The sequence below is a fragment of the Lactuca sativa genome, chromosome 6 (assembly GCF_002870075.4).
Source record: "Lactuca sativa cultivar Salinas chromosome 6, Lsat_Salinas_v11, whole genome shotgun sequence".
Classification (NCBI taxonomy): Eukaryota; Viridiplantae; Streptophyta; class Magnoliopsida; order Asterales; family Asteraceae; genus Lactuca; species Lactuca sativa.
The window spans coordinates 55646785-55718873 of NC_056628.2; the positions used below are offsets into that span (position 1 = coordinate 55646785).

At 37.2% G+C, this 72089-nt stretch overlaps 5 protein-coding genes across 5 annotated transcripts; 3 read left to right on the top strand and 2 right to left on the bottom strand.

The window, feature by feature from the left end:
- Nucleotides 1–29013: 29013 nt before the first annotated feature.
- LOC111905377 (uncharacterized protein At2g27730, mitochondrial) lies at nucleotides 29014–30803 on the bottom strand. Its single transcript, XM_023901075.3, has 4 exons — nucleotides 30648–30803; nucleotides 29876–30023; nucleotides 29684–29722; nucleotides 29014–29449 (listed from the first exon to the last, which is right to left on the bottom strand). Exons 2-4 carry the CDS (start codon nucleotides 29975–29977, stop codon nucleotides 29240–29242), a joined length of 351 nt encoding a protein of 116 aa, XP_023756843.1. The 5' UTR covers nucleotides 29978–30023; nucleotides 30648–30803; the 3' UTR covers nucleotides 29014–29239.
- Nucleotides 30804–39813: 9010 nt separating this feature from the next.
- On the top strand, nucleotides 39814–43646 carry LOC111905378 (protein transport protein Sec24-like At3g07100). The gene is made up of 13 exons (XM_023901076.3): nucleotides 39814–40287; nucleotides 40667–40732; nucleotides 40855–40908; nucleotides 41003–41175; nucleotides 41274–41457; nucleotides 41531–41676; nucleotides 41819–41973; nucleotides 42062–42143; nucleotides 42225–42340; nucleotides 42408–42603; nucleotides 42672–42949; nucleotides 43028–43242; nucleotides 43311–43646. Exons 1-13 carry the CDS (start codon nucleotides 39960–39962, stop codon nucleotides 43520–43522), a joined length of 2205 nt encoding a protein of 734 aa, XP_023756844.2. The 5' UTR covers nucleotides 39814–39959; the 3' UTR covers nucleotides 43523–43646.
- Nucleotides 43647–46817: 3171 nt separating this feature from the next.
- LOC111905380 (probable calcium-binding protein CML48) lies at nucleotides 46818–48488 on the top strand. The gene is made up of 5 exons (XM_023901077.3): nucleotides 46818–47420; nucleotides 47658–47704; nucleotides 47810–47985; nucleotides 48075–48093; nucleotides 48216–48488. Exons 1-5 carry the CDS (start codon nucleotides 47024–47026, stop codon nucleotides 48321–48323), a joined length of 747 nt encoding a protein of 248 aa, XP_023756845.1. The 5' UTR covers nucleotides 46818–47023; the 3' UTR covers nucleotides 48324–48488.
- Nucleotides 48489–50783: 2295 nt separating this feature from the next.
- On the top strand, nucleotides 50784–52866 carry LOC128126698 (uncharacterized). The gene is made up of 2 exons (XM_052764631.1): nucleotides 50784–52264; nucleotides 52480–52866. Exons 1-2 carry the CDS (start codon nucleotides 51769–51771, stop codon nucleotides 52506–52508), a joined length of 525 nt encoding a protein of 174 aa, XP_052620591.1. The 5' UTR covers nucleotides 50784–51768; the 3' UTR covers nucleotides 52509–52866.
- Nucleotides 52867–65255: 12389 nt separating this feature from the next.
- Nucleotides 65256–67873, bottom strand: LOC111905381 (glucan endo-1,3-beta-glucosidase 14). Its single transcript, XM_023901078.2, has 4 exons — nucleotides 67715–67873; nucleotides 66133–67163; nucleotides 65929–66055; nucleotides 65256–65452 (listed from the first exon to the last, which is right to left on the bottom strand). The coding sequence occupies exons 1-3, from the start codon at nucleotides 67755–67757 to the stop codon at nucleotides 65996–65998; spliced, it is 1134 nt and encodes a 377-aa protein (XP_023756846.1). The 5' UTR covers nucleotides 67758–67873; the 3' UTR covers nucleotides 65256–65452; nucleotides 65929–65995.
- Nucleotides 67874–72089: the final 4216 nt, after the last annotated feature.

Sequence of the window (72089 nt, forward strand, 5' to 3'; positions counted from 1 at the left end):
TCGTAAAAAGTGAGTTTTCGATAAACTACTTTTTAGCCTTAGTAATCTAAACAAAAGTCGTAGTATTCGTTAAACCGAGAAGTTTGATAAAAAGAACGCCCAAATCTGACTTCGTATGAGGAAGTTATGATTTTTCGAAGTTTCAGCGTAGCAGTAGACAGCTAAAAACTCAAATTTTAGATCGAGCGATTTTTAGCCGACACAACCTAAACGAGAATTGAAGGTCTCGACATTAGGAGCACAACGGTAAAAAGTCTGACAAAAACGGACGTCGGATGAAGAAGTTATGAATTTTTAACGGATTTCCTGTCCCGGTCTGTTAAAAATAATAATATAAAATTTAATGTCAAAATTAGCCGACGGAGTCTAAACGGAAGTTGTAGATCGTAATTTTAGCTACACGTGCATATAAAGAATGTCAAAAACGGAGCTTGTATGCGAAAGTTATGAATTTTAGAAGTTTTGGCACGAAAACCGAGAAATTTCGCATAGTCACAATTGCCACGTCACCCTCGCTTAGAATGTCACACGTGTCCTGCTGAGTCACCAGGCTGCTGAGTCATCAGGCTGCTGAGTCACCGAAGCTGCTAAGTCATGCGAAGCCACGTGTCCTCTTCTGATTCGACCGAGGAGGAGGCCCAATCCGAAGCAGCTAGCTCCCCAGCCGAAGCTTCGCCCTGCTGCCGCGTGTGTCCGAGCCTCGCATAGCCTAACTCCGAGCCTCGCAGGTGCACCAGTAAGCCGCGGTCCACTTAGAAGCCGCCAGCGAGCCCTCGCAGGTGCGAGCCATGTGTGAACCATGCGAGCCTTCGCCTGCGAGCCTTCTCAGCCGTCGGATCAGAAGACTCCTGACCGTCCGATCAGAAGCTTCCCCCTATAAATAGAAGGCTACGAGCCTTCTCAGATAATTTTAAGAAATTGCCACTTTTAACCCCTAAACCCATATTTTCTTCATCTTAACATCCCGCAAAGCCCCGATATCGATTGTAAAGCCCTGAATACCCCACGAAGTGCCCGAGAAGCCCGGAAAATTTATCTTTTCGGTTTCGAAGCCCGACTTTTACAAAGCCCGGTTTCTCAATAAAACTCCCGGTTTTATTAGAAACGATCGTTTTAGGAAACGAATTGCTGCCCGATTATCATCAAATCAGGTGAGTGTATAGTCACTTTCATTTTACACATAGATATGAAGTATTTACCTTATAATACGTGCTATGTGTAAATATATTAATTATTTATTTGAGGTAATTGTTGTGTTGATCTTTTATACAAGTTTTAAACTGTATAAGTATTTTTATCTACAAATATGTTGGGTAGAACATGGGTAGATTGTGATGTGTGATAAAATAAAATTGATGAGAGGCCTCGATGTGTTTTGAGATCCAGTCATCTAGCGGAGTTTAGATGATGACCACGGACTTTCTAGACAGTCCAGTGGGAAACATTAGCAGGTCCGCAACCTGTAGGTGTTAATGAACTAAGAGTGTTCATTTGCTGTACTCCATCCCCTTCATGGTTGCCTTTAGGACATGTATGGCTGAGGAAACCCATTAGCAGTAGTGTCCATCCCGATGATATTCTTTAGGCTAAGTCCCTTGTGATAAGTGTTTAGGGACATAAAGTGAGGATAACGGGAACGGGTAATCAGGGTTATTGTTGATTGATGAACTTGGTAAGTTTATTATTATTGTGGGTTGAAAACCCTATATGCTCACCAGGCTCCCAAGCCTGACCCACTCAGCTTTTTATGTTACAGGTAGTGGACCCCGAGCATAGTCGGAGGACAACGAGAGATTTTTGGATTATAGGCCAGTAGTTGTAAATAACTGTTGAAAGGCTTATAATGTTTTGTTTATGCTTTTGATCTATATCGGAACATGACATCCCGAGGTTTTGATATATATATATATGGAAAACATATACCTTCTTGATGAAGGGTTTTGATAAACTTTTATCATATTTTGTTTGGGGACCAATTCCACAACATCTTTTAAAAAGATTTCTCTGATTTTATTTTAAAAAATATAAATTAAATCGGTCTTTTCTGGCCGAGAAATTAGGGGATGTCACATGTTGTATGCGGTATTTTTGGGAACTCACTAAGCATTTATGCTTACAGTTGTTGTGTTATGTGTTTTAGGTACTAGCGAGGACCATGGGAAGGCGCCGGCGTGAACCGTACACACAGAGTGGATATTTGTTTATGATCTTGGGAATATGTTTTGAGTAATAACAATGGTGAAATACTCTTTTGAGAATGTTTTTAAATGTAATTTGGTTGTTGAAAAATGAAAATTTTGTTTTGAAAACTACGTTGTTACAAGTTGGTATCAGAGCCTTGGTTTGAGGGACTCGGATGCACCTTCGGGTGTATCTGAACTCAAACTGAGGATTTGAGAAATTTTCAACAATAAAAACTAAATTTTCTAAAAAGAGTGAAAGGTTTAGAGACAACCAGAGCGGAGCAATGTGTACGGACAACCAGCGCCCGAACGGTGGATCCCCAAAATACCCTTACATTATGTGTTATGAGATATGCTATGTTATGTTATGCATGCTAGAGTAGGCTAGGTATTCATATTAGGACTAGAGGGGCCTGATTTGTGATGCCTTAGCCTAGGAGATTACTGTTGCTATGAGATGCCTTGAGAGTGAGTAGGTAGCAGTGAGGAGCTCATGAGAGGTCTACCAGAGGGTAGCCAATGCATAGCGAGAGTAGAGTACTTGCGATCTGGAATCCAAGGAGGAGGACTTGGGGTGAATGCTGATGCGATGTGGTCGGTAGTATAGGGCCCGTACTACCGAAGACGTCGGATCGGTGAGCAGTCCAAGTAAGAATCCTTAGGATGCTGGAGGACGAGTAGGTTTGCGTTATTGAGTGCGAGCATGCTCGATCGAGTCTCTGATGTTTTTATGTCGTATTTTAGAGACATCATGGTTGGTACACGACACACACCTGAGAGCAGCGGTGTCAGTGACGAGGAGATCCGTCGGTTGATTCATGAGGAGGTGGCTGCGACCATTTGGGCGGAGATACCGGAGATGTTTGGGTCTATCAATACCATGTTGATTGAGACTTTTGATGAGCGGTATGTTGCTCTTACCGATGTTGTTGTTGCTGCGGCCACCGCGGCTATCGCGGCTGCCAGGCCGCAGGGGGGTGATTCGTTGCTGTATCGGGAGTTCAGCAACATGAAGCCACCAGAGTTTGATGGGACACAGGATCTGATTTCTGCTATGAGATGGATTGCAGATGTGGAGGGATGTTTTTACACTTTTTCATGTCCAAAGCACTTGAGAGTGTGGTTCGTGCTAAACCAGCTTCGCACGGGGGCGAAGGACTGGTGGAAGTTTGTGTCAGCAGATTTCACCCCAGCTGAGCTTGCTGCGGTGACCTGGGAGAGGTTCACCACCATGTTCCGTGATGAGTACGTTCCTCCTGTGGACAAGGAACGACTAGCTCGGGAGTTTTTGACCCTCAAGCAGGGTACTTATTCAGTTACTGTGATCACACGGAAGTTCCATGAGAGGGCGATGTTTTGCCCTAAGCAGGTGTCTACGGAGCAGGCTCGCATGAGTCGGTATCTGAGTGTGCTGAGGAGGGATATTCGGGAGTTCGTGACGAACTCGACATACCGGACATTTGTCGAACTCCAGGCAAATGCCTGGAAGAGGGAAATAGAGCTGGAGACTCAGGCCAGGGAGGAGGCCGAGTCTCAGAGGACGGATCGGCGGTCGACACAGTCTCAGCTGGCAGCTAAGCAGGAAAAGCCCGCTGATTCGAGATTTGGGGGTCCAAAGGGCCGCACTTGTGGAAAGTGCGGCAAGAGCCACGAGGTAGCGTGCAGAGCTGGGGTGTGTTACAAGTGTGGGAAGGAGGGGCATTACGCGAGTGACTGTCCCAATGGATTTTTGGTTTGCTTTCATTGCAACCAGACCGGCCATCGGAAGGCCGAGTGCCCACAGCTACTACAGGGATCAGCGCAGGGGTCTGCACCTGCTGCTCGAGCTACTGAGACTCGACCAGTGACGGCCAAGGCACCGAGGGCTCGCGGGAGAGCGTTCCAATTGACAGCGGAGGAGGTCCGCGCAGCGCCCGATGTCATAGTTGGTATGTATTCCTTCATTGTTTATGCTGAGTATTGAGATATTGTGTTTATTTTATGTTATGCGTAGGTACTTTTCTTGTGAATTCTGTACCTGCTTTGGTGTTGTTTGACTCGTGCGAGTCGGTCTTTTGTGTCATTAGCGTTTAGTCAGCACATCAGTATCCAGCAAGAGGCGTTGAGTCGACCTCTACGAGTTTCCATAGCTGACGAGCGAGCGGTATATGCTACAGACGTGGTTCGAGGGTGTGTACTCGAGATCTTCAGTGTTGAGTTTCTGATTGATCTAGTCCCGATTGCGATGGGGGGCATTTGCGTTATAGTGGGGATGGATTGGTTGAGCCGATTTGGGGCAGTTATAGACTGTGAGCGTCAGTTGGTGACGATACGAGACCCCAGTGGGGGAGTGCTTACGGTGTACGATGAGGGTACCCGTTGTGGGTCAGCGTTCTGTTTGGCTGCCAAAGCAAGACAGAGTCTACAACAAGGCCGCAGTGGGTTTGTAGCTTATGTCATGGACACACGAGAGGCCGCTGGGAGGTCAAGTTCGGTGGATGACGTTCCAATAGTACGTGAGTTCCCAGATGTTTTTCCCGAGGAGTTGTCGGGTGTGCCTCCTGAGAGGTAGGTAGAGTTTCGTATTGATTTGGTTCCGGGAGCGGCACCTATCGCCAAGGTGCCCAATCGCCTTGCGCCGCCAGAGATGCAGGAGTTATCCTCGCAGCTGCAGGAGCTGTTGGGGAAAGGGTTTATTCAACCAAGTAGCTCGCCTTGGGGAGCGCTGATCCTTTTTTTCAAGAAAAAGGATGGTTTACACCGGATGTGTATTGATTACCGGGAGTTGAACAAGTTGACGGTCAAGAACCGTTACCCGTTGCCAAGGATCGATGATTTGTTCGATCAGTTGCAGGGAGCATCTTGGTTCTCCAAGATTGACTTGAGGTCTGGATATCATCAGATGAGGGTGCGAGATGAGGATATCCAGAAGACAGCATTCAGGACTCATTACGGGCATTACGAGTTCATGGTGATGCCTTTCGGGCTCACCAATGCACCGGCGGCGTTCATGGATCTTATGAACAGAGTGTGCAGGCCGATGTTGGACCACTCGGTGATCGTGTTCATCGATGATATATTGGTGTATTCGAGAACCAGAGAGCAGCATGAGGAGCATTTGAGGGAGATCCTTGGAGTTTTTAGATCGAAGAGGCTTTACGCCAAAATCTCCAAGTGTGATTTCTGGTTACGAGAGGTCCAGTTCTTGGGGCACCTCGTTAACCAGACTGGGATATTGTTCGATCCGGCCAAGATTGAGGCAGTGATGAGTTGGGAGGTGTCGAGATCCCCCACCGAGATCAGGAGTTTCTTAGGATTGGCAGGCTATTACCGGAGATTTATCCGGGATTTCTCCAAGATCGTCGTGCCACTCACCAACTTGACCCGGAAGGGTGTTGCTTTTTCTTGGGGCCCAGAGCAGCAAGCCTCCTTCGAGACACTTCGCCAGAGACTATGTGAAGCCCCGATGTTAGCCCTTCTGGAAGGAATGGAGGACTTCGTAGTATATTGCGACGCGTCGATATCGGGGTTGGGAGCGGTGCTTATGCAGAGAGGGCATGTGATAGCATACGCAACGAGGTAGCTGAAGCCTCATGAGGTGAGGTATCCCACCCACGATCTGGAATTGGGGGCAGTGGTGTTCGCCCTCAAGATCTGGCGTCACTATCTGTATAGGGTTCGGTGTACCATATACACGGACCATAAGAGCTTGAAGTACCTGATGGATCAGCCCAATCTAAATATGCGCCAGAGGAGATGGTTGGATGTGGTAAAGAATTACGACTGCGAGATTCTGTACCACCCGGGCAAGGCTAACGTTGTAGCCGATGCCCTGAGTCGTAGGGCGGAGGGCGCCCCGATACGAGATATTTGTATGAGGCTGACGGTGATGACCCTAGTGTTTGATGCCATTCGAGGGGCCCAGGCTGAGGCCGTGAGACCAGAGAACCGTAAAAGGGAGCGGGTTATTGGGAAGGTATTGGAGTTCGTCACCGATAGCCGAGGGCTTATGACTTTTCAGGGTTGGATATGGGTGTCGTTTGTGGGCGGAACGCGTACCATCTTGATGGAGGAGGCGCATAGATAGAGGTTTTCGATCCATCCCGGGGCCACTAAGATGTATTTGGACCTGAAGAGAGAGTATTGGTGGCCCTGTATGAAGAGGGATGTTGCATGGTTTGTTGAGAGGTGTTTGACCTATCGCAGGGTTAAGACCGAGCACCAGAGACCACATGGTAAGTTGCAGCCGTTAGAGGTTCCCGAGTAGAAGTGGGAACAGATTATGATATGTGTATAAATTAGTTCATATTAAGTATAGATTTTTATTCATTTATTAGCTGAATTATTGTATTTTATGGACAAAAGGTACTTAAAAGTGTTTGAATTGTATTTTCAGTCCAAAAATGAAGCTCGGAAGCAGAAGGAAGCAGAAGAAGCGGTGAGAGTTCGAGAATGGAACAAAGAAGAAAAATAGCACCTACTCGGCGAGTAGGGTCGACTACTCGGCGAGTCCAAGCGAAGATTCGAGAAGATAAAGACTCGGGATCCCAGAGACTTATCACAATACGAGGACTGAGAGATGGACTCGACGAGTCGATTCGTATATATAAAGATAACTCCTCAGAATGATGGGAGAGAATTCTGGAACGATTCAGAAGAGTTTAGCTGCGATTAAGAAGTCAGAAAAACCCTAGAAGACGAAGAGAGAAGCTAGAATTCAATCCCGAAGGAGAATTGAGGCAAATTTCATCATTCCACTTAATCTTTTGTTTTTTCATTATGGTTAAACAATTAGACTCTGTTTGTTTGCTGTTATTTACTTCAATTATGAGCTAAAACTTTTAGACTTCTGTTTGGGGATACAAAATTGATGCTATGGTTTGATTGATTGGTAGGATTAATTCTAAGTTGGTGATTTTTGTTTTTTTTAGCTTGCTAAAGAACCTTGTGTGTGAATAACAATTAATTTTCTGTTAATAGGAAGATAATTGATTAGCATGAACATCTATTGATTATCAATCTCATATGTTATGTGATCACTTTGTCATATGTCTAGGATTAATGAACATGAAACTAGAGTTAATAAGAAAATTGAGCAAATTCATGTGCAAGCTTGTGTGATGACCATCAACAAGAAGTTAATTAAAAGATTAAATTAGTTAACTATTGCAAGTCTAAATTAACCCGAATAATTAATCTAGTAAATCTAATTAAATTAGACAATTGGCCACTGTTTAAGTTAGTTTATTTGCTAAGGATTAGTGTAGTGAATGCGAATCTAATTATTTGAATCGGTAACTGACAAAAGAATTAATCCATTGCACCATTACCTTGAAATCAATCATAGGATCAATTGAGTTGAACTAAACAGAAGTTCCTTCCCATTATTGAATCTAGTTAGTTCTTTGTTTTCTAGTTTTTAAATTAGTAATAGTTAGCAAGTTTCTAGTCTTGTAAAACTAGAGAAAACCCCCTTTCTATTAATTGTTTTATTTAGATAATATTAGCATTTATTTTAATTGTTTACCGTTCCCTGTGTTCGATACCCTACTTACCTGAACTAAACTGCTAATCGATAGATACACTGCCTTTCGTGTGTTTCTCTTTGTGTTTAAGTTAGTAGGATTAAAACTAGTTCGTTTCACACACATCAAGTTTTTGGCGCCATTGCCGGGGAACGGTTCAAATAGTTAATTTTATTTGCTAATTGTTATCATATATTTTTATTTTTTATATAGTTTAATTTTTATTTATTATGTATTTTCCAAATCTCGATACTTTTGATGCTTTTCTTGAGGAAGTAGTGCAGGTAAATGAGCAAAAAGATGAGGACTATGACTCAGATGAAGATTTGAAGAAATTTGATAGATGGTTAGATAACATCTTGTCTAATGATCAAGAGCAATTTGAGTCACAAGAGCTAAAACTACAAGATGAAGAATTTCATCCAGAAAAAGATTTGGAGGAGCTGGAAAGGTTGCTAGCAGAGAGGTCAGATGAAGAACAAGAACAAGCTGAATTGCAGGAACCAAGTTGTGGTTTGACCATTACCACGACATGGCCCCCTGTATTTTCAGTTTGTGTTTCGAAGCGTGGGGTGACGACTCCAACTTTGGAGAAAGTTCTAAGGCACGATCCGTTTTTGATTAGTATCCAACCGGTTCCAACCCTTGTCAAGATTCTTGGGTTTTATGTATTCAAGCTTGTTTGGCCAATTTTAGAAGAAAAGAGCCAAATTTTACAAATTGGTCCAAAGAAAATATTCAATGCAACGGATGGATTGGCATTGACTATATTGGAAGTTTATTAAGTTGAGAGTCCAGCTCAAGACTCGCACAAAAAGAAGCGCTTGTGTGAGGCAACCTGTCATTAGAGTTTGCTTTTCTTTTTCTTTTAAACTTCTAGTATTTAGGGAAAATATAGGAATTTTTATTTTGATGTTTATTTTCCTTTTTATTACGTGGTTTTGTCTTTGATCTTTTTAGAAGCTAGGGTGACGAATTCTTAAAGCGTGTGGGAATTAAAGTGAGCGGTCGAGTCGTTTACGAGAAGATTAGAAGATTTTGAGCGATATGTTGAGTCTGATGTTTATATTTGATTAAAAATAGTCTCATCCCTGAAGAAAATGAGGAGTTGTATTACCTTGATACTCTCCTTGAACACAAAATTAAAGCTGAGGTAGAAAGAAGAAAAGACCTGATCAGAGTCAAGAACTCGTCGAGTGCATAATACTAACTCGACGAGTCCAAGCAAAAAATCACGATTTTTACGAGTATAGCGATTCAACTCGGCGAGTCTCCACATAAAACTTGGCGAGTTACTCATTCTTTTTATATTTGAGTTGACGATTTGATTCCATTCGACGCTGGTATTGTCTATATTTTTGAAGATCATTTTCCGAGTGTTTCCAAGATGCTTTTTCCCACATATTGAGAGTTGTCAACCACACGAGATTTGACGCCCAAGGCATGGATGTGCTGTTCCCATGCCAAAGTCAGCTGAAGTTGGAGCTTTACATGAAGAAGATTAACCTCGCGACTATTATCCCAGGGGAGTTTGTTCCAATTCTCTCTTTATTTTATTGTTCTTTATCATGCATAATATGCAATGAGGGCATTGCATAAAATAAGTGTGAGGTAGGGGGTTGGTCACATATTAGAAAATTTAGAATCTTAATTTAGGCTAATTTTAAAAATTGTTGCATACCAAAAGTATTACTTAGGACTTAATTAAGAAAATTTTGGTAAAAACAAATTAGGATTCCATGTTAGAATTGTGTTGATGATTGCATGAAAACCCAAATGTTTAGTTGAGCCTATACACGTTCTAGTGCATTTATGGCTTCCTTATTCTAGTGAAATCATGAGACAAAAACACGACCCTACTCAGCCTGAGGGATGCAATATGTTTAGCAGCCTAAACCTGAAATGTATCCAGAAAAATTATTATCGTTAGCCAATAAAGGTTGAAGTTGAGCGCCCCTGCTTAAGCATGTAGGTTTTGAGTGAAAAAAGTGAGGTACATGTAAAAAAAAGAGAATTACAAGAAAAGTTGTAAGAATTTTGGAGCAATTAGAGTGAAGATCAAAAGATCAAAATTCCAAGAAATTCAAAGAGTTGAAGATACCAAAAATCAATAAAGGTGGTGAATTCAAAGAGATCAAAGATCAAATTATCAAGAAAGCGAAGAATTCCAAAGAGCTCCAATGTGGTATCGAAAAGTTGTAATTCTAGATTATGTATGCTTGGGTTGCTCAACTAAAAATACCTTGAGGGTAAGAGGTTTTTTGCGGATGGATTCGGAGGGTTGCATAAAATAAGCATAGTTCGGGGTGAGTGGGTGAATGTCTATGAGGATTGTGAGTATTTGGAGTATGGGGGTACTTAGGACAAATTTAGACACAAATGTATGCGTTGCGGTCTTGGCATAATGGTTGGGTTAGATTGGAGTTGTCATATGTGATTCTAATGTTTTAAAATTTAGTTTTGCTTGGGGGCAAGCAAAAGTCAAGTATGGGGTATTTTGATATGTGTATAAATTAGTTCATATTAAGTATAGATTTTTATTCATTTATTAGCTAAATTATTGCATTTTATGGACAAAAGGTACTTAAAAGTGTTTGAATTATATTTTCAGTCCAAAAATGAAGCTCGGAAGCAGAAGAAGCGGTGACAGTTCGAGAATGGAACAAAGAAGAAAAACACTAAAAATAGCACCAACCCGGCGAGTAGGGTCGACTACTCGGCGAGTCCAAGCGAAGATTCGAGAAGATAAAGACTCGGGATCCCAGAGACTTATCACAATACGGGGACTGAGAGATGGACTCGACGAGTCGCCACCTGACTCGACGAGTCGATTCGTATATATAAAGATAACTCCTCAGAATGATGGGAGAGAATTTTGGAACGATTCAGAAGAGTTTAGCTGCGATTAAGAAGTCAGAAAAACCCTAGAAGACGAAGAGAGAAGCTAGAATTCAATCCCGAAGGAGAATTGAGGCAAATTTCATCATTCCACTTAATCTTTTGTTTTTTCATTATGGTTAAACAATTAGACTCTGTTTGTTTGTTGTTATTTACTTCAATTATGAGCTAAAACTTTTAGACTTCTGTTTGGGGATACAAAATTGATGCTATGGTTTGATTGATTGGTAGGATTAATTCTAAGTTGGTGATTTTTGTTTTTTTAGCTTGCTAAAGAACCTTGTGTGTGAATAATAATTAATTTTCTGTTAATAGGAAGATAATTGATTAGCATGAACATCTATTGATTATCAATCTCATATGCTATGTGATCACTTTGTCATATGTCTAGGATTAATGAACATGAAACTAGAGTTAATAAGAAAATTGAGTAAATTCATGTGCAAGCTTGTGTGATGACCATCAACAAGAAGTTAATTAAAAGATTAAATTAGTTAACTATTGCAAGTCTAAATTAACCCGAATAATTAATCTAGTAAATCTAATTAAATTAGACAACTGGCCACTGTTTAAGTTAGTTTATTTGCTAAGGATTAGTGTAGTGAATGCAAATCTAATCATTTGAATCGGTAACCGACAAAAGAATTAATCCATTGCACCATTACCTTGAAATCAACCATAGGATCAATTGAGTTGAACTAAACAGAAGTTCCTTCCCATTATTGAATCTAGTTAGTTCTTTGTTTTCTAGTTTTTAAATTAGTAATAGTTAGCAAGTTTCTAGTCTTGTAAAACTAGAGAAAACCCCCTTTCTATTAATTGTTTTATTTAGATAATATTAGCATTTATTTTTATTGTTTACCATTCCCTGTGTTCGATACTCTACTTACCTGAACTAAACTGCTAATCGATACGTACACTGCCTTTCGTGTGTTTGTCTTTGTGTTTAAGTTAGTAGGATTAAAACTAGTTCGTTTCACACACATCAGATTACCATGGATTTTATCACCAAATTACCAAGGACTGCTAGGGGCGTCGATGCAATTTGGGTGATTATGGACAGATTGACGAAGAGCGCTCATTTCCTTGTTATCAATGAGAGCTCTTCCGCTGAGAGGTTGGCAGAATTGTACGTGAAAGAGGTAGTATCATGGCATGGAGTGTCGATCTCGATTGTCTCGGATCGAGACGTGCGTTTCACTTTCAGGTTCTAGATGAAGTTTCATGAGGAGTTGGGCACGAGGCTGCATTTTAGCACCGCATACCACCCACAGACCAACGGGAAGAGCGAGCGGACGATTCAGACGCTCGAGGACATGCTTCGGGCATGTGTACTGGACTTCGGAGGGAGTTGGGACACATTTTTTCCTTTGGCTGAGTTTTCCTACAACAACAGCCATCATTCGAGCATCGGTATGCCACCCTTTGAGCTGTTGTATGGGAGGAGGTGTCGGACTCCCATTTGCTGGGGTGAGGTCGGTCAACGTGTGATGGGTAATACCGAGATAGTACTTCAGACGACTAAGCAGATTCAGCAGGTCAGGCAGAGGTTACTGACGGCTCAGAGTCGTCAGAAAAGCTACGCAGACAGGCGTCGCTCGGAGCTCGAGTTCTAGGTCGGTGACTTTGTACTCCTGAAGGTATCTCCTTGGAAAGGAGTGATTCGGTTCAGGAAGAGGGGCAAGTTGGGCCCCCGTTATATTGGTCCATTCTGAGTGATTGCGAGGGTAGGCCGGGTAGCCTACCGGTTGGAGTTACCTGCAGAGTTGGGCCAGATTCATGACACCTTTCATGTTTCGCAGCTGAGGAAGTGTATTGCCGACGAGTCAGCAGTGGTACCATTGGAGGATATTCAGGTGGATGCAGGCCTGAAATATGTTGAGAGACCGGTTGCGATTATGGATCGGAAGATCAAGGTTCTGAGGAACAAGGAAGTACCCCTGGTGCAGGTCCAGTGGCAACATCGGAAAGGGTCCGAGCTGACTTGGCAGCCGGAGCAAGAGATGCGTGAGCAGTATCCAGAGTTGTTTGCAGAGTAAGACTTCGAGGGCGAAGTCTGATTCTAGTGGGGGGAATTGAAACATCCGGATTTCCAGGTACATTATTTATTCATTTATTTTGGAGATTTTTTGAGAGGGACTCGGCGAGTTGATGCTTAGACTCGCCGAGTAGAGTCGCGATTCTCCATCTAAGTTAATGACCGGACTCGACGAGTCCATGCTGTTTAATGAAGCCCTAATTCCCCGGGTCTGAGCCCTATTTAAAGGGCTTTATATCCTCCATTTGCGGCTACCTGTCCAGAGAGAGTATCCCTTTCGATCTTGAGCGCGTTGTGAGAGAATTAGAGCTCCTTGTTCATTTGTGGTGTGATTTAGCTAAGGAGGAAAGGGTTTCCAGCAAGAAGGGGGCAAGAGGACTTCATTCCAGAGAGCTTTCAGCTTGCATCATCATCTTTGAGGTATAAACTCGAGTCCATTCTCGTATTTTGTTGTTATGGTTGAATTTAGGGTTTCTTCATGCTTTATTTAGCTTGGATCTAGAGTAAGAGAGGTCCCATGGTGAAATGATTCATAGATCTGGACCCTAAGAGGTCCAGAGTATCCCTTCCATTCGGCTTTATGCCTTCCCTTTGGGGTAATGAGCTAGAGTTGTCATGAAATGAGGGATTTCACTCAAATGAGCATAGAGGACCTTGCATGAGGGCCCAAGATTCGAACTTTACGAGATTATGGACTAAAGGGAAGCTAGATCTATGGATTGGGGGAGCAGATCTAACCTCAGAAGGTCAGATGAATGTTGTCATGGGAGCAACTCGCCGAGTCCATAAGTAGACTCGACGAGTCGAGTCGGGGTTGCCCCGTGATTCGTTGCCGACTAACTCGACGAGTGAAGAGGGAACTCGTCGTGTCTGAGAGGTTTAAAAGGATTCAGAGAACTCGCATGGACTCGTCGAGTCACTCGTATGAACTCGACGAGTCGGTCAAAGTTTGACCGTTGACTTTTGTTGACTTTTAGGGTTTGGTCAACAATGGGACCTTTGTGTCAAGAGAGGGGTAAAATGGTCTTTTACCCTTTCTGAGTGTGCTAAGAGAGGGTTGAGTCTAGTCTCAAGGATTATATTTATGAGAGTATTTACTTTATGTGATTAGGTGGAGGCTAGACCCTATTTCTACCGAGTCAGAGATTTACCGAGACATTCGAGGTGAGTCTTCTCACTATATGTTACCTAGAGTGGTATTATGTGTTGACCAGAGGGTCTTATGTGCTAAGTATGAGATTATGTGTTATGTGATATGTGTATGTTGTATGATTTTATAGACCAGACCGGAGGATCCAACAATACAGACCGGACCGGAGGGTCCAACGATACAGACCAGGCCAGAGGGCCCAACGAGCTATGACCAGACCAGAGGGTCCAACGAGCTACGGGACTGGAGGGTCCCGCTGAGACACAACGACAGGAGGGTCGTGCTATAGCCTCGAGTGGTGTATGTGTTGTATGTTGTATTTTGGGGAACTCACTAAGCATTTATGCTTACAGTTGTTGTGTTATGTGTTTCAAGTACTAGCGAGAACCGTGGGAAGGCGCCGACGTGAACCGTACACACAGAGTGGATATTTGTTTATGATCTTGGGAATATGTTTTGAGTAATAACAATGGTGAAATACTCTTTTGAGAATGTTTTTAAATGTAATTTGGTTGTTGAAAAATGAAAATTTTGCTTTGAAAACTACGTTGTTACAGTTGGTTTCCTTGCGTGTGTATTGGTATGATTTACAACATTTTTACATTTGGTTCTTTAATGCATCCATGTGAACGTTTCAGCCTTAGGATAAAATGTCATTCAAAAAACAAATCTAATATAAATGATTAGAACCATCAAATTTCCAAATAATGTAATGATATTTTATTTTATTTTTATTTTGTAATTTTTTTCTTATTAACATTTAATTATGTAAATGTACGTATTAGTAATTTTACTACTTTATGATAATTTAGATATTAGATGCTAATTGGATGATAATGAGACAAATCAAATTATTAGATCAGATACATTTGCTTTTGTTTGGATCTACATTGGCATCATCAATAACCAATGACTCCCGTTTGGATATTGAAATTTTAGAAAAAATATGATCCAATTACAATGAGATCTCTGATGTATATAGTTCAGTAGATGTATCATCGTGCTTTGCGCGGGAAGGCAACTATGTGCTTAAAATATATTAGAATTTACATTTTTATTTATGTTGTTTTTTTTTCCGTTTTGCATGTATAAGCTTAGTGAAACTGGAACCGATGGTTCCTAGAATGTTAGAATGGGTCCCGAAACAGGTTACATGTTTAATAATTTAAAACTGTTTCCGGAATCGTTGGTACCAATTTTGGTTCTGGTTCTAGGTATCAGACCGAGAATAGTCTTCAGAATATTCAGTGTGTTTGTTTTCCAATTTGGTTTTCAGTACGGAACCGGTTATATCGAGTTTGGAAGTGGTTAAGACCAAAAGATCTATGGTCAACTAGAATCGGAAATAACCAAAAACTGGGTTTGGAACCGAAAATAACTGAAACCGGGAATTTTTTTGGTACAAAAATAATGTGTAAAGGGGGTTGTTTGATACTTTTTTTTTTAATTACAAGGGAGGTTTATTTAAAATATGAATGTAGAGGAAGTAAATTACAATGTGTTATTATTCAATACTTAATACCCATTTTCCTTAAAACAAATGACTTCGAGGATGTAAATTGTATTGTTTTATTAGTTATTCAATCACCCTATGTAAATTGTATTGTTTTATTAGTTATTCAATCACCCTATGTAAATTGTATTGTTTTATTATGTAACATCCCCCTCTGGCACGTATCACAATATTGTCCGCTTTGGGCCACTCGGCACGAGGACTTCCCAGGGGGTCACCCATCCTGGTACTACTCCCGCCCGAGCACGCTTAACTGCAGAGTTCTTATGGGATCTGCTGCCCTCACGGTTTTAAAACGCGTTGTGACAAGGAAGGTATCCACACCCCTTTATAAGGAAATGTTTCGTTCTCCTTCCAAGCCGATGTGGGATCAGATCTAACCCACTTTCACCCCCCATTATAGGGTTCGACGTCCCCGTCGAACACATCGACCCGTGCCCTGGCTCTGATACCATTTGTAACATCCCAAAATTCTAGACCAAAAATTTCTTTTTAATAAAACATTACTTTAAACAAAGACATCATTCCAAAACATCATCTGAGTATAAGTTTTCAAAACACTTGTTTATTATCAGAGTAAACATTCCCAGGTTGACTAATCTATGGTGTGTGCCATGCGATCACCCCGAGCTCCTCCCTCCGCTACCGGAAGTACCTGAAAACAAAACTGAAAACCGTAAGCACGAAGCTTAGTGAGTTCCCCACCTTACCACATACCATGCAAAATCACATACTGCACATACTGGGCCACGCCCGCTATCCTGGGCCTCGCCCTCTACTTCGGGCCTCGCCCGATACAACGGCCTCGCCGCTCCAGGCCCCGCCTGGCTTCGAGCCTCGCTCGGATACAGATCTGTTTCACTTAGGCCTCGCCTGTCACAGGGCCTCGCCCTCTAACATATAGTAGCACATAAACATATCACATAACTTTACATAAACTAAACATATACTAACAACTCTTGCTCTAAGGCCTCGCCTATCTCTGGGCCCCGCCCGAGTTCTGCTACTGATGAGTCATGGAACCTCGTCCATACTCCTGCTGATAGTGAGGTTCGGGCCCAGCCCACCCTCACTCCTTTCCTAACTTGGGCCTCGCCCCTGCTCTGCTGCTACTGAGATGTGGAACACCATCCACACTCTGCTATTGGTGAGATACGGGACCCCGCCCTCTCTCACCTCCCTACCAGGCACATACAAGTATCACACAGACAACAAGTATAGACTATCACATAAACCGCTCCTTGGGCACCCGCCCTCTGCCACTGGACCTCGTCCAAATATCATACTAACATACTGTGCCTAGGGCTAACCCCCGGGTCTTCTACTCATAACTACATGGGCCGGCATTGTGGCCGTAGACCCATTCATACAAAGGGAGACTCACCTGATATCGCTGGACTGCTGCTGCTAACCCCTCTGACCGCTACCTGACCACTGACTCCGAACTGCTGCTCCGCTAGCTCCCCGAGCTACCAATATCAACATAACACTTAGTCTAACTGACCTTCGAAGGTCAACCAAGTCAACTCTGGCCAAAGTCAACGTCCTGATCAAAGTCAACCTTCCACGTCAACCCTACTCGTCGAGTCACCCTACTGACTCGCCGAGTTCATAATTCCAGAGTCCTTCCACTCGCGACTCTACTCGCCGAGTCAGCCCCTGACTCGCCGAGTTTACTGATTCCCGATTCCTGTCCTGACCAACTCACTGAGTCCTGGCTCGACTCGCTGACTCGAGTCTTAACTCGAAGGGTTTGGGACCACTCGACCTGACTCGCCGAGTCTAAGAACAGACTCGCCGAGCACACGACAAACTTCATCCAACTCGACGAGTTGTTCATCCAACTCGCCGAGTTCATGCCCATCTTCATCCGACTCGACGAGCTGTTCATCCCACTCGTCGAGTTCCTCCTCGTCTTCATGGTACTCGCCGAGTCCACTCAAAGGACTCGCCGAGTCCATTCAGATCTCCCAACATGCAGAGGGCTTTTGAGTCATGCAGGGACTCCAATCCATAGATCCATACTTCCAAAGCTCAATCCCTACGTAAAGTTGCAAACTTTACGTATAACTAAAGAGATCTAGGCTCAAAACACATTAGGGTTTGGTTTAAGGACACAAGGGCTTCACCAACTACTCATCTCCTGATGCTTTATGACATAATGGACTCACCCAACCATAGATCTGAAGTGGCAACAACATATCTAAGCCCCTAACCCGATTTGGGCCTCAAACAACCATAAAACCCCCAAATCTCATGACAAAAATAGATCTAGATGCAAAGAAGGGAAAATGGCAGCTTAATACCTCCAAGATGAACACAATACTGAAGTAGATCTCGAGCACACACCTCTCCCTTGAAGCAACCTTCTTGATCTTCAAGTTTCCTCTCCAAAGTATCCTTCCTCCAAAGCTATTTCTCTCAATAATGGAAGCTCACACGTATTATAGGGTTTACAGGTCCTCTGGAGTGATATGGGGGCTGAGGGAGGGACATAACACCCTTTAAATAGGATACAACTCCCAGAATTAGGGTTTTCCTCGCACAGACCAGACTCGCCGAGTCACCTTGGCCGACTCGTCGAGTTGGTCACTTCCTTGTCGACCCGGATCCCGTTCCGACTCGCCGAGTCCTTCCTTGACTCGTCGAGTCCCTCTAAATTTAGGGTTTCCTTTACTTTCTTGGCTTTCAAATTCTTGGGTGTTACAACTAAGTGGGTTAGATCTGATCCCACATCGGCTTGGAAGGAGAACGAAACATTTCCTTATAAAGGGGTGTGGATACCTTCCTTGTCACAACGCGTTTTAAAACCGTGAGGGCAGCAGATCCCATAAGAACTCTGCAGTTAAGCGTGCTCGGGCGGGAGTAGTACCAGGATGGGTGACCCCCTGGGAAGTCCTCGTGCCGAGTGGCCCAAAGCGGACAATATTGTGATACGTGCCAGAGGGGGATGTTACAAGTTGGTATCAGAGCCTTGGTTTGAGGGATTCGGGCATACTCTCGGGTGTGCCTGAACTCAAACTGAGGGGTCGGATGAAAAGTTTTCAAAATGTGAAAAGAAAGTTTTGTAAAAAGAATTTTGAGAATGAAAAACAGTTTTAGAAAAGCAAAAAGAATCCAGGAAGAAAAGAACTTTGAAAAGAGAAAAGAGGTGTGGTGCATGCAATCAACCGAGCTCAAGTAAGTACCCCAAAATACCCATACAAGTTTATATTATGATTGTCAGTTGATAGAACAGCATGCTAGAATAGGACTAAGGATCTAGGAATGATGCCTTATGTGCCTGTTATTTGTGCTTTTGAGTTGCATGATAGTGCTGATTAGACAGTAGTAGGATAGCCTGTTTAGGTTATGCCTGAGTTATGAGTTTGTGTTGCATGCTAGTTCAGATTCTTGCTATGTGGATATGATTGCTTAAGCATGTTGTGGTTAGACTTTCCCCTCGTTCGAATGCTGCTTGCTTTGTGCATTGTGGGAATTTGAGTGATGGGAGTTAGCCATTAGATAGATACATTACGTCACATGTGATCAGGGTTGAATAATCTCAGAGTGCTGGAATTGGCCCTATTGCGCAGCTCTTGTCTGAGTCCAACCGTTGTAGGGACGAGTCTTTTACTTGAAGGATTATCTGAGCCTCGTCACATGTGATGGTATCTAGGTGATGGCTAATTGGCATCACAAGGAGACCTTCAGCGGCTGAGGACTGGTTCGAGTTGAGTTAGAGGTTTCCCTAGGGTAAGCCTAGGATGAGATAGAGTTGGGAGCAGTATGAGTGGTTAAGGGACCTGGTGGAGTCAAAGCAATTCCTGAGGAAAGTACGGATAGATGTGGAAGGTAGTATGGGCCCGTACTACTGAAAGCAGAGGATCCGTACTCGATTCAGGAAGGGCAGAGGCAAGACCGGGAACCTGGTAGGGCAGGTTTGATCTTGTATCAGTGATGGGTATTCTGATTGTGGTTGTGGTATATTTTCAGCATGGTGACATTGCGAGAGAGACCAGCGGGCGGATCAGGCGCCGGAGAGGGATCAGCCTCGGGTTCAGGGACCGAGCAGCTCGAGGAGCGGATGAGGGAGTTGATATCAGCTGAGGTTACGCGCAGTATTCTAGCTCAGACTCCTGTGATCTTTGGCTCGGTCAAGGAGGGCATACTGGAGATCTTGGAGGAGAGGCTGGGAGCCTTCCGTACTGAGATGATGGCATTGATGGGGGCGCGTACCTTGACATTTCGAGAGTTCAGAGCTTGCGGGGCACCAGATTATCATGGGGCTAGGGACCCCATTGCTAGCAGCAGATGGTTGGCTGATGTTGCCAACGCTTTTCGTACAAGCAAGTGTCCCGAGGGGGACAAGGTTAGACTCGCCTCCTGTCTTCTGAAGGACAAAGCGAGGGATTGGTGGGAGGAGATTGGTCATGCATTGGGGGATGATGCCGCGTTGGACGCGATGACTTGGAGCGATTTCTCGGCCAGGTTCAGGGCGGAGTTTTCGCCGATTATTGAGGTGCAGCAGCTGGCACGAGAGTTTCAGGATTTGACGCAGACTACTGAAACTGTGGCGGAGATCACCGCCAAGTTCAGGGAGAGGGCTCTTCTTGTACCGCAGTATGTAGCGGATGAGGAGATGAAGAAGGCTCGGTACCATGAGATGTTGAGGGACGACATCAGGGAGTTCGTGAGTAGGTCCAGCTGTAAGACGCTGGAAGATATGATTTCTCGGGCTAGGGAAAGGGAAATTGATTTGGAGCAGATCCGGAAGAGGAAGCCGGATGAGGTTCAGGTATCAGCGGGTTCGGGCAAAATGCCCAAGGGATCGGATTCGAGATCGAGGGATCGTCAGGACCGCAGTCGATGCGGAAAGTGTGGCAGGGCGCACGGGGGCGCGTGCAGGAGTGGTAGCGGTGGTGAGTCTGGCTGCTTCAAGTGCGGTCGGACTGGTCATTTTAGCAGGGATTGTACTGTTACCGCCGCGCAGGGATCAGACATGATATGTTTTCATTGCAACCAGCGGGGCCACAAGAAGGCCCAGTGCCCCAGTTTGTCTTCAGCGGGACGGGTGATGGCACCCGCCCCTGCAACTTTGAGGATCGCAGATGGCCGTCAGGGCCGGGTAGAGGCACCTGCAGCAGGGAGCAGGGCTTTCCAGATGACGACTTTGGAGACGCGATCATCGCCGGATGTTGCAGGTATGCAATTTCCATTCTCAGTTCTTTTATTTTGTGCATAATTTCATTGTTATGGTTCTGCATCATTATCGGTATGAGTATTTTATTTTGATTGGTTGATTGTGATCGAGTTATATGCCATTTGCAAACCTTGGATATTTGTATGGGAGTTAGAGGGGGAATGTGCTCTATTGAAGAAGGGTTCGAAGGATGCAGTATCTGTAGCATGCTTGGGAGGGTTTTGGTTCGTTTCGTTAGTTCTGAGTGGTGCAGTGATTGTGATGGATTGGCTAAAGCCCTAGCTATGGCGGGCTTGGATTCCTCAGTGGGTGAGTTATGGAATGGTAGCAAGGATCGGGATTTCTTTGAATGATGAGCAGCAAGGGATAAGCAGGATCGAAGTGGGGGAGAATCCTCCGGGTGTGCCCGGAGAAGAGCACGCAGACCCAGAACGAGTACGTGACCTCCGAGAGGGAAGAGAAGTAGTTCAACGTTTGATGAATTGAGGATTCCAGGGTTGGGAGTTTGAGAAACTCCATATCAGCTAGCGCGTGGGATGGTATGGTTGGTTATGATTGAGAATTCAGATTGTGGATCGCCTGAAGGACTCGCGGGAGTCGGAATAAGGATCTTGAGAAGTCGAGGGCACGTGGGTGCCTTCGTATTAGCAGTCAGTGGTAGGGATGTAAGACTACGGGTAAGCCGTAGCATTCCTTAGTAGTTTCGTTAGCAGGAGTCGGGGCGAGGCCCTTATCTCCTAGTGATCAGGTAGGGATCAGGAATGGGTAGTGGATGAGAGTAGTAGGGAGTTGCCTGTATAGCTCTAGAAAGGTGAGACCTTGGGAGAGGCCGCTCCAAGATATAGTTGGGTGAGACCCGTATGAGATTAGCGGTGCAGGTGAGACCTGGGAGCAGGGTTGCTCAGTAGTATGGGTGGGTGAGACCCGAGGGCGAGGCCCGTGAGTTTAGCAGCGCAGGTGGGACCTGGTAGGGACCCTAGTGTCAAGTTAGGGGATCGGGGATCCCGAGTTGTAGTGCCTGGATGGCAGGATTGATTGAGCAGTTATAGATAGTCGAGGTTTTCTCGGTAGTCGCTGAGAACGACCAGGGATGGTGTTGGGTTTAGCTACCGGTGGGAATCGGTAATCCAGTCATTGATAGTTTGGTAGGGACCAGGGCGGTCCCGGTTTATCAGGAAGTCAGTCGAGGAATAATAGGATTGCCAGTCGGTGGCAGTGCGAGTATGCAGCGTATGGTGGACTTCAGTTAGTTGAGTCGAGGGGTGCTCGACACCAAGTGTTGGCAAGAAGGAGTGTCAGTGAGTGCTGACGGTGGTGACCGTTCTGGGAATAGCGGGGAGGTGATGGAGTTAGTGAAGGATAGGACCTTCACAGTGTCAAAGGAAAAGTCGGTTATGAGGCTTTGCCTTGGGAATGCAAGGGATTTGCGCAAGGAAAGAAGTGGAGAACCTCTGCGGGTTCAGTGCAGTATTGGTGAAGACCAGCGCAGGTAGGCGGCTGGTGTTGGGGATTGGAGGCAGACCGTTGGCGGTGGGCCATGGTTAACTTCGAGGACGAAGTTCAGTTTAAGTGGGGGAGAGTTGTAACACCCAAGAATTTGAAAGCCAAGAAAGTAAAGGAAACCCTAAATTTAGAGGGACTCGACGAGTCAAGGAAGGACTCGGCGAGTCGGAACGGGATCCGGGTCGAAAAGGAAGTGACCAACTCGACGAGTCGGCCAAGGTGACTCGGCGAGTCTGGTCTGTGCGAGGAAAACCCTAATTCTGGGAGTTGTATCCTATTTAAAGGGTGTTATGTCCCTCCCTCAGCCCCCATATCACTCCAGAGGACCTGTAAACCCTATAATACGTGTGAGCTTCCATTATTGAGAGAAATAGCTTTGGAGGAAGGATACTTTGGAGAGGAAACTTGAAGATCAAGAAGGTTGCTTCAAGGGAGAGGTGTGTGCTCGAGATCTACTTCAGTATTGTGTTCATCTTGGAGGTATTAAGCTGCCATTTTCCCTTCTTTGCATCTAGATCTATTTTTGTCATGAGATTTGGGGGTTTTATGGTTGTTTGAGGCCCAAATCGGGTTAGGGGCTTAGATATGTTGTTGCCACTTCAGATCTATGGTTGGGTGAGTCCATTATGTCATAAAGCATCAGGAGATGAGTAGTTGGTGAAGCCCTTGTGTCCTTAAACCAAACCCTAATGTGTTTTGAGCCTAGATCTCTTTAGTTATACGTAAAGTTTGCAACTTTACGTAGGGATTGAGCTTTGGAAGTATGGATCTATGGATTGGAGTCCCTGCATGACTCAAAAGCCCTCTGCATGTTGGGAGATCTGAATGGACTCGGCGAGTCCTTTGAGTGGACTCGGCGAGTACCATGAAGACGAGGAGGAACTCGACGAGTGGGATGAACAGCTCGTCGAGTCGGATGAAGATGGGCATGAACTCGGCGAGTTGGATGAACAACTCGTCGAGTTGGATGAAGTTTGTCGTGTGCTCGGCGAGTCTGTTCTTAGACTCGGCGAGTCAGGTCGAGTGGTCCCAAACCCTTCGAGTTAAGACTCGAGTCAGCGAGTCGAGCCAGGACTCAGTGAGTTGGTCAGGACAGGAATCGGGAATCAGTAAACTCGGCGAGTCAGGGGCTGACTCGGCGAGTAGAGTCGCGAGTGGAAGGACTCTGGAATTATGAACTCGGCGAGTCAGTAGGGTGACTCGACGAGTAGGGTTGACGTGGAAGGTTGACTTTGATCAGGACGTTGACTTTGGCCAGAGTTGACTTGGTTGACCTTCGAAGGTCAGTTAGACTAAGTGTTATGTTGATATTGGTAGCTCGGGGAGCTAGCGGAGCAGCAGTTCGGAGTCAGTGGTCAGGTAGCGGTCAGAGGGGTTAGCAGCAGCAGTCCAGCGATATCAGGTGAGTCTCCCTTTGTATGAATGGGTCTACGGCCACAATGCCGGCCCATGTAGTTATGAGTAGAAGACCCGGGGGTTAGCCCTAGGCACAGTATGTTAGTATGATATTTGGACGAGGTCCAGTGGCAGAGGGCGGGTGCCCAAGGAGCGGTTTATGTGATAGTCTATACTTGTTGTCTGTGTGATACTTGTATGTGCCTGGTAGGGAGGTGAGAGAGGGCGGGGTCCCGTATCTCACCAATAGCAGAGTGTGGATGGTGTTCCACATCTCAGTAGCAGCAGAGCAAGGGCGAGGCCCAAGTTAGGAAAGGAGTGAGGGTGGGCTGGGCCCGAACCTCACTATCAGCAGGAGTATGGACGAGGTTCCATGACTCATCAGTAGCAGAACTCGGGCGGGGCCCAGAGATAGGCGAGGCCTTAGAGCAAGAGTTGTTAGTATATGTTTAGTTTATGTAAAGTTATGTGATATGTTTATGTGCTACTATATGTTAGAGGGCGAGGCCCTGTGACAGGCGAGGCCTAAGTGAAACAGATCTGTATCCGAGCGAGGCTCGAAGCCAGGCGGGGCCTGGAGCGGCGAGGCCGTTGTATCGGGCGAGGCCCGAAGTAGAGGGCGAGGCCCAGTATGTGCAGTATGTGATTTTGCATGGTATGTGGTAAGGTGGGGAACTCACTAAGCTTCGTGCTTACGGTTTTCAGTTTTGTTTTCAGGTACTTCCGGTAGCGGAGGGAGGAGCTCGGGGTGATCGCATGGCACACACCATAGATTAGTCAACCTGGGAATGTTTACTCTGATAATAAACAAGTGTTTTGAAAACTTATACTCAGATGATGTTTTGGAATGATGTCTTTGTTTAAAGTAATGTTTTATTAAAAAGAAATTTTTTGTCTAGAATTTTGGGATGTTACATATTAGTTATTCAATCACCCTATCTTCATCATTGGGGTAAAGTGAAAATGATACATCTAATTAGATGATTATATCATCTATTATATTACATCAATGTAAATACAAATATAATCAAGTACATGCATGCATATTCGTATTTGGAACATCAAAATGCCACCCAAAAAGAAACCACCAAAAAGAAATGGTTATAAATAAAAAATACATATTGCCAACAGAATCTTAAAGAATTTATCTCAAAATATAGGACATAATTAAATCCAAAATACTATGTTTTGTAAGCTTGCTAACCTACCAAATCTTATGCTAAAAATAGGAAATAGTTCATTGTACAATAGTTTTATAAGTCTTTGTTATTAGAGTTTTGTAAACTTGTTAACTTTTGAATTTCCGGTTCCGATTCTTGAAACCAGTATACACGATACCTGTTAAGACCGAACCCAATTATGAAATTGAGGGATATTTAGAACCAATAACCAGACCGTTTAAGCCTATTTTGTACCAATCGGTTTTGGTTCGCTTTTCACTCAAAACGATCATCCCTACACCATATTGTGATGCCATAAGGAGTTAAATATCAAAAAGATAATAACAAATTAACAATTTGTAGGTTTGACAAAGCAACAATGTTTCAACAGCAAGTCAAATTTTTCACTACAATGGATCCATAGTTCACTATACCTACACAAACAATCCTTTGATTTAGGGTAATGTTAGCTATGATAAAGGAGCTAAACTTGTAAGTAGAATTATGTAGCATTCACTAGTAGGAAATAGTAGTTATAAGAAGAGTAAGGAGTAGACATGAATACTGGGACTAACCCCGGTGATTATAGACCTTGTTTATGCATTATTTCAACAATAGTTTTCATGCGTGTAAGTTGAGACTTGAAAAATAAAAATAAAAATAACATATTATGAACTTATAAAGAATCACATTTCTTGTAAGTTGAAAAGATTAATATAAGTTACATAAGTTGAAGAGGTTTTGCACATATCTAACATTAGAATTATTATTAATTATAAAGAATATGAAAATAATAGGAAAATTCATAAGGTGATAGGAAAAATGTCTCATTTATAAGTATAGTATGAATTTTAATTGGATTGGTCTATTTGAAGTGGGTTGTTAAGTTGTTTAGGGCATTGAATGATAACAAGACAAGAAAATCATTCACGAACACGAACACGGATGTGGAGTTTTGTACACAAGCATGGTATTTTTTGAACATATTTACCATTCCATAGTTCTTTAAAGAGTAATGACTAAACTGCACAAATGGTCCCTATGGTTTGCTGAAAATTGTCACTTTGGTCCAAAAAGGTTTGGACTAGCACCACAGGTCCAAAGTTTTCATTTTATTGCGAGTTTGGTCCAATTTACTTTAAACTTTTTTGAAATGATGATTTTACCCTTCTTTTTTATTTTTTCAGTTTATTTATTTATTTTTATATTTTTATGATTAAAAAATTAATAAAAATTTACCTCTCTCTCTCTCTCTCTCTCTCTCTCTCTCTCTCTCTCTCTCTCTCTCTCTCTCTCTCTCTCTCTCTCTCTCTCTCTCTCTCTCTCTCTCTCTCTCTCTCTCTCTCTCTCTCTCTCTCTCTCTCTCTCTCTCTCTCTCTCTCTCTCTCTCTCTCTCTCTGCAAATACAAAACACTCAAGAACACACATTGAAACTCATGAACATATATTCATATTCATGAGCACATACACAAACACTCCATATTTTTTAAGTTTATTCTCCAAACACGCACCGCTCAAGAAAACATACATGAAATCAGATCTGATGAAGGGTTTTCTAATGAACACATTCAAGAAGAAGAAATCAGGTCGAGTAATGGGTCTCTGATCTCATCCTTAGACGACGATCTCCTCCTCCTCTTCCTCCTATTAAAAGAAGCCCTAGCATGAAACTCTACAACCCGGTCATCGTTAACAACCATAACGAATCAAGATCTAGTAGGGGGGTCGAAGGCGGAAACGGCTAGGGTTTAGACTTGTTCCCTCCTCGTCGCCGTTCTTAGTGTAGATCTATCCAACCATCGTGTTTCTCCTTGTCACCACCATCTCTAAAACGAATATGTAACAGGTTAGGGTTTGTAATGGTGGCGAGCTGAAACCCTAGTAATGGCGGTGCTGGACTCAACCTAATCGACTGAGGTGTGGCGACCACCACCTCTTTACGAACCCTTCTCAGATCTTACATCGATGAAGGTTTGGCGCTGAACTCGACTGTTGTCCTTTTAGTTTTTTGAAACCTTAGCTATTTAGATCTATTGTGGTGTTTGTGTGTGTATGTGTGTTTAATCTCTCGTTGGTCTTGTTCGAGTTTGTGTGTGTGTTTAATCTGTATGTGTGTGTGTTTGTGTGGTACTTGTTGAAAAATCGATGGATTCTTGTGTTGATCTGTGTTTGCTCATCAGATTTCATTTTTATGTGTGTGTGTGTCTGTTCATCTGATCTGATTTTGTGTGTGTGTTCATCTGATTTCATTTAGGTAGAGATGGATATGGCAAATTGTGGTTGTGGCGGATGGTGGTCAAACAATGGTGGTGGAGGACGACGGTCGAATGGTGGTGGTGGCAGAAGATAATCTTCAGCGTTCTTGAGGAAGAAGAAGAAGATGGGAGAGAGAGAGAGAGTGAGTATTTTCTTTTTTCTTTTATTTTTAATTCTATTTAATTGTTGTAATAAAAGAAAATTAAAATATTAAATAATCAGAGGCAAAATCGTCTTTATAAAAAAGTTCAAACAAAACCGGACAAAATTCGCAACAAAATGAAAAGTTTGTACGTCTAGTGCTAGTCCTAACATTTTTGGACCAAAGTGGCAATTTTAAGCTACCACAGGGACCATTTGTGCAGTTTTGTCAAAAGTATTATGAAAAGATGGTAAATTATTTTGAATGAATATTTATTTGGTATAAAACATTTGGTTACTCTTTTCAAATATCACCATCCTCAAAAATGTTTCTAACCACCATCATTATTTTCAGTCACCACTATTTTTCCGACAACAAAACCTCTAATAAAATATGAACGAATGCAACTCAATTCGAATTTAAAATTCTAAACAAAAACACTACCTTAGCATGAATTAGAGATCTTTGAAGACATTACATGTAGCGTTAACATGAGAAATAAATAGATTCTTGTGCAAGAATTTCTTGCATTTTCTTTCCGACATTGTCTTTTTGAATTTTACATAGAAGATTTTCTTTTCGGATATCAGGTTTATCATGAAGCACATAAATTCATATATAGTAGAGATAATTAATTTACAAAGTATAAAGTTGAGAGCATCAAAGTAACATTTTCAAAAAGAGAGGAATGGAAGATGCATTTTACAAAGTAGATTAGGGAGAATCGTATTTATATACTACGGGATAAAGACGAAAGTTTAAAAAACGAATGGGTGAAAGTGATATTTTACAACATTGAATATGGAGAAGGTAAAAATGATATTTTATAAAGTACAGAGATGAAAAATATCATTTTACAAAACATAAAGGTTGAAAATGACAATTACACAAAGTTAAGGGATTGAAATTATACTACATGCATTAACTTACTTGTATACTGCACATTATATATATATATATATATATATATATATATATATATATATATATATATATATATATATATATATATATATATATATATATATATATATATATATATATATATACACAAAGTTTATTTTTTGTTAGAGCTGGCAAATGTGTCGTATCAAAACAATAAACTGGTTGAAAAGGCTTGACTCTAACCCGACCCGTTCAATTAATGTGTCATGTCATGTCAACTTATTTATTTTCGTGTCAGATTTAGGATTAGAGGTATACCTTAAAATATATCATGGCGTGTGAGGTTGAAACATTAAACATATTGAAAGAGTATGATTTTGATAAATGGAAAGAAAATGCAATAGTTAGGAAGCGAAATGGCTAAATTTATAAGAAGTTTAGAGAGCAAAATTGAATGAATATAACTTGAAATGAGAATGGAGGGATCATGAGGATGAGGGAATGGTTGAGGGAAATATGTAATTTGAGCGATAACAAAAAAACTAAAAATCAAAGTCTTAACTAAGAAAACTAAGGGTATTTCACATTACAAAACGAATCAACCCAAATGTTTTCTTTTACATATTGTTTTGGTTTTGGTTTTTCTAGTTTATTTAAAATATTCAGAAATATTACATACAAACAAGTCGTTTCGAGTCATATTTGAGTTGAAATTCTCAACCCTAACTTTAGCCGTTTATTTTTTATGTCGTGTTATGTCAACCCGTTTAATTAAACGAGTTAAAATATCTTAATCAAACCTCTTTATTTAATGTTGATTTCTTATCATGTCAGTTTTTGCCACCTCTACTTTTTGTATATATTTATTATGTGCTTATGATGTGCACACACAAGGAATGATCTCAAAACATTCTTTAAAGAAACGAGTCAGTCAACTCAACCGAGTACTAGGTCAAAAATGTTTGGACTCAGTCAGCTCAAACTCAGTATAACATAATGGTTTTTTATAGCATCAAATGATAATACATTGGGTTTTCCCTATATCTAACAAAGACAATAGGTAACAAACTTTGGCATGGTTTTTATTTTGGATAACCAAACTTATACTATTGTTTTCATTATGTTGTAGTAAACTTTAAAAATGTTGATTTCTTTTTTCTTTTTAGTTGTAGTCTCAACATGAAAAGGAAAAAAAACAACACAATTAGAGGAAATAATAAATTTGATGCCTAAAATCATAAAATTAACAAAACATGAACGAATTCGGCCATTCGGGTCTCAAGAGTATGTTTTAATATGAAAACAATCATATATGGATTACAAAACAAAGCAAAAGCACCAAGATTGGTGATAAAATCATGTAAATTTTTATTGTTTTAAAGTCTTGAATGAAAAGGGGCATAGAAGGAAACACCTTATTGAGTGAGTCTTCAATCATGAAGGTCTTCAGGGGTCTTTTTGTCTTTTGACAAAAGATACCATCCAAGGGCACTTAGACCAGTTACAACACCAGCTACAACTGCATAGTTCTTGTGCATATCTGTTGATACTCCTACAACTTTTGCTGATGTGGACTCACTTGCTTTTGCATCACCTGCTACTCCACTTGCTGATGCTGGTGTCTCTTCAGGTTTAGGGCCCTGAAACACAATCGTTTCACTATCAACCAAATGACTAAAATACCCTTTACAGTCCACAAACAGTATAATCTTGTGGATTCAACTCAATATCACCAATACTTTCTAATACCGCTTTTTTTCCTTTCTACACTTTCAAAGTTGCCCAAAAGAATAAATTCTGTAATTTTTCATGTGTGTGTGTGTGTGTGTCTGAGAGAGAGAGAGAGAGAGAGGGAGAGAGAGAGAGAGAGAGACCTTTTGTGCAAGCTTCTCCAATTTCTCTCGCTCGGTTTTCTGGAGGAGAAAAATGGAATTTAGATAAGGACCAAAAATAATATAATATATCAAAAAGATGTTAAACTTTTAGGTAGTATTTTTGTAAAACAATGAATATAAACACATATTTTTCACAAAATGCCAATGTCACTTTAACAATTACTGAATTACCTTGATGTAGACATTCTCTGCAGCCTTCTCCTCCTCACCAAGTATTTTGCCACCACTTGAGAACCTGCGAGATACATATCTAACCATCTGTCTTGTTGCCATGGTGAGGTGTCTTTTAACTTTTATCACTTCAATTATGTGAAAGAATCTGCATATCCATCATAAGTTTTGATGATAAATAACAAATCTTTCCATGATAAATGATAAAACAATTCCATGTCAAGGCAATAAAATGGTCGATAATCTGTAACAGAGGCCATGATAACTCCACACTGAGTATGAGTATATGTGGACTAAGAAAAAGCACTAGAACCCTACTCATTCAAATGAAAATCAATTTTATGTTTCTCAAAGTGGACATCTACAACTGTTAATGCAATTACTAACTCCATACAAGACATCAACTGGCTTGTAATCATCGTTCGATTAAAATTAATTCTGAAATGAGCTCATGTTAGAAGCTAATTAGTGTAAATTCGAGCAAAGAGAAATAACATACAAAGAGAATCAAGGGCGTGAATAATCACATGTGTGTGTATTGACATGAACACAGAGGTAAGTCAATCGCAGCTCGATATGAATATAATAGTCTTATGATTTGTAATCGAAATGTGGAAATTACATGTAAAAAACCTAAATGTCATCTAACAAATTTGTCAATCTACGCAACAAATCTGCTAACTTTCTAGGTAGCCACAAAAAACAAAAGATCATAAACAAGAATCTGCACAAATTTGTTGCTCGGAGAAGAAGAGGATCAGAAGACGCTTACCAGAGATAGATCCAAGCTGAGAAAGAGAGGTTTTGGGTTTATTTCAATTTGGCGACTCCTGCTTGAAAGAGAACGGACAAAAACTCATCGGATTGGGCTTTTGGCCCGAATATTTGTTTTATTGAGGATACTATCGAAACCCTTTAGTCTTGTAACTTCTAAGATCGGTTCTAAAATAGTTTTCTGTTAGGTCTCGGTATTTTTTGATTTATAGGTTTTGATTTTGATTTTTTCTATTAACAATACTTTAATTAACATTAAATGATATATTAGGATTTATTAAAAATGATACACTCAATTTTAACAAAAGAAAGAAAGTAACAAGTTACGGAATGTGTAATTATGTCTAACGTTTCGAATTTCAAACTTAAATTTTCATTTTTATAAATAAACAAGTATCCAAATATTATTCCCAAAAATATAATAAAAATAACCATTGTTCAAAACATGTCAAATCGTGATCAAAACTAGAGTAGTAAAGTAACATAGATAGTAAATGAAATCAAATGAGGTCTCTAAAAAACATATTTGTGGATTAGATACAATTAGTCAAAATTATTCTCTTTGTTGTCAAAACAACCTGAAACATTTAAGTTAAACGAGTAAATACAAAGTTTAGTGAGTTTATCAATATAACACATACTCATGTAAATGATATTTAGGGGTGGCAATCGTGTTGTGTTAGGGTTGACGAGTTGGCAGCTAAAATACATCAACCCGAACACGGCCCATATAATTATGTGGGTCATAGGTTGATGGGTTGGAAACATCAACCTAGACACGACCCACCAACTTGTTTACTTATAACGCAGTTAATGGGCCGCATGTCAGATTTGGTCATGGATCGCAGGTCATATTCAAGTTTGTGAGTTCTTAAGTCAGATTTCATAAATAAAGTTGATAATTAAACATGAATTAATTCCAAAAAAAATAAACATTCATGCAAGTATATTCAAACTAAAAACATTAATGCAAACATAAATAAATTCAAATTTTAATAGCCATAATTCTCTTTTTTTTTCTCCTAGAAACAAAATATTTTGCCAATATGCAAGGTTAAATTTGACTTCTTAAGAGATACATAAGTAAAAATCTACAATTTACATTAAAAATAACTCAAAACGACAACTTAAAGTTTATTAGAAGTTATAGTCTATATTTGTCTTTGTCAACATTCATACCCATGATGTTTTGAGTTTAGAAGCATTGAAGCGACAATATCTTGACCGTCAATCCAATGAGGTTTAGAAGGAAGTTTTTGATTTCAGATTGTCTTGAAGTGTCGAAAATTAGAAGACATTGTATATTTTGCTTCCTACTTATTTCATTATATTTTTTTTCTTTATGGTATGTTTAGAAGTAAATCATTTTTTTTCATTATTCTTATTTTTTTCGAATTCATAAGCATTGAAACAACAATCTCTTAACTCTATTCCAACTTTTTGATGTTTAGAAGTTTATGATTTTAGATTCTCTTGAAGTGTTGAAAAATTATAAGGTAACTTTTCTAACTTTGACTAATTTTTTTATCATAAGCAAACATGAGTTTTTTCTTTTTTGATAATGTACTATAACTTTCTAATTTCTTTTACGGTTTTTTAGACAACAAAGTTATTAAATATATTTTGGTTATATATTTAAGATTTTTTTTAGTAAATTACATGAATGATCCATGTGGTTTGAGTAAAGTACATGCCAGGTAGTTGACTAATCCTCATTAACTTCTAACTCAAGGAAATTCTATTTTACTTCAATATGTCAATTTACAACATACACTATATACCTGCTCCTTCTAATAAATTAGAATGCGGTGGATGGTGTAACATAGGAAGAGCTTTATCAAAGGCATGATCTTTCCTTTCGTTTACGAATTAGGACAAGATAGAACATTCTAATAGCTAATACCTTCAAAGGTTTTATAGCAGTATACTTCAGTGGATAAGGTTATAGACATCATTCTATATCAATTTCCATTACAGCTTGTTTTACTTATCCTTAGAAAACAATTACCCTAAATAGAATTGTTTAAGAAGACTATGATCCATATTTGGCTCCATGATGTGTAAAGGAACCCGTAAACACACCATAAAGTTATTTAGGTAAGCAACGCCCTTTACTAATTTTGATGACCACAAAATTCCTAGATTTTTGAAATTCAATGAATATCAACGATATGTTAATCTCATATTATGTTTATCTCAAATTCAATGACAGGGTCGCCGCAGATCATTGAACAGATGGTGAATCGTCTATACAAAATCGTGTGGTCTCCAGCTCAAGTTACACTTAAGATTCGCGAGTTCCATATCATTCTCTAACTATACTCTCTAATTAAGGTTTCGGTTAACCACACGAATTCCATTAATAAGTTATATAGAGAATGTGAAACTTTTATGGATAACATAAGATTCACATTAAATAGATTGTAAATTAACCATGCAAAATTGCATGGTCCCCGGTTCAAGTTACGCTTGAGATTCATGAGTTCCATATCATTCTCAACTATACTCTAGATTGATATGTCGGGTAACCACACGAGTTCCATCAACAGAACATGGATAATATAAATTTCACATTCTATTAATAAAACGGATTTGATTTTATACTTGTATTTAGAATACTTTTAGATTAACCATTATCACTATCAACCCTTTCGGTAACTTCATTCTCAAAATGCAATAGGGTGGTAAGGGTGTTAAGCGTGAAACATATTAAAAACCGACCTCATTAGGAATCATAAAGACCTCCTTCAATCCATACATCAATATGGGTGAGCCTAATCATGGTAAGACTAATAATGTCAATATTTAAATACACGATGATGCATGTTGTAACATTCTTTTATATATATATATATATATATATATATATATATATATATATATATATATATATATATATATATATATATATATATAATTATGAACCAATGACATTGATACCACTATTAGGTTATATATGCATCAAATACACTTAAACTAGGTAGCGGAAAAAAAATCAAAACTATGATATACCTAAGTGTCCATGTACCCTATGGATCATGATTTCACACTGATTACATATACCCTAGAAAATGAAAATACAAAGGAATAATCATATACCTCTTTTGCAGCCAAAGACCTTCTTGCGTAAGCTCTCGTGGGTGCCATCTTGTTTGGATGTAAGGGACCCAAACCAGAATCCCTCTCTTGGTTCACATCTAATGAACACAAAATAGTATAATAAAAAATAACTAGGAGGGTACAAACTATAAGGAGAGTTCATCCACAAAGAGGGAGAAAAAAGTGGCGAAAATTCAAGTCAAGTGAGCAAAGAAGAATTAATCCTTAAGGCCCTATTTATAGCATCGGATGCTTTCCAAGGTTTTATCCTCGAGCCCATGTGGGATGGATAACCCTAAAAATGAAATTCCCCTTATCCTAAGGGAATTTTCGTTCACCACCATTCTATGACAACCCGAAAAACTTCTCGCGTGCACTCTTCAATTCTTTCCAATATTAGACTTATTTTACTATATGGTAATACCCTTTAGAGTCTAATGAAGCGTTCTAAATGTGATATAATCAAGGTAGGAGTATTAAGAAGGGTTAACTCGAAGTGTAGGAATCAAAAACCGGGCCAAACACTCCAACACATGGAGTGTGCGGCCACACACTTGAGTGTGCGGCCACACACTCTTGTTTGCGGCCTCACACCCTCCCAACCGCACACTCCACCTATATATGCCACACTTAGATCATTCTTAAACCCTTCCTTCACTTCTTCAAACATAGAACACGAAAATCCTCTCAAGTATCATCCATTCTCCTTGAAGATCTTCATAAAAGGTACCAAGAACACCAAGATCTTCATCTGGCCGCACACATGGCAGCACACACCACCTGGCAGCACACATGGCCGCACACAGGGCCGCACACATGTGCTGGCAGCACACTAGGCCGCACACCTGGCCGTACACACACATATAGTGTGTATTTTGGCCATACACCCTCTTGTATAGCCTTATAAACCCTCATACAATCATATATGATTATAACACTTCATTATAAGTGTTTACTAGTCCCTAAGGTGGTCCCAAAATCATCAATTAGTTGTTCATAACACTAATTAAATCCATATATGTACTAATATATGCTAAATAGGATTCGCGCGTGTACTCAAGTCACCACTTGGCACCTAGCGTCTAATCCAACATTGTCATAAGAACCACTCACTACAGGTGAGTTCATACCCCTTTAATTAACCTTTGAAATACTTTTAAATGTTTTAAATGCTTTTATGGGGGGAATACAAGTTGAATACTTATAGTTATTACATCAATCACATGTGATTAATAACTACAAAACCAATGATTTCATCACTGTTTCAATATGTTTATCAATCTGTTTTACTTTAAAATGTTTTACAAACTCTTTTACTTGTCAAATACTTTTATTTAAACTTTATTATACTTCTTATAAATTGTGTGTCCATATATGCATAGATATATAAGAAATGTTTAAAAGGCTTAGGAAGGCCATCTGCCTTATTTCCTTTTCCTCGATTTGGATGTGGTCTGGTGGGATGTCGAGTAGCCGTCCGAGGGTCATTTCAATATTAATTATATATAATATGTGCATATATAGACATAAAAGTACTTCCATATTCATGCGTATCAGTTACATCATTAGTAAGTTACCATCGGGGGAACACAGGATCATACTACTACAAATTCTAGATCAATGAGTCAGTTCATTCATGAGTCAATACTTTTTAACTATGAGGACATATACATTACATTACTATGAGAACATTTACAACTATACTAGAAAGGGAACATACACAACTATACTAGGAAGAGAATATATACAACGATACTAGAACAAGTAACATTACATTACCTATACATGAATACGTTTACAATTGTGATCCACTGTATCAGAGCATGCCTTAAATGTCATGGCCCGAGTTGTTACCAGAATTCTCTTGGAGGGAGAGCGTGAGTTTGCGTATAGATCTATACTGGATTGACTATCCTACACCTAGCTGCTAGCTACAGCCGGACCTGCAGGTCTGCGGGTGCCAAACGTCATACCTTTTTACGACCTACATTTGTCGTTGTTACTCAGTCGATAGTATGGTACAATTAATCACATAATACCTTAATATAAATCCGGTTTAAGGTAGGTAGTACAACAGTAGTTCCTATAATACAACACTACAGTACTACATTAATTTACCCATTACATACATTTAGTGATTATTTCACTTAAACATTGATGTACAAACTATATTTTGTTAATGATAGTTATACTTGGGAAATTACACACTTTTACAACAAACGAACATACAAAACAGTTAAGCCTTGGTAGAAGACTACCTTAATAGAAAATATAGGTTTTTCTAAGAGATTCAAACTTTTACAAACACTTACAAACATTTACATACATTTTACAAACTTACACTTGAGACATGTTCAAACGTTTTGATAACAAACACCGACACTAAAATACTTATGAACTCACCAGCTTAATGTTGATACTCGCTTTCAAAATAACTTGTATTCTCAGGTCATCAGTAGACAGGTACCGAGACCAGCTTTTGAGAAGATGGAGCGCATCCAAGACTCATCTTATTATTTTGATTTACATTATATTTTTGGTGTCTAAAACTGTACAGAACACACTTGTATTAAAATTATATATTTAATGCAATGAATGATGTTGTTTGCTTGTTTACTACCACTGTGTTGTGATACATTACATGACGTCCTCCACCCCAGAACGTTTCCGCCGTTCTCGGTTTTGGGGTGTGACACATTCTTTCTAGGGTTCTAGAATATTCATGATCAATCAACTATGGATTAATTGATATTAAACCTTTCTATTAATTAAATTGTTAATTAATTCCCAAAATTATTTTTCCAATTAGTTTTTAATTAATTATTAAACCATAATAATTAAAAACCAATTTATCCTTTATTTATTCTACTTAATTTGAGTCTTGATGACAATTCAAGAGGACCATGTTATTATTAAAAATATCACCAGTAATTAATGACCTTAGACATACTTTCCAACATTATCTCCATATCTTTTTCTTTGAACCATCACTCCTCTAAACTAAAAGGATGAACAACATAATTAGTGGACCATCAGACTACACCCAACAAAACCATCGAACGTCGAACGATACCAAACCACAGTGTCGGAAACTACTTGACGTACTGGAAACCTCTGTACATCACTTATTAGTACTCTAAAGTTGTCGACCGGTACTCTAAATCCATCGGAAACCTATGGAAGTCATTGGAAACATTTCGACGTCGTTGATCTGCACTCAAAATTCGCCAATCTACACCATCGGCCATCTGTTCTATCGATCTTCGCCATTAACTGTTATTATGCACCATCATCATTGATTTGTACCATCGTCTTCAATCTGCAACATCACCGCTTTTATATGGGACCGATCTACGGAAAAAACGCCCCACGGACATCACCAGACTTCTGCCTTCGCATCCACCATCGTTGTCACATTCGTCGTCGCATCCACATCCACGAACATAATCACTCTCTTTTTCTTCTCATATGGAGTTGTGTTTGATACGTGGTTATGATTTTTGGATTTTATTTTTCCTTCAAATGCATTTATGGTTTGGATGGGTTCATGTGGAGTGTTTTTCGGTGGCAACGTTAATGACGATTTATTTCGGTAGCTGAGTTGGTGGTGATTTACTCTGGTGAAAAAGGTGGTGGTGATTTACTCGTGTGACATATATTGTGGTCGCGGTACTCTCCGATAATAGTGAAACGTAACGGGCACAAGACTGTTAAAGGAATAAGGGGATCGATGTCTTTAAATTAGATTAATTATAAACAAGGTTGTAAATATTGATCAACAACCGACTGGTGTTAAGGGAATATATTTTAAGAAAAATAAGTACTTCAAAAAAAGAAAATAAGAGAATTGATAATTTGAAAATATGAAAATATGAACATTTTGGTATAATATTTGAAATTTTGAAAAGTTTGGAGTAAAAAAAATAATTTTTGAATTTTTTTTGATTTTTTTTGACTTTTGTTGACCGATTCTGTCAAACCCGATTAATCCCTAATTTCCATCAAACACACTAATCCTACTCGGTTGGAGAACACCAAACGATTAATCCACAATTAATCTCGATTTCTACAACCATGATTATAAATAAATAACAATAAACTAAAAAAGAAATATAATATATAGCCAATAAATAAATAAATAAGGGTAAAATGGTCCCTTTATGTATGAGAGAGTCCAGAAACACAACAAAAACATATAGTAAGGATGGTCGAAATTAATACAATAAATTAAAGACCAAACACATAAATTACAAACCACAATTATCATTCGTGTATTTTACTATATTTTTTAAAAGTAAATTATAAAAATGGTCTCTGTGGTTTTGTTGAATTCATAGGTTTAATCCAACATTTGAAAATTTGATAGGTTGTATCCTTGTGGTTTGGATAAATTACATCGTTGGTCCTTTTTAACTGACGCTGTTAATACTCATACATTAAGTCTAAATAAAAGACCAATATACATATACCCCTATTTACTTATTTGTTGTTATCATTTTATTTTATAAACTACATGGACTAATTATTTAGTAAACACTTAAAGGAATAAAAGCCCTAAAAGTTAACCCATTGTCCCACTCCACCTTAAAGTCCGATGAACCTCTTTCCATATCATTCAACTCTCCGCTCTCCTTCAATGTATCACGACACCACCATCATTATCTGTTGTCATCGCACCACTGCTACCACTTTCGTCGCCATCATGACTACTTCTTATGCCTAAATCATCGTCTCCATCTCCACCACCACCACCTCTGATTCCATATCCACTGCCATAACCTCTTCTTGAAACCATATGCACCTCAAGGAATATGCTAAAAAAAGTGGTTGTCGAGGGTAGAAAGCACCAAAGTTGTTGAAAATGGAAGATATGAACATGGCGACTTTAGATCTCTCACATTGCCGCCCTGTTCATCCTTCTTTATTCACTTGGAAAATGGATTCTCGGGTAAACCACTGCTCGTACATCCTGGATGGTTTGTTGTGTGGACCAGATTTTATTGGAGGGAACAATTTTCTTGCCGACATGTGCTATATGAACTAAGATTGTCATTGATATTGTCACTGAGATCGTCATAGACATTTGGCTTCTAGAGATTAGAGGGAGGGGTAAAGAGACGAAGGTTGATGGGTACGGTTGATTAAGATCGAAGATCGTCATAGGGGTTGGCAGCGACAATAAGTGTTGGATGATGGTGCAATGGAACAATACTTGAGTCCTTTAATGCCCTAATTTTGAATTTGCAACTCATCTCTTGTGAAAAAATTAGGTCTTCTAATTACAAAATTGCGTCCTTGTACTATGATTTTGAATTCATCATCTTCTTTTGCAATGATTCAATGGTGGAAACACATAAACAAGGGTATGGTTTAGATATAAGTCTCCAAGCATCTAGTCCTTTAAAAAAAATCGTCACTATTGTTCTTTGATTGGTATCTGAGTCTCAACATGATGATTTAAGTGTGACTGGTTTTAGTACTTGAGATTTGGTTTTCAGTTTTTAGTTTCATTTTGTTTGGGTTTCTTTTCATTTGGGTTACGAATTTAGGTTCTAATATCATTCAATTTCGGTTTTAGATTTCTAATTTATGCTTTTTTACTCATTAGTTGTTGTAAAACTACAAAATCACCTGTCAGCTATGGCTTGCTGGAGAAGACGACCATCCTTAAAGACACCATCGTTAGAGCCGATGAACATATAGGTGGGAGAGGGTGAGGACATGGTGGGCTGATTTAACTTAATAAATTATAATCAACAAATAAATAAAAACAAATTAAAAAAATAGAATGAGTGGTATGTTAGTCATTTTAAATGTTTTTAACGGAAGTTTACTATCAGAGTTAGATGGAAGGACCAAAACTGCAATAATTGGAAACTAGAGAGACTTGACCTATCAACTTTTCGAAGTTTGGACTAAAACTGCGAATTTGACTAAACCACAGAGACTATTTCTGTAAATTTACTCTTTTTTTATATATGTCAAAATCGGAAAACCGTTTCTGCCTACCCGACCCATGCTACACAGAGTAGTCAATGGAAATCTTACGTGGCACAAAATGATTTGCTGATGGTACGTGGAATGTCAAACACATGAAACTGCTAACAAGCGCCGGAGATACAGACACCCCTCCGCAATCATACGCACCCGCCATCTTCTCCGCCCCGATCGGAAAAATACAAAAAAACTCCCAAAAAGATTTTTACTAATAATGGCGGTGCGTGCGACGGTGATACGGTTTCCGTCGGACCCGGACGCGCAGGATTCGTCGGGTGTGCCGTGGGGAGTGACGGTGACGCCGTTCGCCTCCAAGGACGAGAACGGTAACTCGCCTGTGTATGGATCGGGCGGAGATTTGATCCCTAGATGCGAGAATTGTTGGGCGTACTACAACACATACTGTGACCAAGATCAGTGGGCGTGGACTTGCTCCCTCTGTGGAACCCTAAATGGCCTCTCATCTGAAACAATTTCTCGTTACTCTCGCCCCGAATCTGCCCCCGAGAACATGTCTTCCTTCATCGACCTCGAAATGCCTCGTAATCTCCATATTCTCTCTCTCTACAAACATTAAATACATTATGACATATCCAATTACCTTATGCATTGTTCAATTTAGTTATGAGTTGGGGACTAGGGATTGAGAAATCCTGTTAAAAGTTTGTTGATTGAGCTTCAGTCAAGATTCCAGACCTCAAAAAGCTTGCTCGAAAATCCAATCTTATAGAAATGGAGAATTGGCATTGTTGTAGGTTTTAATCAGTTTTTCTTCCTTGTCAATGCAAATGTAGCCTAGTACAAAGTTGGCTATTCCTTACACTGGAAATCATTTGATTTTATAGGTTTTGAAGTTCTCAAGTCTTCTAATTGTAGATTTTGATATTCATAAGCTTGTACTCATCTCTTTCTATGCTGCAGTGGAAGCTTCAGAGGAGGAGGATATGCAAGCACGGCCTGTTTATGTTGCTGCTATTGATTTGGCTTGTAAGATTCTTCTTTTTATTACTTCTTCTACAGATTATGGGTGCTGAAACAATACGCATCATCTTTCTTTTCGACATGACACTTCTACATGAACTTAATCAACATTCACTTACTTTTTTCAGCATCAGACGAGTTCTTAGAACTTACAAAAAGTGCATTGTTAGCAGCTTTAGAAGGTTGGTATTCGGTATTCCCATTACAATCATCCAGACTCATAATCCATATCTTCTCCAATGAGTTTTTGATTGTAAAATCTACTTCAAATTACAGCTCTTGCCCCTGGTTCACTTTTTGGGCTTGCTACATTCAGCCACAAATTGGGTCTATACGATGTACAAGGCCCTATCCCTGTGGTCAAAAATGTCTTTTTACCCGCAGACTCTGATGGAACCCTACCAATTGAGCTTGAAGATGCCATGCCATTGTTTTCATTCTTGGCTCCAGTAAGTTCAATGACAAATTTAACCCTCACCCTCATAATCTCATATCCAATCATGCCAAGAAAAGAAAAACCTTGAATACCCTTTCATCTTTTCTACAGGTGGAAACTTGTAAAGATCGTATTGCATCTGCACTCGAAACTTTAAGGCCAACATCATCATGGGATAGTACAGGTGGCGGACAAGGATTGGACAGAATCTTGCTTGGAGGAAGAGGCTTTGGTTTAGCAATGGAAACACTCATCTCATACCTTGGATCTGAACATGGCAACACTTTTGCATTAGGTTTATTGCTTTAACCCTTCTCATTTTTCATTTAATGATTTTGAGTTTCTTAATTCCAAAATTATATTTTCAGCTAGAATATTTGCTTTTTTATCTGGACCTCCTGATTATGGACCTGGTCAACTTGACACAAGAAGATATGGTGAACAATATGCTAGTAAAGGAGAGGATGCTGAGCTGGCATTACTCCCTGAACAAACACCATTTTACAAAGATTTGGTACTAATCTAACTTAATCTTATTTTACTATTATTTATTACTTTATTACAAACTTACATCACCTATATTGGTAAATAAGAGTAAAGTATGTCGCTTTTTCCTTCAGTTTACCATTTTACCCTTACGAATTTATATATTACAGGCTGCTGTTGCTGTTCAAGCAGGCGTATGCATAGACATACTTGCTGTCACAAATGAGTATACAGATTTAGCATCTTTAAAATTTCTTAGTATTGATAGTGGAGGCTCATTGTTTTTATACCCAAATACTGATGACTCAACACTTCCTCAAGACATGTAAGCAACAAAAAAAAAAATGAAATAATCTTTTTCAAACTTTAAGTTTATCAAATATTTTTTTTAATAATCTTTTTTCTTTTTGAAGGTATCGAATGTTAACTCGCCCATATGCATTCAATTGTATCATGCGATTAAGAACATCAACTGAATTCAAACATGGGAATTCTGTGAGTTATTGTTATTATCATTATCATTTTTCTTTGGATTAATTTCAAGAAAACCATTGAATCGTTGTTATTTTCTTCCAGTATGGACATTTCTTCCCTGATCCACAATATGAAAATGTTCAACATGTTATTTGCTGCGATTCTTATGCCACATATGCATACGACTTCGACTTTGCAAATAACTACGGGTTTTCAAGGTATAAAAAAAAATAAAAAAAATTCATATTCCAATTTCGCAATTTCCCTAATCTTATTACCTTCCAGACACACTGCAGAGCTTCCTATGCTACAGTTAGCTTTTCAATACACAGTAATCGTCCCCCCTACAGAAACAAATTCCAAATATACCCTCAAACGACGCCTCAGAATCCGAACCATGCAATTTGGTGTCGCTCATAACTTCAATGAATTATACGATAGCGTTGACCCTGAAGTCGTTCTCTCAATTCTTGTTCACAAGGTAATTTAATCAAATAGTAAAGCTCATTTTGATTGGTGCTGACGTGGCGTGTCATGTGTCAATGCCAGGTCATACTGGCGTCAGCAAGTGAAGGAGTTAGAGAAGGGCGAATGCTGTTACATGATTGGCTTGTGATCCTTACAGCTCAATATAACGAAGTGATTAAAAGTGGTGTTACTGAGTATGGAAGCTCAAGTGGGTCCCTCATCGATGTTACCTTTTCTCAATGTCCACAATTACAAGCTTTGCCTCGATTGGTTTTTGCTTTGTTGAGAAACCCTCTTTTGAGGTTTCATGAAGAAGGCATTCATCCCGATTATCGCATTTATCTTCAATGCTTGTTTAGGTATGTGAAGTCAAAGTCAAAGTCAAATAGTCAAATCGTCAAATAGTCAAACCTAATATTTATGTAATTTTGATGTAGTGGGCTGGAAGCGAGTAGTTTACACCGAGCGATATATCCATTGCTGACGTCATACGCGACTCCCGATAAATTAGCTTACCCACGCCACTCATTGAGCCGAGCCGCTTTGCTAACAAGTGAAAGCCCGATTTTCTTTCTTGATGCTTTTACTACTCTTATTGTTTTTTACTCCTCTACAGCTGACCCCACCTTACCTTATCCTCCACCCCACGACTGTAAGTCTTGTTTTTTTTTTTTTTTTTTTCTTAAAATAAATAAATATATAAAAAAAAATTGTTTTTAGGTTTGTTGAGGAGGGAGATAAATAAAGTGAAGCAAGAGAGAAGTGTGACGCCTAGGTTGGTGTTTATAAGAGGGGGACAAGAGGATGCGAGTGTGTTTGAGAATTATTTGATTGAAGAACAGGATGTTGATGGAAGTGGGTTTTCTAGTGTTATGGGGTTTGTTTCGTTTCTTGAAGAGATTAGTCAGAGTGTTCTTGAATATATCAAATAGATACAAAAAGAAATATGTAGATATTTGAAAATTCATTTTTGGAGGGACGTTTGTTTTGTGTAATAAGGGTATGGATTTTTTAGTCATTTTACAGAATCAGAATTATACACATGGATTGGGTTTATTTTAATATTGCAAATTTGGAAAAAAGTTAGGAAAAAGAGGAGGCTGGACTGCTGCTTATTTTAGTTATGTGGACAAATGTTGCGTAGGGATATTCTATTTTTGTACTACTTTGACAATGTCACGACTCATGAGGATAAAGTCAGAAATGTCGTTTGACTTGGATGATGTCGATATAGGTCCCATGGTGTGTATCCTTATCCCTACATCATCTCTAGACACAACCATTATTGAGCTAGTTGAAAGTACCTAAGTATGTAAAATGATATATATGTATAAGATTATGTTTTACAGATTAGTTATAAATAGTTGATAAACTATGTGAAGTATGTAAAATGATATGTATAAGATGAAGTTCTATTTTTATAACTAATAAATGATATATTTTAAATAATTTTAAAAAAGAATTCAATAAGCTTGTTGAAATGTTAGTTTGAAGAGTTTTTTTTTTGAAGAACTAATTTATAAAATTACTCTTTCGATTTGGGAAACATGAAAACATAAAATTAGAAAAAAACTCTAATTTATAAAACTACTTTTTGATTTAGAAAACATGAATACATAATAATAATAATAATAATAATAATAATAATAATAATAATAATAACACCTCGAAAAAGTGAGATGGTTTATAAATCCCAAAATCTATCCATGATATTTTTCTTTATCTTGGTCTTTTAAAAAGAATGTATAACTTTTAATTACTGATTTAAGTTCCATTTTTTTTGTATATAAATATTCATTTCATACCTTTAAGTTATGTGGAATATCATTATATAAATGATATTTGAATAATTGATAGTCAAATCTTGATCCTTATTTTGTTTGAAAGACATAACAATTTGTTTTATATATTATAAAAGGGTCGCAATATAAATACATATTTTGTCAACATTAATTATTCCTTACAATTTATAATTATTATTGCCGTCTAAAAATATAGATTTATTAACGACGGTAGAATAATATTTTAACTAGGTGTTTTTGTATTACACGAGTTTATTATAATTAAAAGTTTTATATCAAAATGTAAACATTAAATATTTTTAATGCCTATTTCATTTCAAAGTTTAACAAAATATATTTTATTATATCTCAATTTTGACAATATTGTTTTATAATATTTTATTATTTTAATCGCGTAACAAAAAAAATCATAATAAATATTTCTAGTGGTAAAAAAACAAACTATTTATTATTATATTCATTTTATGGAGAAAAATATATTACTTTAAATAATAAATGTTTCATTAATTATAGTGTTGATCTATACATTTAATATAACAAATACTTTACATATATAATAATAGAGCTGTTAATTAGTTGAATTGATTAATTTTTTATTAACAAAAAATGAAACATGTGAAATTTATATAATTCAAAAATGTTACATAATGACATGTGACAAAAATCTTGAAGAAATGACAAGTGACAAAAACATTTTCATTTATTAGGATAAATTTCCTACAATAACAAATGCATTGTTATTAATATAAGTAGCATTATCTATAAACATACATATGACATTTTTTTAATAGTTTAATATAATAACTTACACCACTATTTCACATAAAGATTAAAGAAAAAACTGATAAAAAGTTTATAACTATCATTCTCACCTTCAATGTACTATTTACCTGATATTATCTACAAACCTGATGAAGAACAACCTTTGCCACCAAATTGGGCTAGAAAACTATTTAAACCAACCACATGAGATCGATGTAGAGTTGATTTGGAGAGCATGGATGGTCAGAAAGTCCTTAAATAAGGCCCAAAACCTTAGGGTTAGGGTTTTGGTTAGCAGTAGCTACGCCATGCGTAGCTTATTTAAACCACGGTCTAATTTCAGCATCTACGCCATGCCTAGCTTGCTTACGCCATGCGTAGGGCAAAACACCCTACTTCCAATTCAACTTCAAACATCCATTACTTCTTCGTTTCAACTCCATTTTCGGCGTTTTTTATATGCACAGAAAGGTATTGAAGAGCCCCACAATCTTATCTAGTTACTTTTGACTAAAAACGTATCTAACTAAAATCCTTAATTAATGCAATAAACCCGAAATATTAGGGATGAGCATCGGAACCGGGTACCCGCTTTTGGAACCGGAACCGCCTCGGAACTGCCGGTTTTGGAACCAGAACCGCCTAAGGCGGTTCCGGTTCTGGTTCTCGTTTTTTCGGAACCGTTACCCGCTGGGTACCCGCCGGAACCGGTTTATATATATATATATATATATATATATATATATATATATATATATATATATATATATATATAATTTCATATAAAGGTGTGTTACTTAGACCGGTTTAGAATATATTGGTCCGATTTTGTCCGTCTTTGGTCTGAATTGATTTAATTTGAATCGAACTAAATTGCGGTTTTATCGAAAAAAGTTAACAAAATTAATGCGACCGGGTTACCCGCTCCCGGAACCGGAACCGCCGGTTCCGGGACCGGTTCCAAATATTTAAGAACCGCCTAGAGCGGTTCTGGTTCCGGTTCCGGTTCTCACCAAATGAGGCGGGTACCCGCCTACGCTCATCCCTACGAAATATCACCTTTCCAATTTTACCCTTTGCTTCAAGGCACAAATCGAGGGTCTTAATCACTTAATCCAACATTGCCAACATCCGAAAAGGTCTTAAACCCTATTACTTTGAAGCCCAACACCATCACTTGATAAAATTCTGGCCCGACGTCTCAAAATTAGAATATCACTAAAACCGGGTGTTACAAATGATACAAAAATTCTCTTTATGATGGCTGAAGAAGACGTTCTGCAAAACAATGTTTTAAGTAATACTATATATTATTTTTGTTTATCATATATACCGAAATTTAAAAGTTATGTGTATGAACTCTGTATGGAAATTAAAATAAAGAACGAAACCACATATGACATGACCATCTGCAATGATACAGGTCTTTAATGCATATAATGTACATTAGGGATGAACAAAGGAACCAACCCGGCTGAACCAGCCGGAAACCGAATTTGGTGGAAAATAGGAACTGAAAATTATATATTACGAAACTTTATTATATAATCAAAAAATTATATTGTATGAGGAGATTAAAAAAAATAAAATGTTTTGACTTTTGAACTTTGAATATTGGTCAAGTTGACCTTTGCAATTTTGAAGGTAAATATCGGTTCTCCGATGATGCTCGAATTTATCTGGACCTGTAAATGGACAGCGTTAAGCAAGGCGATGTGTCGCAGAAGGATCCATAGCGAGTGCTGTTACGCGTAACTTTTCCCCACCATCCTCCCAATTTCTTCAAAAACCGCCATCAATTTCTTCAATCGATCTTATAATACATACAATTTACAAACCCCAGAATCCCCAATCTAAAAATTCAGAAACATGTCCTACTCCCATTACTCTACAGGCAACACCACCTCCCCTTCTGCACCGCCGGTGCCGGAAAACCAATCACAACCCGGCGTCGGTTACCCCTACCAACGTCCACCCCAATCTCAACAATCTAATTACAATTACAATTACGGGCAGCCGCAGAACCCGACTAGTGCTGGTGGGTATGGTTCGCAATATGGATACGCGCCACCGACGCCATCGTTTCCACCAGGTACTCACCCGGAAATTATCCGGAACTTTCAGATGGTGGATTCAGATCGGAGCGGGTTTATAGATGCCAAAGAATTGCAGCGGGCTTTATCTTCTGGGTACCAGCAGTTTAGCCTTCGGACTATCCGCCTGCTCATTTTCCAATTTGGGAATCCCGCTGATCCTCACCGAATTGGTTTGTATATGTTTTTCCCTTGATTTGATTAAATCTATCGATCGTATTTCAAATTCAAGCGTTTAGATAAACTGTTGGGAGCTGATTAGGTCAAAATTTTCCCCAATTCCTAACCAATGATTCAATGAACACGAACTCAATCTGTTTATGTATTCTAATGTTCATGTTTTGGATTCGATCATTGTTTGCCTTGATGTTCATTTTCTCATTATGCATGTTCCGTTTCTTGTTTCTCAGGTCCTAAAGAGTTTTCCGAGTTATGGAATTGTCTTGGGCAATGGCGGGTGAGTCTTCAATTCCATTCCTGTATTGCCAATTCCATTCCCTCATTGTAGATTTGCCGATTCCATTCCTTTTCCCTAATTTCTTGTTTCTTTCGTACACATTAGGCTATCTTTGAAAGATTTGATAGGGACAGAAGTGGAAAGATTGATGCAGCAGAATTAAGAGATGCTCTTTACAGTCTCGGATATGCAATTCCACCGACTGTTCTTCAACTCTTGATCGCAAAATATGATGACCAAAGTGGGAGGAGACCCGATCTTTCCTTTGACAGTTTTGTCGAGTAAGGCTATTTCCGTAAATTCACCTTTTCCATTTTCAACATTCAAAGCTCCAACTTTTACTTATTATCTACTCATTTATCAATTTCAGGTGTGGAATGATTGTGAAGGTGAGCATCTTGTACTCGTTTTCCTTATTATAATAATCAGAAATTAGGTTGCTTTGTGGAATTAGACAATATCACAAAGGGCAAAATGGTCATATTTAATAAATGTTATTCTTTTTTTGCAGGGTTTGACAGAGAAGTTTAAGGAGAAGGATACACGATACACGGGTTCAGCCACTCTTTCATATGAGACTTTTATGACTATGGTGATTCCATTTCTTGCAGCTGAATAAACAAATATGTAAAAGTAAAAAAGTTTGTGACTTTTTAGGTTCATTTTTTTTTTTTTTTTGTGGATTTGTTTGAGTAAATCTTTTTGTTTGAGTAAATCTAAGATGTAAACATGGGAATGAGATGATTGTAGATCTTGAAGCAATTCATGGGTTGTTAAAAGTGTATGTGTCTTTAAAGCTCAAGGTTTAACAAAAGTTGTTTATACAAATACAAAAAAAAAAAAAAAAAAAAAAAAAGAACCAATCTTTTGATTATGTATTTTAAAGGTCATGTGCTCACTAAGATGTATCTATATTTTTCAAGTTATGTTTTGATTGTCTAACATTTTGGATTTGTTTGGTTTTATATCTACTTATTTAATGTTATTTATATTTTCAAATAGGGTTAATACCTTAAAAGCCATTATTTATACATCCTCGTTTCGATTTAACCCCAATTTTATTTTTTGTTCTTCATTTGCCGTTATATTTTAGAAAACATTTCATTTTCGGGTAATTGACCGGTCACCAATAGGTCATGATGAAGCGTCGGTTTTGCATTTTCCGCAGTTTTCATTTAGCCCCAACATTTACGTATAAGTTTGCATTTAGCCCCAATATTTTTTTTGTTCCCCATTTGCCATTGTTTTTTAGAAAAAAAAATCATTTTAGCCCTTGGCCAGTTATTAATATGTATTTTCATTTCTTTGGTTTCTCAACAAATGTCATTAGAAATATTTGGTTTTTTAAAAAATGTCATTAGAAATAATCAGTTGTTTTTTGGATGAGTTACAAACGAATTAACAATTTTAAATTAGCATGTCATATTGTTTATTAGATGTCACAGACTCAAGACGTACACTAGATTTTTTTTATTTCATTTTGAAATACATGTTTACATTAAATTCAATACAACAAACATTGATAATACAAAAAAAGAACCATTAACTTACCATCTAACACGACCCATCCCTTAAAGAGAAGACACATTTTTGACTCTTTAGAAATATATGGTTTCTTAACAAATATGTCGGTAAACATAACCAATTGTTTTTAGATGAATTACGAATGAATTAACAATTTTGATTAGCTTAAAGATTAGTATGTCATATTGTTTATTAGATGTTACAGACTCAAGACTTACACTAGATATTTTTCCTTCATTTTAAAATACATGTGTAGATTAAATACAATAAACACTGATAATACAAAAAAAAATTATTGGCTTACTAGGTAACAATTCTCACCCTCGAGGAGAAGTCGTAGTTTCAACTCTCACGTTTTAAAATATCTATTTGTGACTGGCCAAGGGCTAAAACGAAACTTTGTCTAAAAAACAATGGCAAATGGGGAACAAAAAAATGTTGGGGTTAAACGCAAACTTATACGTAAATGTTGGGGCTAAATTCAAACAGAAAAAAATGCAAAAACCGACACATCATCATTACTTGTTGATGACCGGTCAAGGGTCTGCAAATAAAACGTTTTCTAAAATATAATGGCAAATGAAGAACAAAAAATAAATTTGGGGTTAAATCGAAACAAGGACGTATAAATAATGGTTTTTAAGGTATTAACCCTTTCAAATACGTTCTCCATATTTTGTTAAATGTGTTTAATTAGGCTATTTATTGAGGCAAACGTCGTCATCAAGTGAAATATACTAATAAAAGAATATCAATTAACTATACATCTACAAAACTCCACTAGAAAAGCTATTATGAACCCCAAAATTTCATCATTCTTCTAAGCTACATTGCATCTCCTTCCTTCTCTCCAATCGTTCATCACTAACCTCCACCAGATTCACCGACTCAACGATCTATAGATCATTATCGATGAATTGACTGAGATACCCTTGTGCTATGATCCACGAGATAGAAGCCAATTAATTGATCCCTCGCTAATTGCATGCTTATTCGATACCCTACTAAGATTTTTATCGTCATATCCAAATATGTTATTATTTTTCAATTTGTCCTTCCACCACATATCATGTTTGAATGCTAACATAAGACAATCAGTGAAGTGCAACATGTTTTCCATTTGTTGTTGATGATGATGATAGCAATGGGTTAATTATTTTTGGAACTTCTAGTGAAATTAACCTTCTGTTTGATTGATTATATAGATTAGTTAATACCAACTTGGTTATTTATTGCATTAATAATGATATGACCTTTGGTGGTGATTAGACTCTTTGGTGCCTTCTTGGTTAGAAAGATAAGTTAGACATAGCTAAGGTAGGGGAAAAGGGTCGTGATTAGAGGCAAATAGTCATGGTTAGAGGCAATATATATTTCATATAACTTTTATTAAATTTTAGAATAGATACAACTTTTATTAATCCTTTAGAGACCTTCAACAACAATAACACAAACATGATTGCCGAAGAGAACAACACACAGCTTGCGTTGCATGGGGAATAGATTCAAAAAGGGTAAGAAAGAAAGTCAACCCCCATGTTGACAAATTGTGTCGTACTTTATATGAAAAAACAATAACCAAAATGATTCATAATTTGCAACGTATTCCTTCAAGTACAGAAATGACAAGAGTATATTTGGAAAATATTGTGTTGTGCATTATATTCCTTGGAATGATTTGCCATTGCCAATTATCAATTTAGGCCCTGTAATATGTGTATTTCCTTTTTTTTACCCTTGTATCTCTTTTATATAAATATTCATAATAAAGAGACTGGAAGACATGCTGGGTTTTTTTCAACCTTCTTCTCCAATTTCTTCCCTGTTCTAGTTTGTGTTGTTTGTTGTCTTTCTACACAGTCTTTCATGGTATCAGACTATCAGAGCTTACCATGGACTCTGAATCTTCCATGACTACCCATTCTGGTTCATCCTCCATGATCAAATCACATTCTCTCCCAATCTTCTATAACCATAACGACATCATGGCACATACTCATCTTACCAAAGATAATTATGTAAACTGGAGTACACTTTTCAAAACTCTTCTTCGTGCTCACTAGCTATTGTTTGTCATTGATCCTACCCCACCTCTTAAAATCCTTGCTGATGGCAAAAATAACCCAGATCATGAAACATGGCATAAGGCTACATATTTGATATGTTGTTGGATAAAAGGAACTGTTACCCCAACAATTCAACCGTACTTGAACTCATGTGATACAACCCCAGCAGCGTGGAGTGTCTTGGCTAAACGATTTGGCTCCACATCAACAATCCAAATTGAAAACCTACAAGATCGTCTTCACAATCTCAAGAAACCAACAGACCTCTCTGTATTAGACTATCTTCTCCAAGCCAAAACCATATCTGACTCACTGACCGCTGCAGGAAAACCAATTGAAGACTCAGAACTCATTCAACGTATCCTTAGTGGTCTTGGTGCCGAATTCAAAGAATTTCTCACATCTACTGCTTCATCTCATGTAAGACAACCCCTTAATCTTGAGGAATTGACGGAATTACTTCTTAAAGAAGAGATGTTACAACAAAAGTTTGCAATCCCAATTGAGCAATCCACAGCCCTAGCTGCTACCAAAACCTCTCCCGATCAACCTAACCCATCTCCACGTTCCAACAACAACAATGGAAATCGGGGTGGCCGAGGTCGTGGTAATAACAACACAGGTAGAGGTGGAAATCAAGGCAGAGGTAATTGGGGGAGTCAACAATGGAACTACAATTACAATCGGAATAACAGAGGTGGTCATGGCAGTAGTCATACAAGAGGACCATTTAGAGGAGGAAACTCCAATGGTAGGGGAATTCTACCTACACCCACTCATATGGGTCAGTTTTTTGACCCGAATACTACATGCCAACTGTGTTACCAATATGGACATAATGCCAGAGTATGCACACAGCGAAACAATGCAACTTACTTCTCCCAATCTGAACTGTATGTCTTGGACTCGGGTGCAACAAACCACATGACATCAAACCCCTCCAACCTAACTGAGTATTCGTCATATACAGGTAACAATTCAGTGATTTTTGGTAATGGCACAAGCTTGCCTATTTCTCGAGTTGGTAAATTTTCTATTCATCATAAAAATCGATCTTTTCAACTGAATAATGTTTTGTTTATTCCTAAGTTGCACAAACCTTTATTATCCATTCGTCAATTCTCTAAGGATAATAATTGTTTCTTTGAACTTGACTCATGTGGTTTTCGTGTTAAGGACATTCAGGCGCGGGAGACTCTTCTTTCTGGCAATAGCAGTGGAGGTTTTTATCAATTTTCATTTAATCCAAACACATCTCATAGCCCAATTTCTCTCTTAGGCGAACGGTCAACTCCTGATACTTGGCATGATCTCTTAGGACATCCTTATCCTAATATTCTTAGACTTCTTTGCAACAAGTTTAAGTTACCAATAAATGGCAAATTTTCATAAAAGACAGTGTTGTCATGTTTGTCCTATGGGAAAATCATCCAAATTAGCATTTGTTCCTAGAAATTTTAATGCTTTACATCCTCTTGACATGCTTCACCTTGATGTTTGGGGCCCTGCCCCGATTTATTCTATGAATGGTCATCGTTTTTATTTATCTATAGTTGATGATTTCTCTCGTTATGTGTGGCTTTGCCCCTTATTTCATAAGTCTGATGTTACTAATGTCTTTTCTACCTACAAAACTCAAATTGAAAATCAATTATCTCGGAAAATTGCAGCGATACATTCTGTTAAGGCAGTCCAAATTGATGGTGGTGGTGAATTCACTAGTCGCCATTTTACAGCTTTTCTATCCAAATATGGAATTAAACATCAACTCACCTGTCCCTACACACCACAACAAAACGGTGTCGTAGAACGAAAACATAGACACATTGTTCAAATGGGTATATGTCTTATGGAAAAATCAAACACACCTTTTAAGTTTTGGCTCGAATCCTTTAATACTGCTGTGTACTTGATAAACAGATTGCCATGCGTCAACTCAATTATCTCTCTCCTTATCAAAAACTTCTATTGCGTGACCCTGACTATCATTTCCTTAAAGTAGTTGGTTGTTCTTGTTTCCTGTACATTCAATCATACAATTCTCACAAGCTTATGCCAAAATCAGTTCACTGTATTTTTCTTGGTTATGATAATTCTCGTAAAGGTTATCGATGCTTGGATTTAAAGAATGGTCGAGTTTACATTTCTCGACATGTTGTTTTTTATGAGTTGGATTTTCCCTTGAGAAATAATATTGCAGGTTCTTCACTCGGGCAATCACAACCAAAAAATGTTGAGCATGTTGTAAACCAAAGTTCTGGAGACGTCTATTTGCAGCCAAACATTACCATAAATCAAAGAGAGGTCCAAAGGTCGACTGTTGGTCAACCACTATGCACGCCCAACCCTCTGTCACCACCCACTCCTGAAACTCCTACCAGACCCATCAAGAATCGAACTCATTATCAATACCCAATAGTTAATTCAAATAACCAAGTACGTTTCTCTCTTGGTGATGTTATAGAATCTTCAATAGCCACCCCTGTGGATTTTCCTTCTTCACCCCCACTCCCGATGTTTCTTCACCTGCCAGCCCTGTACTTTTAGAACTGGCCACTCCATCCCTTGAAAGTCCAGATGATTTAAATCCAGTTCTCAAGGTTAAATCTTTAGCTGATATTTATCGATCAACAACACTACACTCACTCCCACATGGTCTGATGGCAACTAAATCTGATGACTTATTTTATGAACCTCAGACTTTTAAACAAGCCTCCAAGTTCCCTCATTGGCAACGTGCAATGCAAGAGGAAATCACAGCCCTACACAAAAACAATACATGGCATCTGGTTCCGCCTTAACAAGAAATGAATGTTGTTGGATGTAGATGGACATTTAAAGTCAAACGCAAATCAGATGGGTCTATTGAATGCCACAAATCTCGTTTGGTGGCATAAGGTTTCACCCAACAGGAAGGTCTTGATTATGCAGAGACATTCAGTCCGGTGGTTAAACCATCAACCATACGTACTGTTCTTTCAATCGCTCATGGTCAAAAGTGGGATATCAAACAACTGGATGTTAGAAATGCCTTTCTTAATGGCATACTTCATGAAGACTTTTACATGAAACAACCGCTAGGTTTTCTTTCTAACTCCTTTCCTAATCATGTGTGCAAGCTAGATCGTGCACTCTATGGTCTCAAGCAAAGTCCTTGGGCATGGTTTCAACGTCTTCATGACTTTCTTTTACGTTTGGGCTTCTTTAATAGTCAATCTGATTCATCTCTCTTCATTAGACACACTACAGAGGCTACTACAATTCTTTTAGTCTATGTTGATGACATAGTTTTCATGGGATCATTTCCTTCGATGGTGGCTAGTGTGATTGATGCAATCTGTGAGACTTTTGACAGTCGTCGTCTTGGTGACTTACACTACTTTCTTGGCATAGAAGCCACACATAATGCTCATACTTTACAGCTACGACAAACCAGATATGCTCTGGATCTTTTAGAAAGTTTCAACATGACTGGTTGCAATCCAACCACCACTCCCAGTGCTCCTAATTCCCGGCTTTCATTACATGATGGTTATCTTCTTTCAGATGCTACCGAGTATCATAGCATGGTTGGTGGATTACAATATCTTACACTAACCAGGCCAGACATCGCATTTTCAGTCAATCAAGTTTGCCAATTCATGCACCAACCTCGCACTTCTCATCTGCAGGCTGCTAAACGCATCCTAAGGTTCATTAAAGGCACAATACAGGAGGGGTTATCTTTCTACCCTTCAAACACTTTTGACATCCGCGCTTACCCTGATTCTGATTGGGCAGGGGACCCCAATGATCGTAGGTCTATGATAGGTGCTTGCATATAAATTGGTCCAAATCTCGTCTCTTGGACTGCCAAGAAACAATCAACTATTTCACGGTCAAGCAGTGAAGCTGAATATCGTGCACTGGCAACTACTACTACAGAACTTCGGTGGTTTTCCTATTTGTTTCGTGAGCTGAATATGTTTCTTCATCCTCCCTCTCTCTTTTGTGACAATCTATCAACATTACATATGGCACGTAATCCAGTCTTCCATGCTTGCACCCTCCATATTGAGATCAACTATCATTTCATACGGGAATTGGTTACTCGTGGTTTTTTTTATCTCTACACTACTTTTCAACAGATGATCAGTTAGCGGATTTGTTCACAAAGGTTCTGCCTAAAGTCAGATTCAATTCCTTATCAGTCAAGTTGCGTCTTCCATACGGACGTCTTACTTGAGGGGGGGGGGGGGGGGGGTAAATGTAAATATATTTGGAAAATATTGTGTTGTGCATTATATTCCTTGGAATGATTTGCCATTGTCAATTATCAATTTAGGCCTGTAATTAAGGCATAAGTTTAGTCTTGTAAATGTGTATTTCCTTTTTTACCCTTGTATCTCTTTTATATACATATTCATAATAAAGAGACGGGAAGACATGTTGGGTTTTTTTCAATCTTCTTCCCTAATTTCTTCCCTGTTCTAGTTTGTGTTGTTTGTTGTCTTTCTACACAGTCTTTCATCATCACAAAGAAAACAAGAGTGACAATAATATAAAAATGGCTATTGATTTTGTCTTCTCAAGGTATGAAAAAACAAATCGCAGGTCCTATATTGTTGAGGTTATGCATTCTCTGGGTTGTGTTGTTTTAGTTTTTGTTTAATATTGGTAGTGTTGGTATTTTGTTAATTTTACTCTAAATGTTATGAATTAGTTGATATTTGTTGTTTGAGTTGTAATGTCTTTTTTTGTTGGTTTGATAATGGTAGTTGTAGTTTGCATGAAATGGTTGTTGTTTCTGTAATTGTAGTTTGCATGAAATGATTGTTGTTTTTGTAACTGTAGTTTGCATAAAATGGTAATATACTTTTGTTGTAATTGTAGTTTGCATGAAATGGTTGTTGATAATTTGCATGAAATGGTAATTGCATTATCATTGTAATTGTAGTTTACTAGAAATGGTAATGTACTTTCATTGTAATTGTAGTTCGCATTAAATGCCGTGATTTTTTTTTGAAAAATCAATACATATAAATTTATACAAATGTTCATAAAAATTAATCAATTGCAAATACTTACAAGAAAAAAAAACAAAAAAAAATACTTAAAAATTCGCCGAATCCGTAGGCCAATTTTAGGGAACCATAGAGAGCATATACATAATATTTGGGCACATATTTATTAGTTTGATGAGTTAGTGTGATGTGACGTGACAAGTCAAGTAAGCCAAGGAGGCCATGTGTGATACTCTAACTTCATTTGGAAGACGTTGGCCAAAAAAATTAGACATACAAGTTTTTGAAACTACAAAGACCAAAGGTATAAAAGTTTAGATAGTTGTTGGAATCCTAAGTCGTGGATACCAAAAATCTTGGAGAGCAAGCAACCTAGTATTTGACAAGTCGGTCCTTGCTAGTTTCCTAATTTAAGTTGTACAAGTCGGTTAAATTTATCTATATAAACAATCTAGCCCTGGTAAAATATATTGAAAGCACAAAGGTTTTGAGTTATTTTCCTATTAATCAAAGAGCTTGTTTGATTATCTGTGTTTTTGCAATTCATATATTTAATCTTTAATTGGTATCAGAGCCAAGAACAGAGGGCTTTGAGATCGAATTACTAACCTGTTGACAAGGCGGTCAACATGTTTGAAGGAGAAGGGGGAGGAGGAGCTGCTCCGGTGAGAATCAAGGAAATAGGAATGACTTCCATGCAATTTCCGATGCTCACACCCACCAATTACATTGTATGGGATATGAGGATGAAGGTGGTTCTATGAATCCAAAAATTATGGGATGTGATTGATCCAGGAACAAAGGAGAATAAAGAAAAGGATTTCTTGGCAATGGGGCAGTTGTAACAGGCAATCCCGGAGACTTTGATCATGCAAATCAGAGATGTGGGGTCCTCAAAGACGATGTGGGATGCAATCAAAGCCATACATGTGGGTGTTGACTGTGTCAAGGAGGCTAGGTAACAAACCCTGATGATAGAATTCGATCGATTGAAGATGTCTGACTCATAATCGATTGACAATTTTGCGGGCAATTTGTCTGGATTAGCCTCAAAATCAGCAACTCTAGGAGAAGTAACTGATGAGACTAAGTTTGTGAAAAAGTTTCTAAAATCATTACCTAGAACGAAGTTTATTCATATAGTGGCTTCGTTTGAACAAGTTTTATAGCTAAAACTGTGGGCTTCGAGGATGTGGTTGGAAGGCTCAAGGCGTATGAGGATCGAATCAAGGAGGAAGCCATCGATGAGAATGATCAATCGAAGGTGTTGTTTGTGAAGAATTTGACTGGTTCTCTGGGTGGAAAGAAAAGGAAAGGGGACGATGAAAGGGTTTAATGGGGCAAGCGGGTCCAAACAAACGAATCAGACCTTACGTGGTGGTAAGTCCAATTCGCAAAAGCCCACTGATGACCAGTCCAATTCGAATTCTAACCCAAATAATAATAAAACCAAGAAGGATCAATCCAAAGTTATTTGTTGTCGGTGAGATAAACCGAGCTACTTCACATCTCAATGTCCAGACCGAATCCAAAAATTACAAGAAAGTAATTTTATTGAGAGTGACGACAATTATGAGACCGTATTTTTACACGAGACCGTGTTTTTAAATGAAGAAAAAGTGATACAGTCTCGATACGACTCACAAGATAGCAATGTGTGGTATTTTTATAACGGGGCAAGTAATCATATGACATCAAACCGGTCATTTTTCTCCGAACTTGATGAAGGCATAACCGAGAGGGTTAAATTTGGGGATAATTCGTGTGTAAAAATCAAAGGAAAATGTGATATACTTTTCCAAGAGAAGAAGGTTCAACAAAGGATGATCATGGAGATTTACTACATACCAGATCTTAAGAACAACATAATTAGTCTCGGTCAGGAAATAGAAGTCGAGTGTGACATCTGGATGAAAGAAAACTACATCACCATGCACGATGCTGACAACTGTTTACTCATAAAGGTGCAAAGAACTCCAAACTGCCTTTATAAAATAAAATTACAAACAGGAGTACCTATATGCCTTCGTCCGAAACTAAGTGAAGATACATGGCAATGACATGCGAGACTTGGACATATAAATTTCGAGTCAATGAAAAGACGTATAAAAATGGTCTAGTCAAAGGATTACCCCAATTTGATCATGAGAATCAAGTATGTGAATCTTGCTTGGTGGGCAAGCAAACAGAAAGTCATTCCCGACTATGACGACATACAAAGAAAAACAACCATTGGAACTAGTTCATGGTATGTCTTTACACTAGTTGATGACTTTTCACGATTTATGTGGAATTATCTCATAAAAGAAAAGAGTGAGGCGTTTACACACTTCAAAAAATTCAATGCTTTGACGGAGAATGAAACTAGAAAGCCTTTGCAAGTGTTTAGAAGTTATCGAGGATGTGAGTTTACTTTTCTTAAGTTTAATTCTTTTTGTGATCAAAACGGAGTCATACACCACCTTACCGTCCCATATTCACCGTAGCAAAATGAAATTATGGAACGAAGAAACCGAACACTTAGGGACATGCCACAAAGCATAATGAAGGCAATGCATGTTCCAAACTACTTATGGGGAGAAGCGGTAAATCACTCTACAAATCTAATTAATCGCATTTACACACGAGTCCTTGGTGATACAACTCCATACAAAAAGTTGTATAGAAGAAAACCGAATTTAGAAAATGTTCATATATTTGGGTAACTAGAACATGCAAAAGTTGAACCGGTAAATCTCAAGAAGTTTGATGCAAGATCAAGACCACTAGTACATCTTGGTTCTGAACCGGGTACGAAAGCCTATCGGCTATTTAACTCGAAAAACACAAAAAATAATCGTGAGTCGAGACGTTATTTTTGATGAAACCAAACGGTGAGATTGGGTAAAAGAAGCAATAACTGACAATGAAGAACCGGTCACATTCATAGTACCATGGGACTACCCGGAAGACGAGGCGAACAACAAATCAACAATCATGGAAACGATGTCAACAATTATTTAATTGAACTGATTAAATCGGGTCACAAGTTTGAAGACTGAACGGAAGTACAAGATAATGAACAACCAAGTCCGGTCAACAATAATGTTACACAAGGAGTTGCAAACCAAAGGCCTTCGAGACTAAGAGTACCTCTAAAATGATTTCAAGATTATCAGCTTGATCTGGATAATCTCGAAGAACTTCTCCTAACAACCAATGACGAGCCAATATCGGCTGAAGAGGCGAAGAAATAACCGGAGTGGGTCAAAGCCATGTATGCGGAAATCAATTCGATAAACCAGAATAATACTTGGACTCTCGTGAACAAGCTTATAGGGGTGAAGCCAATCGGACTCAAATAGGTGTTCAAATTGAAGAAAAATGTAGATGGCACCATTTATAAATACAAGGCAAGGTTGGTTGCTAAAGGTTACGTGCAACAACCTAATATTGATTTTCAAGAAGTATTTGCTCCGGTAGCTCGAATCGAAACTATCTGTTTTCCCATAGCCATAGCCACTACTAATGGGTTGGAGCTACATCACTTAGATGTTAAAACGAAGTTGTTGCATGGAAAATTAAAAGAAACCGTTTACATGTCACAACCGGAAGGCTATATAAAGAAAGGAAATGAACATAAAGTGTATCGCCATACAAAAGCACTATATAGTCTAAGACAAGCACCTCGAGCATGGAACACGAAGCTTGACGGGATTTTGAAGAGTATGAAATTTTAAAAGTACATGAAAGAACTATCGGTGTACCGGAAAAATTAAGGAGCTAACTTGTTCATTTCAACAATTTATGTTGACGACTTATTTGTCACAGGTACAAGTTTGAGCATGATTAAAAGATTCAAGATGGAGATGTCAAAGAATTTCGAGATGTCAGATCATGGATATTTAACTTACTACCTTGACATTGAAGTTAAATAAGAAGAATCGGGGATTACTATAAACCAAGAAACGTATGCTCAACGTATTCTAAAAGAAGTCGATTTACATGATTGCAATCCGAAGATAAACCCGAAATCGACCCGACACAATATCGAAAAATGGTAGGATGCCTTAGATATCTCTTGCAAACAAGACCCAATATTGTATACACAATTGGAGTTGTTAGCCGATACATGCAAAGTGCAAGAGAATCACATGGTGGTGTAAATAAACATATCCAAAGGTACTTAGGGCATCTCCAACCCACCCCCAAACTCCATTTCTTCCCCCATTCTTCTCCAACCCTACCCCATTTTCACCTCCATTTTTCGAGATATGAATAGTATTCCCCCATATATGGGGGAATACTATTCATATCTCCAAAAATGGAGGTGAAGTTTGGTTGTCAATTTTAGTCTCTCTCATTTTTATTTTGTACATTTCTAGTTTATTTTATCTACTAATTATAATTTAAATGCAATATTTAATATTTATAATATCATGTTATTTATTAATTTATATTAATTAATCATAAATATAGAGTTTAATTAGTAGAGGGGTGTATTTGACAATATATATAAGTTATAAAAATGGAATATTCTAGGAATATACTTTTTGGGGTAAAAAATGGGGTAGAAAATGGAGTAGGGTTGGAGATGAAACACTATTTACTCCATTTTTTTTACTTCATTTATGGGGGAAAAATGAAGATGGGTTGGAGATGATCTTACGAGGAACAACAAGATTCCGAATCAAGTACGAAAGAAGGGGACAAAATCGACTCATTGGTTATAGTAATAGTAGTCACAATGTTGACCTGGATGATAAAAAAAGTACAACCGGTTAGGTTTTCTACTATGGGTCATCCCCGATAACATGGTGTTCGCAAAAGCAAGATACCGTTGCTTTATCATCTTGTGAGACGGAGTTCATGGTGGCCACCGCAACCGCATGTCAAGCAATATGACTTCAAGATTTGTTAAGAGAAATCATGATCAAATTGCAAGAGAAGGTGGTTCTAAGAGTTAATAATAAGTCGGATATCAAACTAACGAAGAATATTGTTTTTCATGGAAGGAATAAACACACGCACACGAGGTTTCACTTCATTTGTAATTGCGTTGAAAAAGAACAAGTAGACGTGGAATACATTCCCGGTGAAGAACAAAAGACGGATATTCTTACTAAACCACTAGCTTGAACCAAGTTCAAGGAAATACGGAGCTTGATCGAGATCAAAGACATCTCTAGAAGGACTTAAATATTCGGGGGTGATTGTTGGAATCCTAAGCTGTGGATACCAAAAATCTTAGAGACTAAGCAACCTAGTATTTGGCAAGTTGGTCCTTGCTAGTTTCCTAATCTAAATTGTACAAGTCGGTTCAATTTATCTATATAAACAATCTAGCCGTGTTAGGGTAAAATAGATTGAAAACACAAAGGTTTTGAGTCCTATTAATCAAAGAGCTTGTTGTGTTTTCGCAATTCATATATTTAATCTTTAATAGTTGTCTTGAATGCATCTCATTTGGGAAAAACCATAGGGACCAATAATGTAATTTTGATATTTTGTCTATTATTTGGGAAGGGGTGAGGGTGGGGGCCTCTAGGTGTGGGTGGGGGTGGGGGACTGAGAGTATGTCAGCTTCATTAACTGTATTTGACACATACACATGCTTACCATTCACGTTCTTTCAAACTTCAACCTCACAATCACATGACATGATCTGATGATCTCCACGGGACCCGCATGCATGCTGGGATCCAAATAATTTCTTACTTGTTTTAAGCATTTAATTCCTTTTAATATTTAACTATTGCCTCAATTAAATTATAAAATTCCTTTTCTAAATCAAAGAAGAAAAAGTTATAAATTACAAATAGCTTACAATGTAATCTTAACAATAAATCTTTCTAAATACATTGGTCATTTATTGCTAAACTAGTTGACAACAAATAATTGGTAGCTAGAAACTGAAAATTTAAGTTTTATTTGCATAAAAGTATTCCACAAAATAGTTGTTTACACAAAAACAAAAGATAAATAGATAAACGCTGCCGTTGTAGAATATATATATATATATATATATATATATATATATATATATATATATATATATATATATATATATATATATATATATATATATATATGGAGTATTTTTCTTAAAAGTTAAAAACAAAAAGCTCACAAAAACTTTTCAAAAGCTTCATGGCAAACACGTTATTAAGTTTTTCGAGCATCAAGCAACGACTATGCAAGATAATTATTTTATATATAAATTCTGTCAAAAGTTCTATAGCTTTTAACGTAAAAGTATAAGCAAACAATATATGCTAATGCAAAAAGTATCAATGATAGATTATTAATATATTATATAAAAACAAAATGTTAAATCACATAATAAAATAAGGGAAAATAGCAAACAAAAATGGATGTTAAGCAACCACGGACTATATTAGTATATTCGGCATAAAATACCTTTTTATACATCCTAGAAAAAGTACTAACGCTTTGACAGATATAATTATATAAATATGGGTTCTTTTAAGGGAAATGATTTAGGATGGTAACTATTTTTTATTTGTGTTTACATATTAGCAATTTCTTCTTTTTTGTACATAATAAAACAACTAACTTGTTTTAATTGTTTAAATTACACCAATATTACCGGCTAATACCTGTTTTAATCGGTAACTCAAAGGGAAAATGACTTAGGAGGGTAACTACCTCTTATCCGTGTTCACATATTGGCAACTTCTTAATTTTTGTACATAAGAAAGAAACTAACTTGTTTTAACCGTGTAACATCCCAAAAATCATGACCAAAAATTTCGTTTTTAATTTAATACTAAAACCATAATTGTCAAACCATTAATTTAATACTCCGACATCGGCCCCGCCCGGCATAAGGCCCCGTCTGGCATCGAGCGCCGCTCGGTATACATATTTGTCTCTCTTAGGCCCCGCCCACCAAACACATACAATCATATAACATGCTAACACATAAATAAACATATTCTACTGTATCTCTGTCCTAAAAAACATACTCTGCTAATAATGAGATACGGAACATCGTCCGTACTCAACTAGTGATGAGATACGGGACTTCGCCCACACTCATCTCCCTACCAGGCACATACAAGTATCACACAGACAACAAGTATACTCTAACATGCAAACATTCCTCGGGCACCCGCCCGACATCGAACCTTGGTCTAGATAAACATACAAGCATACAATGCCTAGGGCTAACCCCCGGGTCTTCCTACTCATAGACTACATGGGCTTGCATTGTGACCTTAGACACATTCACACAGTGAGGAGACTCACCTTGCACTGCTGAAGCCCTGACTGGAACTAGCTGAGTACGGACGAAGTTCCGTATCTCATTATTAGCATAATATGTTTCTTAGGATAGGGATACAGTAGAGTATGTTTCTTTATGTGTGGCCTAAGAGAGACAGATCTGTATACCGAGTCAGGCCCGATGCCAGGCGGGGACTGTTGCTGGGCGAGGCCCGATGCCGGAGTATTAAATTAATGGTTTGACAATTATGGTTTTAGTATTAAATTAAAAACGAAATTTTTTGTCATGATTTTTGGGATGTTACACAGTTAAAACAAGCTAGTTGCTTTCTTATGTACAAAAAATAAGAAGTTGTCAATATGTGAACACGGATAAGAGGTAGTTACCCTCCTACGTCATTTTCCCTTTGAGTTACCGGTTAAAACAGGTATTAGCCGGTAATATTGGTGTAATTTAAACAGTTAAAACAAGTTAGTTGCTTTATTATGTAAAAAAAAAAGTTGTCAATATGTGAACACAGATAAAAGGTAGTTACCCTCCTAAGTCATTTTCCCTTTCTTTCAAATATATGAATACTTCCAAACAATAATAAAATTAAATAATTTTATGGATCCTAAAAATACCAACGTGTTCTTATAGTCCATAACTACAAAAAAACGAAATATAATTGATATAACTTTCGGGTGTTTACATAACACTTTTTAGTTTATATATAACAGTTTATGATTTATACAGTGTACAACTATTTAATACATATTATTGTTACGTATAACTAAAAAAATATTATGCATAAATCACTTAAGAGTATGTAATTTTATTGTAAATTTTTATTGGTATGTAGTAAAAAATCGTAATTAAATATCTATTTTATTTAATTGACTTTTAGAAGAAAAAATGATTGTAAATAAATGAAAGTTGTTGAAGAAGCTTGAAGCAACAAAAGATTTGTTAAAAATGGTGATTTATTAATAATTGATCATGCATTGGGTAAATATACGATACAACTACATAATGCACTTGAAAAACCATTATGAAAATTGATTGTAATGAAGGTGAGAAGTGAAAGCAACACCATTGTATTTGTGGAGTCCATTTATTGAAAATAATATCGCTTCTGTCACAATTTATCAAACAAGTCGTACAAAACATTATTACACTTCATAATTTTACATTTAATTTGATTTATATGTTTTCGTATCTTAAATAAAAAAGAAACTACAAAAAATAATTATATTTTGGCATTTTTATGGTTTAATAATTATGAATCAAATTGCTCAACTAAAACCAACCGAATTTAACAATTTTTTATGTCGGCCACTGTGAACTGATTTAACATATTGATCAAAATAGAAAACTTTGTTGAAGTCGAATGGTTTTAGTATATAGAATATTTTTTCTTTATAGTGAACAATTTGACAACATTTTCTACTCCACTAAATTCGATTAATTTTATCAAATTATTCCATTATAAGCAATTTAACCTGTTATTATAACAGTAACAATGGTCAACAAAGAAAAAATTACAAACTTTGTTGGTTTTAATAAGACCATATGATTGTTTTTCTATATACCGGCCTTAATTAAATATTAAAAAAAAACTATTTTAATGTTTACAATAACTTTTCATTCATATTTCGCATGAAATAATTACAATGGAATGTGCAAAACATGGTCCTAATGACTAATGAGCACAAATATTTGGAAAAAGAAAAAGAGAGAAGGAATTCCTATTTCCTTAAAAATGTAAATTTTATTGTTAATAAATATTTTTGATAAATTTCCTATGTATTTTACAGAAATTGCTAAATACATTTTGGTAAATTACTATTTTGTAACATCGACCACTAAAGCATTCGCATTGTGGATCTTGGTCGTCTTCAGTGTTAGATGATGACATAAGTGATAAATTATCCAATCATACATTCTCCTGCAAAATACAATGCCAATATCGTTAGATGATTATTATGCTTTTATTATTAATTTATTGTTATTACTATCAACTAAAAATGAACGTAAAAAGCTGCCTATTTCAAAATTGGACTTTATAGTTAGAAGACAATAAGAAATTAGTTTCTAAAATGAATAATTGCAATTGGGGATATTTCACGTGTTTTTAAGAATTTTTTGTGTTTGTTCATAATTCATATCATTGAAAACTATTTAAGATTGCCTAAAACTTTGAATCTTACTAATATTTTGCAAAAAATCTACAAGATATTGGTAAGATTCGAACCAGAATCTTGCAGAAATTGTGTAAGATACCGGTTTAAATCGAAAAAAGAGTAACAACCTACTTTTAAGTTTTAACTATATGGCAAATTATGAACTAAATAATTACTAAAAAGAAATTAGTGAAATGACAAATATGTCCTCAAGATTAAAAATACTTGTTTTAAACATTACCTTTATATGACAACCCTTTTATGGAATTTTCACCTTTCTATGTAAAGTTAGTGAAACCATCCATCTTTCAACCAAATACTACCACCAATCCAACGAACATAACAACCAACCTAAAGACACAAAACCCCTGCAAAAAACACAAAATCCAATCAAAACCAATCCAAAAACCTGAAAACCACAAGGGCAAAACCGTAATTTCCTTACATTTTCCCCGGAAGACGAATAATCCATTATAGGAAGATACCCTTGAACACCAAGATTATAAACCGGAGTACCATCCGGATAATACAATCCATAGTTCCTCTCAGAAGTTGGACCGGGTTTCATATTCTCATTGAAAAGGGCAAAAACGTAAATATCAATCTTTTGTGAAGGGTGGGCAGGTGTCCCTTGTCCCTCTTGCATTCTTTGCAACAAATTTCTATTATAAATTCCCGCATTTCCAACTGTTGCCCCTGGTTCATCGTCATCACCTCTTGAAGGCCACCCAGTTTCAGAAATCCTTACTTGAACATCACTATGACCCAATGATTTCATCCCCGCATAAACCGCATCGATTTGAGCATACAACATGTTATCATATTTCAAATTCGTATTCGGATCTACAGTTCCAGAATTCGGCTCAAAAAGCAAGTATTCAATCGGAACGTTTTTAGGGTCGTTTTTGTAAGCGAAGTAAGGATACGCATTGATCAAAAATGGCGAGTTACTCTGTGCATGGAAGCTTAAAATCGGTTGAATGTATTGGACATATTCATCGCGAAATGCGCCATTTGAAGGGGGGAATGATGTTTTCAAGATTTGGAGAGAATGAGCTGTGGTGACGTAGACTTGAGAGCTTAGACCTAAGTTGACTAAAGCTTGATACATGGCTTTCATGGCGGGGAGAAGATAGGATGGTAATTGAGGATCTGGGCCTCCTAAGACTTCGTTTCCGACTGTGATACATGTGATTTTGGTTTGTGAAATGTAGGGTTGTACCTTTTGTTGAATCCAGATTTGGGCTTGTTGTGGATCTTGCATTTTTTGAAGATATTCGTTGCCTAAACCTATGATGAATTCGATGTTTGTGTTCGCGAATGCTGTTAGAACATTTGGGTCAGCATCGTATAGTTTTACTCTGCTGATGTTTAAAGATCCGAGGAGGATGGAGACTCGTGAAGGAGATGGAAGATTGTTCGCAATTTGTCCGTAATTGATTCCGACCCCGAGACTGAAAGTTCCGATGAATGATTCTGGGGAGGAAAAAATTGAAGAAAGATCGATTATTTTTCATGAATTCAAACAGTTTGGAGTTTGATGATATAATTATGAAGCTAGATTCAAAAACCCATTTAGAAAGTTGATAATTTCCCAGAAAACTGACATGTAATTCATCGAATCAAGGAAAAACGAAGGATTTTACATGAACTTGTGCTTCAATGCTATGAATATTCATTGAAAGTGACAGAAGTGATTGTATTGGAATCAGATTCAAAACCCTTTTTGGAAAGATTGCAGATTGAATGATTTCTAAAAAAACTATAAACCTTTTTGCATTCGAATTTAAGGTTTTTCTTGTTCAAATGTTATGAATATGCATCAAGGTGGCAGAAAATCAAAGAAAAGACGAATCTTGATGTTTGAATCTGATTCTGAAAAACATAAGTTGAAGATTTATGAACACCCAACTGAAAAAATTACAAATTTTACACGAGATAATGCAATAAGTTTCTCATTTATGTAAAGAAAAATAAAGTTAAGAAGTTTTACAGAAATGTTGTGGAGAAAAAGGAAGAGGAATTACTTGAGAAAATGAGGAGAAGAAGTGTACAGAGTATAGCGGTCATTGGAAATGAGATTTGCAGCTTCCGCCGCTCTCAGCCGTGCTCCTCCGTCTGATGAAGTGTCTCCGGCGAAAATTGGAGGTGTAACAGGCGATTCGAATTCAATGGGGGCGGTTTTATATACACGATATACACAGTCACGCTTTGAAATTACAGCTAAATTCCTTAATGAGCTCGTGATGTGACTGCTGTGAAATTTTAATTACGTTTAGTATTTTAATTAAATAAGAGAAGATTAACAAAATAACTACTATTAATGAAGAATGAAGAACCTAATTAAAAAAAATATCAAATTTCTTTTGTTTTAGGAAATTTGACTACTTGTGTTACATTAGACTAAATTTATGTCATATTAAAGATTTTTTTTTTTTTCTGAAAATATATTTTGAACTTGCGTTTCGTAGCAATTCAACTATGGACATAATAATAATAATAATAATAATAATAATAATAATAATAATAATAATAATAATAATAATAATAATAATAATAAATAATTATTTTAGAATTTTAAGAAAATATATGAAATCAAATAAACAACATTTAAAAAAAACACATCATTTTTATTTAAATATAAAAAAAAAAAAATTAGCAAATGCAAATTAAACAAGATAAACATTTAATTGAAAAAACGGTAGTATTAAATAGTTGGAAACAAAAATTTTGGATATGAAGTTATCCAAATTTTTTTGTGAAAATAACAAAATATATACATTACATATTTTGATTCAGAACAAAATAATTATTTTGTCAAAATACAAAAAAACTTGTTATTTTCATTAATTTCTCTATACAGTCATTTTTGTTAATTACCTTAAATAATAGGAGGTGTTATTTTTACTTATGATTTTGATTTGTTAATTTAAAATATATGATGTTCACCCCTTATTATTATTCTCTCTTCGAGTAAAATGACGACATAAATATCAAATCCTTTTGTTATAATGTGAATGAATAAAAAAGATAAAAATAAATATCTACTCCCTAAAATATATAGAATTATCCTCTTTTATTTTTTGTCTTAAATATGGACATGTGGATTAGAATATTTAAGCCTATTGTTATAAAAGAAATAATATTAAAAATATCAAGGAATTATTTTATTTGTTTATTTTTAGTTATTGAGCTTATTTTTTTTATTTATAAATAATATTTTTTTTTAAGATTGTCTATTTTTAATCATTCAATTTATTTGTGTCTATTTTTAGATAGCAAACATTTCAAAGTATTGCTAAATTGACACTCCTTAGACATCTTAGGAATACTTTTATTAAAAGTCAACTTATAATAAATTATTTATAACTTATTTTTTCGAAAAAACAATACAAATTCAACCAATAAAAATATCTTAAAAACCAAACAGGATGTCTATATAGAAAAATAAGTTGTCATTTTATGAGGTATCGTAGGGAATATGTTCAATGATTAAAAACAAATGATTTTAGAAAAGTTTATTGCTAAATATGAAACAAAAGTAAATTGAATGATTAAAAATAGACGATTATAGAAAATTTTATTATTTAAAATTGAACAAAAATAAATTCATTAACTAAAAATAAAATAAAATAATGTGTTGGTCCTTTTTAACATTTACCTTGTAGAAATTAGTTAATCGCATTTCAAAACATCTACCCTAATAAATAAGAATGATTTTTGCCACATGTCATATTTTCCTTCATTTTGACACTTGTCATTTACTAGATTTTTTTGAATTATTTAATATCCACCTGTCATTTTTATAGTTTTTTCATTCAAATCTCACCTATTAAATGTCATCTCATATTAATTAATTTTATAAATATATTAATTAATGTACATAAAACTTTCTATTTTTGAATCATCTTTCTATTAATATATTAATTAATGTATATATGTATATTAATGTCGATAGTACATTCAATTTGTAAATTCATATTAATTATTTTTATTAGTATAGATTAATTATAACCAAATTACATAAATAGTCCATGCGGTTTACCAAAATGTGACAAACTCAATCGTTACTTATTTTTTTTATGGACATGGTCTTTCTGGTTACCAAAGCTTTCTTTTAATAAATCAGTGTAATACACGAGTTTCACACCTAGTATATTTTATATCTAGATATACACTTCAATATATATATATATATATATATATATATATATATATATATATATATATATATATATATATATATATATATATATATATATGGTAAATTACATGAATCGTCCCTCATACAAGTGCCAAAAGTACGTTTAGTCCATATTTTTAAAAATTAACTTGGACCGTCCCTCGATTGGTTTTACCTTGCATGCTTCATTCCTGAAAGATGATTTTGTTGCAAACTTAGTCCATACCAAAACTGAAATGACAATAATACCCTTGTCTTTTTATTTTTCAATTAATTTGATATTTTTATTATTATTTTCAATTTAAAAAGGGAGGGCCAACTATACCATCCCCATCACTTTCCCCACCCTTACATTTTTACTGATCGGAAACACACATGTACACACTCGTTGAAAGGGAAAAATGAGATATAGCTCGTCGGCAAGTCACAACCATCATCACTGCCTCCATCCTCCGACGAACATTTTCTCTACATCTATCATTGTGTCCAGACAACTCCTTCACTTCCAACGAAGTTTGAGGCCATCACCTTGTTGGAGAAGGTTGACTTCGCAGAGCCGCCTTCACCATTGTAGATTGGCACTGAAATCACTTGTGTTGTGAGTTGTCATCATCATTCTAGATATGCACGGAAACACTAACGTTGTCTGAAACCCTAACTATTGCCACCTCTGTTCGAAAGCATATAGATATGAGTTAGTGGTTATGCATTTCTGCGATTGTGGTGACTATGACTCTTCCAGATGTACATCAGAAAAGATGACAAGATACAACAGCTATCTAAAGTTTGTTTTTGAAACTTCATGTGGCGATGATGATTTAGAGCTACGCCGAAAAAGTTCTTCCTTTTTAATTTGGGGTTCACCAATCTGTTCTTCCTTTTCAGTCTAGATTCACCAGAAAAAGTTGGAGATATGAGAGATAAAGGGGTACAAGAGAGCAAATGAGAAGATATAGAGGGTTGTTAGAGTCTTGAGAGTGTTGTCGGAGATGACTTCTACTCGCCGGAGTGTTGGAGTTGGTGCTTGTACTCGACGATAGTAATGGATGTGTGATGTAAATAATGAAAGAACCATATATTTAATTAAACCATTTCATTTAATAGATCAATAGTTAATAATTATCAAATAAATCAAAAAAAGAAATAAGGGCAAAATGGTCTTTTTATGACTGGAGGGATGAAGTGTGCAACTTTTAAACAAACAAGGGACGGTCCAAGTTAATTTTTAAAAATAGGGACTAAACACACTTTCTGGTATATGCACGAGAGACGATTGGTGTAATTTACTCATATATATATATATATATATATATATATATATATATATATATATATATATATATATATATATATATATATATATATATAGGTTTAGGTTCTATGGAAAACAAAAAACCTAAAAATCATAAAAATGCATAAAAAAAAATACTTAGAGATCAAAAATCTATTTTTTGACTTTTTATATAAAAAATCGCAACTTTTTATAAATTCGCTGAAAATGTTTTTTAAAAAAAAAACAAAAGAAAATCGATTTTTTTTCAGCGAAAATGTTAAAATACCTGCGATTTTTATATATAAAAAGTCAAAAAAATTTTGTGATATCTAAGTATTTCTTATGTATTTTTATGATTTTTAGGGTTTTTTGTTTTTCATATAACCCTACCCTATATTATATATATATATATATATATATATATATATATATATATATATATATATATATATATATATATATATATATATATATATATATATATATATATCCTCTCATTAGTTTTGACACTTGTCATTTTGTGGTATTTTTGAAATAAATATTATCAACTTGTCAATTTTTTATTTGCTTTAATTTTTAAAATCAAAGTAATATATACTTATATATGTAAAGTATTAAATATCATATATATGATATTAAATTGCAATAAATATGTTTTATTGCTTTCTTATTTTAAAAGTTGTACATTAAAAAATATTTTATGTTTACATTTTGATTTAATATTATTTTTTTTTAAATAAACCCGTCTAATACACGGGTCTCACACCTAGTATGTATATATATATATATATATATATATATATATATATATATATATATATATATATATATATATATATATATATAGAGAGAGAGAGAGAGAGAGAGAGAGAGAGTGAGTTAGGTTCAAATGTTTTCACTATCTATTGTGTGCATGTAAGAAAGTAATTAATGCATATTAAATGTT

What these genes read in the sequence shown, in the direction of transcription:
- LOC111905377 (XM_023901075.3), bottom strand. Translation starts at nt 29,977, where the DNA reads ATGGCAACAAGACAGATGGTTAGATATGTATCTCGCAGGTTCTCAAGT. An exon ending in CAGAGAATGTCTACATCAAG is followed by an intron (nt 29,723 to 29,875) that starts GTAATTCAGTAA and finishes TTTCTCCTCCAG; the next exon opens with AAAACCGAGCGAGAGAAATT. An exon ending in TGGAGAAGCTTGCACAAAAG is followed by an intron (nt 29,450 to 29,683) that starts GTCTCTCTCTCT and finishes ATTGTGTTTCAG; the next exon opens with GGCCCTAAACCTGAAGAGAC.
- LOC111905378 (XM_023901076.3), top strand. Translation starts at nt 39,960, where the DNA reads ATGGCGGTGCGTGCGACGGTGATACGGTTTCCGTCGGACCCGGACGCG. An exon ending in ATTGTTAGCAGCTTTAGAAG is followed by an intron (nt 40,909 to 41,002) that starts GTTGGTATTCGG and finishes TTCAAATTACAG; the next exon opens with CTCTTGCCCCTGGTTCACTT. An exon ending in AATTCAAACATGGGAATTCT is followed by an intron (nt 42,144 to 42,224) that starts GTGAGTTATTGT and finishes ATTTTCTTCCAG; the next exon opens with TATGGACATTTCTTCCCTGA.
- LOC111905380 (XM_023901077.3), top strand. Translation starts at nt 47,024, where the DNA reads ATGTCCTACTCCCATTACTCTACAGGCAACACCACCTCCCCTTCTGCA. An exon ending in CGCTGATCCTCACCGAATTG is followed by an intron (nt 47,421 to 47,657) that starts GTTTGTATATGT and finishes CTTGTTTCTCAG; the next exon opens with GTCCTAAAGAGTTTTCCGAG. An exon ending in ATTGTCTTGGGCAATGGCGG is followed by an intron (nt 47,705 to 47,809) that starts GTGAGTCTTCAA and finishes CGTACACATTAG; the next exon opens with GCTATCTTTGAAAGATTTGA.
- LOC128126698 (XM_052764631.1), top strand. Translation starts at nt 51,769, where the DNA reads ATGTTACAACAAAAGTTTGCAATCCCAATTGAGCAATCCACAGCCCTA. An exon ending in TGAGTATTCGTCATATACAG is followed by an intron (nt 52,265 to 52,479) that starts GTAACAATTCAG and finishes AAGGACATTCAG; the next exon opens with GCGCGGGAGACTCTTCTTTC.
- LOC111905381 (XM_023901078.2), bottom strand. Translation starts at nt 67,757, where the DNA reads ATGACCGCTATACTCTGTACACTTCTTCTCCTCATTTTCTCAA. An exon ending in TCTTCTCCTCATTTTCTCAA is followed by an intron (nt 67,164 to 67,714) that starts GTAATTCCTCTT and finishes TTTCCTCCCCAG; the next exon opens with AATCATTCATCGGAACTTTC. An exon ending in ATTCGTCTTCCGGGGAAAAT is followed by an intron (nt 66,056 to 66,132) that starts GTAAGGAAATTA and finishes TGTTTTTTGCAG; the next exon opens with GGGTTTTGTGTCTTTAGGTT.